Source organism: Heteronotia binoei, chromosome 13, assembly GCF_032191835.1.
Source record: "Heteronotia binoei isolate CCM8104 ecotype False Entrance Well chromosome 13, APGP_CSIRO_Hbin_v1, whole genome shotgun sequence".
NCBI lineage: Eukaryota > Metazoa > Chordata > Lepidosauria > Squamata > Gekkonidae > Heteronotia > Heteronotia binoei.
This window is the reverse complement of record NC_083235.1, coordinates 57161340-57233428: the sequence shown is the minus strand read 5'-3', so window position 1 is coordinate 57233428 and position 72089 is coordinate 57161340. Positions and strand designations below refer to the sequence as shown.

Here is a 72089-nt window from a genome sequence, read left to right as displayed (position 1 = left end):
CCACCAAGAATTACCACACTTAAACTGCTTTTATCTGTGCTGTAGGGGGAGGCGGAAAGGTATTCATACAGGGCTTTTCTATTCCCAGTGGGAGTCAAATCAGTTTGATGTGATAATATTTGCAGGAAAAGGATGCAAGGGAAAGTCATTCAATAGTTTCTCCCTCTTAAATCAAAACTTCAGTGAATGCATTCTGTTAAATAAAATTGTGCATAAAAATATTCACAGAACACTATATAGTTCCTACATAGGATGTCTACGGCAAGTTACTGCTTCAGTCCATTTGTGAAAAAATTAATGAGGTAAGAATTGTTATACAACATTACAACTGAATACTGCTACAGAAATTCAAAATAATTAGATCATGTCTGCTGTTTAGATTGGAGTCTCTTTCATCTGATCTATGCCTTGCAGTCAACTAAAGTACAAGCCATCCTATTATATATATATATATAAGCTGTTCCATCTTGACAAAGTGAGCTTCCTCATTGATTGGTGTTGCACTGCATCAGCCTTTGGCCCATCAAACCATCAACCAAGAGTACTTGCATGCCATTGGTTAAGTTTGTTCCTCTCTCCTGCCTGAGTGGCTGTTGCTAGCCAGCCAGGCTGATTTTGTCAGTAAAAGGCAACCAGCCTTGGTTCTGGCAGTTGCTGGTTCTCCCTACTCTCCCATTGGCTGAGCTGCCTGTCACCCTGCTTCACAGAGAAGAGAAAGAAACCCTTCCCTCAATTGGCTGAGGAAGGGAGGAGGGAAAGAGCCAGAGAAAGCCTCCCTTGATTGGCTGAGAACTCCTCCCTCTCTTTTCTGGAATGAAAACAGTCAAAGATGGGGGGGGGGAATGGTGTACCCTGGTGTCCCCCAAGTAATACAGAGAAGGAGGGAGGGAGAGAAAGCAAGACAGAGAGAGAGAGAGAGAGAGAGACTGAAGTCCTGTGCTTAAGACCAACAACATTATTAGAGAGAGAGATTGTTGGTCTGAAAGGTATCACTAATGGCCTCTGAGGAGGAACTTATTGGGGCCAGTCCTGACTAGGCTGCCAGTTCTAGCTGGTGGGAAATTCCTGGAGATTCTGTGGAAGAGTTTGAGGACGGCATAGGAGTTAGGGCTTCAGAGTGGGGTCTGCCAGACCCACTTCTTGCTGTGGAAGCTGACTGGGTGATTTTGGACGAGTCACAGACTTTCAGCCTAACCTACCTCACACGATTGTTGTGCAGATCACAGGGGGGAAAGGTGAGTGATGTAAGCTGCTTTGGTCCTCCCCACTGTGGAGAAACACTGTCCTTTTCTTATGTAGAGGCTGCAGGGAGGGGGGAGGCAATGGAAATCTGAAGTCAGAAGGGCAGATAAAAGAAAGAAGAAAGGGTTGCCAACTCCAGGTTAGGAAATTCCTGGAGATTTAAGGGGTGGAGCCTGGAGAGGGTGGTATTTGAAGAGAAGTGGGACCTCAGACGGTACAATGCCATACACACCACCATTTCCACCTGGGGAGCCACTGTTGCCAATCTCCAGGTGAAGGCTTGAGATCACTCAGAATTACAACTGCTTTCCGGGTGGCGGAGATCAGCTCCCCTTGAGATGGGGGGGGGGAGTGAATGCCTTCACTTGGGTGGGTGGGAAGACAGCAAGGGTAGAGGTGCATTTGCCCAGGGCCTCTTTCTAGAGTCCATTGTATTTTTCTTCACAAAGACCTTATTCCTAGTTTATAATATTTCTTCTGAGAACTCCTGGCAGCTTACAGAGAGACTCCCTTCCCAGCTTTGGTCAGACCCAGTCCTGATGCTTAGCTTCTGCATCAGGTGCCTTCAGACCACATCCTGGAGTCAGCTGCAACATGAGCAATGTACACCATATACATTATGGTGGCAACTTCATTTATTTGCTATTTCAAAGGTGTGGGGGATATCCCTACTTCAATTAATGCACAGAATGTGTTGATGGAATGTCTTCGTGTGGCTGTCCCCAGTGGGTGGCTCTGCCTGCATCCTTCCCTGATGAATTAGGGTTTGTATCTTCTTTTTCTTTCTGTGGTGTTGTGCTCTTCTGGGATTCCATCATACTGCCACAATACAACCATTGTCAAAGATTATCAGAAATAAAAGCTCTGAGGGTGACCGACATGGAAGCCTTTCCCGCTCCTCCCAATGGAGAGACAACCCAATCCAATACATGGTTTCCTCCTTTATATCCACACTGAAAGGTCAAAGTGACACACACAACATCACTTGTGTTTTTAATGACACATGAAGATTGAGACTGGAAGCAGAGAAACAGCACCTCCTCTGACGTGGCTGGTTTGAGTAACCAATTTCATGGTAAGGCCGGCTCTGTTAGTTTGATATAACTGCAACATGATTGGCAGCTTTGCCCTTGATCGCATATGACCTCCAGACAGTGGAGTCACATTCTGTTGCACACACAGAGTGAAGGGCTACAGTACTTATTAGCTACATGAATACAACAACCAAAGAGTACACATGTTATATTTATTTACTACATTTATATCCTACCTTTCTCTCCAGTGGGTTCTTAAAGTGGCTTACAGTAGCGCTAGATACAAACTAATAATACTGACGCCATCTTGGATTTCAGGATTATAACTGTAAATGTATTATATGTGTATGAAATGATTTTAATGATTTTATTGTACTCTGTTTTAACATGCATTTTAACTGTTGTTAGCCACCCTGAGCCCGATAGGGGAGGCGGGATATAAATATAGTAAATAAATAAACACATCATTCTCTCCTCCACTGCATCCTCACAACAGCCCTGAGAGGTGGGTTAGGCTGAGAGTGTATGACTGGCCCAAAGCTTCCATGACCTTCAGTTTGTCTGGTGCACCGACCATTATACCATTTGGGCTCCCACATCTCCTGTTAATTCCTGTTTTTTGTTTTAAAAATCTATGCTCAGTGTTTGTGATCACCAATAGCAACTTTATTACAGTGTATCAGGAAGAGTTATACAGTGGAATCCTAAGCAGAGTTATGATTTTCTAAATCCCTTGAAATCGAGGGTTAATGTGGTTTAGAATTGCACTGATAACTCCTCAGATCTAGTTCTCTGAATACATTTATACAATCTTTTTTTTTTAAATGATGCTCTGAACATTTATTTATGATCCGTGCCTTCATAGCCTGCATAGAGACTAAAATGAAAGTAGTTCAAAAAACTCTTAAGGTTATTGCCTATGTAGCAGTGCCTTTAACATCAGTTTGATCTGCAGTGATTTTTATCTCTTTCAAGAAAAACTTCACTCATTCATTTCTCTACTTCAAGCTGCTGGATTTTTTTTCTTTTTAAAAAAATTTAAGATGCACAGCACTGCCACAGACAGTTTATAGGACATAAAACCAATTTAGGACAAATCCAACAATCTTGGTATATTTCTTTGTCTAATGTGTAATAAACCAGTTTCAGTTATTTTTGTAATTTTAATTCTTTACTGGCCTTGTTTATACAGATATGAAGTTATTTTAATTATTATTGCCAGTTCTCATAATCTCATGTACCAGTACCATTTCCGGGATTTCAGTATTCTTCTAGTGTTTTGCATGTATAATTTTGCTGCTAAAGTAATGTGAAACTCCAAGACATCTTCTTATTTTTGTAAAGCACATTTTAAATAAGTCAGCAAAACATTTTAGGCTCTGAGGTCAAACTGCTATTCAATACTACCCTTGTCTGATAAATTAGCCCTTCAAACATTATATTTCTGGCTGTCTAATTTCACATACCAGTCAATTTGTGCAAAAGGGCATGCAGCCCTCTCTGGGGGCAGGGGAACAATGTACCTGGAGTCCAGGAGGTCTTGAAATCACCATCCCAGTCACTATTTCCTTTATGTAAGTTACTTTATTCATCAGTCCATCTACCTAAGGTATGGTTAACTTCACCCACCTGAATTACATGAGAGAAAAGCCAGGATGCTGCAACTTGCCTCCTTCCCCTTTCTTCTCCTCCTCCAGCCAGCCTCCTCCCATTTCCCCTTCCTCCCTTTTTATAGCCCCAAATTCGCACCTGGTCTTGGAGCTAAGCTCGGCCCCCTGCTCTCTACAGCCACACCCTTCCTTACTGGATGGGCCCAGAGATCCATTGTTCTCCCATCCAGGCTTCCTTGCTGCCACCATGCCTTTTGAATTTCCCTGGGACAGACTGCCAAGGCTGCCCTGTTGCTGAGGCTATCCTGACTACAACGTCTTGCCCCTTCCTTATCCTGCCCCACCCAGGGTAAGCCTTGCTGCTGAGTCATATGCTGCTGAATCATACATATCTATATATCTAGGGAGATTAACACTTTACAATCCCAATAATATAGGATGTATCTATGCCCATGTATACCTAGATCTTCTTCTTATCTTTCAAATGGTGTTATTATAGGTTAATCAAATTCTTCCAAGCATGTATTTATCAAATGTCATATTTGGTGAGGGGAGGAAAGTACATTGGAGAAGTTTGGCCCATTTAGCTGGTTCAGGCCAGGTGAACAACACAGAGAGGGAAAGTTGAAGCCATTTCTCCACATGCATCATACTCCCAATTAGAGGTCGTTTTGTAGAAAAATAGGTGGTGGATCATCCGGAAATACGATAGAGTTTTCCCAGAAACGCCTAGAGCGGCCACTGTGTGCCATCGCCGGCTTGATGACGTCACTTCCAGGTGATGTCATTGCGCTGGCAATGTAGAGGGAGGTTCCCCCCACCAGCCCAATGTCAGCCAGGGGGTTGGGAACCTCCCGGGCAGGGCAACCCTCACCCAGACCTGGGACTTGGCAGCCCTAGGTGCAGCCAAGGAGAGCCCCAGGTGAGTAAGGCCTGCTTGGGCTGGCTGGCTCTCTAGCCAGCCCAAGCAGGTCTCGCTTGTCCAGGGCTCTCCTTTCTTGCATCAGGTTGTTTTTGGCTGGTGTGGGGGCAGCATATGCTAATGAGCTCCACCACCTATTTTTCTACAAAACGACCCCTGGTTCTAGACTAAAGTAATTACCTTCAACAGTCTTTTTTTTCTTTGACCTAGTTAGCACTCTTGTTTTGTTCTTTTTCAACACCTTTTTCCAGAAAGCACTCAACTGCCTTGGACTATTATTCATAAATCTTGAATCCTCACAAGAGAAATTTTGAGTCAAACTCCTGGTTGCCAGCCTCCAGGTAGAGCCTGGAGATCTCCTGCTTTTACAACTGATCCTCAGCTGGCCAAGATCAGCTCCCCTGGAGAAAATGGTTGCTTTGAGGAGTGGACTCTATGGCATTGTACCATGCTGAGGCCCCTCCCCTCCCCAAACCCTGCACTATCCTGGATCCACCCCCAAAGTCTCCAGGTATTTTCCAACACAGAACTGGCAACCCTAATTCAGTAAGATATTTAAAAAAAACAAAAACCCAGCACCTTCTTATCCCAGATCCCAAGGTTATTTCACTACAGGCCCAAATCATAAAGATATTATAAAGACCACAAACACCGTATTTCATTATAGCCCCAAGAATGCTTTTTAAAATTTGCACTTTAGCTTTTGGGTATAAAATATTATAATTTGTCCTTTGGCAATAAGATTTGATGATATTAAGCAGAAGTTCATATTACATTTAATTATATCTTTGCCTTAGGGTACATTTCAGAGTCCATGAAGAGATATTTTTAAAAAGTCTATATCTTTCAGTGGGTTGAAGGAGAAAAATACCTTCCACATAGGGTTGCCAAGTCTGAGTTGGAAAATACCTGGTGACTTTGGGGGTGGATCCAAGAGAGGGTGGAGTTTGAGGAGGGGAGGGGCCTTAGTATAGTACAATGCCATGGTACCCACCCTTCAAAGCAGCCATTTTCTCCAGAGGAGCTGATCTCTACCAGCTGGAGATCAGTTGTAAAAGTAGATCTCCAGGCCCCACCTGGAGGCTGGCAACCCTACTTCCACACCAACTATATTCTCATCTTCAAGTGCAGATGGCCCATTTGCTCCTCCCAAAAAACTCCAAGTGCACTACAAAGCATGTACTTAGCACTGGCTGCACACAAAGATATTGCTTTGTTTCCTGAAGCTCTTCATAAGGGCAGGTCTACTATAAGCACCCTCCAAGTCCCAGATGCCTTTCATGATTGGCTCTCTCAGTCAGTGCCCAGCACTTCCAGTCTGACAGGCAGCAAACAAGCAGGCAGAGAGGAGACACTAAGAGCCCTGTGACGATTTCCAGATATCTTTGCTGCATTTGGAACTCCTATGTAAAGGAAGAACAGGCCAATTTTGGGTCTTTCTCCATCTGTAGGCAATTCTGCTTGTTGCATTCTAGAGCTGTTTTTAAAATTAAAGAAAGAAAAATTAATTTAGTTGTTTTTATTATAGATCTTCCAGGCTGTATGGCCATGGTCTTAGCATTGTGAGACCTGATGTTTTGCCAGTAAGTATGACTGGCATCATCAGAGGTATAACCCAAAAAACTGGAGTTCTCTCTGGGTCAAAATTAATTTGCTTTTGAATGTTTCATGCTAGATGAACAATAAAGATGCCCTTTCATACTCTAGAAATTCTAGAAAAGTAGCAATGTTAGGACTGTGTGTTAAGCACAAAGACTTGTGTAGTAGCACCTTGTGGCTTTTGCCTTTTTGTGGAACTGCAAGGGCCTCTTAACCCTTTCCCTATCAGCTGTTTCTCCACACAAAGTCACACACTCCCAACCTGCTCCTTTCCCTGTGGAGCTCCAACTGCCTGCCTATGAACCTCAAGAAGATTAAAAACTCTTGCAGAATCCTGAGTTTACCAGTTTATTCTGAGAACATCAATTTTGGATTACAGATTGCATATGTTTTCATATTCTCCCCAAATGCATACAGAACAGCTAAATGTAGAAATCGCTGGGTAGCGCAAACAGACACACATATTGATTTCATAGCCAGGTTGGCTGGATTCCTGCCCACCTTGCCAATCAGGTTCCTGCTTTCAGATGTCCTCTGTCCCTGTTCTTGGAAGATGTAGCCCATTTTAACAGTGTGCTCTCAGGCTCTCAGCCACACACACTGAGCTGTGCATCTACAGGTCATAGAGCTGAATCTACCCTTGAGAGCAAGGCTTCCAGGAACAGAGCAAACAGCATGTCTCCAGAGAACATAGATGCAGTTGTTCAAATGACAAAAGCCCTTTTTATTAGAACATTTCTGTTAACAATTTCATAGCTCTGGACAGCTTCCTAAAACAGATATGGCCTGTCATCCACAGAGGTCTGCCAATGCACTAGTTTAACTTTGTTCCCCAAGCCAGGCATGGCAGCACCTTCCTATACAAACTCATTTGTAACCATCTGCAAAACATTAAAATGACACCCTCCTGATCCCACATCCTCTTTCATGTGCACCTTTGAAGTGGGTGCTGGCAATTACTGTGGAATAATTCACCAATGACCTGATAGAAAATGCCTGAGCTGCTCACAAACCTCAGTTGTACGGCCTGGAAACAGATATGCCAATCCTGAACTTGTTTACACAGATCCCTGATTTCATTAGGCCTTACTGCCAGGTAAATATGTTTAGCATTTATACACTTTGCACACTGATACCCCTAAACATCTGTTTATCTTCGCCAATGTTACACCAGAGGTGGTTTCAGAAAACAGTTCTGGTAGTTTTTAGGAAGGAGCTATGAAATATTTCTACAGATGGCCCTGCTATATAAGCATTATATTTGATGAAGCAACTTTCTTCTGAAAGTTTGGGAGCATCTTTTTATCAGAATTTTTTTAAGGAAACCTACAGATCTAGTTCTGGGAAAAGGCTACCAAAGTAATCTTGCAAAGCCAAAATCTGAACTTAGAGCTGCCAATTCACTTCCAACTTTGCACCATCCAGTTGACTACACCAGCAGGGAAATCCTAAGATCCCTTCTAAGTTCAGTGGACTTTAAAAAGTATAAAAGTAAAAAAGTATAAAATTCAAGTCAGTGGCATCTTTAAGACCAGCAAAGTTTTATTCAAAGTATACGCTTTCATGTACTTGCACACTTATTCAGATACATTGAAATTGAAGTTAACAGTCCATACATATAGGAAGAGGGTGAGCAACAAATTAGCCTACAACATAATGAAGAAGTTTAACAAATGCAAGGACCAAGTAGGAATGACAAGCTTAGTTTATATGGTCAGCATTTGTTTGGATTTAATTACTGCCGGGGGGGGGGGACCACAGTGAAGCAAATAAATATTGGAGGTCAAAATTGGAGGTTGATGTGTAAATGTGCCCTTCTCAATTGTGGAATGCTGAGAGTAATTAACTGAGATCCTGTTGTTACTCTCCATCCATCTTCTCTCAAGCGTGGAAGTAACTAACAGTATCCTTTTCTTTAAGGTGGGGTGACTGATTGTGTATTGTTATGCCTCCTTTGTGACCATCCAGAGAAATACATTCCAATCTACCATTCCAAATTACATTACAGTCTACTATTCATTACATTATAATCACGATCCCAATCTACTATTCCAAATAAGAAATACAATGGGCGTTTTCGCACTCACCTTCAGCCGGCGCGACCCCCCTCTTCACCGCGCAGGATCTGCGCGGATTTCGCACTAAACGCCGCGGAGCAGCCGGAAGAGCCGGAAACTCCCGGCGCAAAAGCCGCTCAAACGGCTTTTGCGCCGGGAGTTTCCGGCTCTTCCGGCTGCTCCGCGGCGTTTAGTGCGAAATCCGCGCAGATCCTGCGCGGTGAAGAGGGGGGTCGCGCCGGCTGAAGGTGAGTGCGAAAACGCCCAATAAAATAAAAAGGATGTATAGCCCTTCTTGGTGAGGACACAGCTGTAAGAACTGAATGAGATTAGCATATTAAGTGAGATAAGAAACCAATATCCTTGTTAAGTCCTAGGAAGTTTATTGTTCAGAGCATTGTAATAACTTGTAATTCAACAATTTCCCTTTCTAGTCTGTTCCTGAAGTTCCTTTTCAATAAAACAGCTACTTTGAGGTCACTCACTGAGTGTCCTGGAAGGCTGAAGTGTTCTCCTACAGGTTTTTCTGTCTTGTGATTCTTGGTGTCAGATTTGTGTCCTTTTATCCTTTGGCATAGTTTGACCTGTTTGCCCTATGTAGGGAATGGAAGGGCATTGTTGGCATTTAATGGCATATACAATGTTAGAAGATGAGCAAGTGAATGAGGGTGGGATGGCATAGTTCAGGGGTGGCCAAACTCGCTTAATGTAAGAGCCACATAGAATAAATGTCAGATGTTTGAGAGCCACAAGACTTGAACATCAGATGTTTGAGAGCCATGAGGAAGGAAGGAAGGAAAATAGATGGGAAGGAGGGAGGAAGAGGTGGAAAGAAAGCAACTTTAACTTTAAATACATTCTCCAAGTCACTGGCTGGCTTGGAGAAGTGATTTAAAGAAAGAAATGCTATCTCCAAGCCAGCTAACATGGCAGTGGGAGCTTCAAGAACCACACAATGTGTGTGAAAGAGCCACATGTGATTCCCAAGTCACAGTTTGGCCACCCCTGGCATAGCTGATGTTGTTAGCTCCAGTGATCACTTTGTCGAAGTGTGTGTGGCAGCAAAGTTGACATCTGGGTTTATTGCAAGCTCTGATATCAGTGTTCATGTTAAAGTTAGATGTATTATTGTGGATAAGGAGTGGTTTAACATTAGGGGGATGTCTGCATGCAAGACAAGTTTCGCCCCCCCCCAATGCTTGTGGAAAAGAACTATCATTATTCCGTAAAGGCTGTAAGTCATTGATGATGACCCTTAGAGACAGTTCTTCAGAAAGCACACTTGAATTGCATTACTCACTGGAACATAATTGCTGCTACAGGCCCAAGCTCATGATTTCTTTAGCCCACTGCATTTTATTTGAAGCTTCATGTGGAGGGGTACCTGTCAAAAGAGCATACCATACTTTGGAATCTTTGGAAAGGATCCATACTAGAGTTTCTGCAGGTGCAAGAATTTCTGCTTGCAAACTTCCTGCAACTGCCTCACCTCCTCCTTTTCATAGCAGCCACAAATGCTCCTCAAAATCCTGTCCTTGGCATCTTCCAGGAACAAAACATGAGGGTCCCATTTCAGCCTGCCACAGAGGGAGTGAGAAAATCATATTCTTTGTGAGTAGAAATCCTTGAGCCTGCAGAAATGCTAGCCTGGGTCCAACCCTGATATTATTAACAGCCTTGCACCAGGTTTCATCCTCAGCAATGGATTTCTCCCTATACGTTCATAGAAAACTGCTAATGGGCAGGATAAGAAAATACATAGTCAAAGGCACACACACCAGTAGTTAGGCCATGGACTTCACATATAAAAGACATGGGTCATATTTCTGCTCAGTCAGAGATGACTACCTACATTAATGTTCTTTTGCCTCAGGACCTGGCTGTCACCAGATGCATTTCTTTAGGACAGGGGTGGCCAAACTGTGGCTCGGGAGCCACATGTGGCTCTTTCACATATATTGTGTGGCTCATGACGTCCCCACCACCCTGTTGGCCAGCTTGGAGAAGGTATATCTCTCTTTAAATCACTTCTCCAAGCCAAGCCAGCTAGCAGCTTGGAGAATGCATTTAAAGTTGCTTTCTTTCCACCTCTCTCCCTCCTCCTCCTCCCACTCCCATCTATTTGGCTTCTTCTTTCCTGTCTTGCGGCTCTCAAACATCTGATGTTTATTCTATTATTATTTTATCACCGAAATCACAGTGGAAATTGGTACATGTGACTTATTCTATGCAGCTCTTACATTAAACCAGTTCAGCCACCCCTGCTTTAGGCCAAGGCCATTCCATCAGCAAACCCACAACAGCATGAGGAGAATAATAATTACCGACCTCTCAATATTGTCATGAAGAGAAATTAGATAATTATTTTCACATGTAATGTGCTGTATGAGTTATTAGTTACATCATTATTGCCTCCTGTTGCCTGAGAATTCATTCTCTCTGCAGCCATTGGTGAGTGTCTGAGGTGCTTTGGCAGCAATTTTCTCCTGGACTGGAGGTGCTGCAGTTTCTATCCAATCCACCAGGTGGGTCCATGGACTGACAGGGCTCAGTCCAGTCTGTGATGGAATCCATGCCTGCTGAGGTGCCTTTCACAGCCTGATGTGACCTCGCCACAAGCTGAAGAGAGGAGGGAGAGGTAGGTGCTCATTCTATCTCAGCCTCTAGACTAGCTCTGCGAGGGTAGAATCAAACAGAAGAGGGCCAAAAGGCAGAGCAGCGTGTAAAGGGAATAACCAAATGCCAATCCATTCATTATCTTGCAGAAATCATGAGTTTATTGTAAATGAGAGAGAAATAATGAAAATAAGGGATGAAATATACAGAGATGCTGTTAAACATATAGGGCTCTCTCTTAAGAACATAAGAGAAGCCATGTTGGATCAGGCCAACGGCCCATCCAGTCCAACACTCTGTGTCACACAGTGGCAAAATTTTTTATATATAAACACACACTGTGGCTAATAGCCACTGATGGACCTGTGCTCCATATTTTTATCTAACCCCCTCTTGAAGGTGGCTATGCTTGTGGCCACCACCACCTCCTGTGGCAGTGAATTCCACATGTTAATCACCCTTTGGGTAAAGAAGTACTTCCCTTTATCCATTTTAACCTGTCTGCTCAGCAATTTCATCGAATGCCCACGAGTTCTTGTATTGTGAGAAAGGGAGAAAAGTACTTCTTTCTCTACTTTCTCCATACCATGCATTATCTTGTAAACCTCTATCATGTCACCCCGCAGTCGACATTTCTCCAAGCTAAAGAGTCCCAAGCGTTTCAACCTTTCTTCATAGGGAAAGTGCTCCAGCCCTTTAATCATTCTAGTTGCCCTTTTCTGGACTTTCTCCAATGCTATGGCTTAAGAATGGCTTTATGTACAGCAAAAATGTGGCCACATCTGGCCCAAAATAACAACACAAAATGGCTTAAGTTACAAACTGGTAGCAATACAGAGATTCAGCTCTCTTTGCTATAGGTAATGAAAAGGCACTATTCTCTCAGCCTCAGCCCTCCTCTCAGTCTGTAATATGAGGATAATTGCACTGGTCTACCTTACAAGGCTACAGTAAAGGTTACTGCCATAAAGTATGTGGTATGCTTTAAAATCTTATTATTTTAAGAATAGCCCAATTTCATTAATGGATTTGGACTCAGAACTGTATCATCTGTCTTATTTTCTTTAAATGAGATCAGTCATCCTGTGATCCTTGTAAATAAATGTGAAAAAATTGAACTTAATTTGCTTGCAGAGTTTGTTTTCTTTCATCAAGCACCCACTGTGCTTGCAGTGATAACTTCTACACAATTTAAAATAAGCAAGATTTCAAGTGTATTAATTCTATGCCACTGGTGGTATTCATTATCACACAAACGACTGGCGGGGCGAGCCTGCTCAAAATTGACGGGATTGCTGAACGTGATGGAAACTGCACTTTTCATCACCTTCCGATTCAATTGGGAGGCCATGAAAATAATAATTTTCATTAACCTTGGCAGGAAGTCATGCTGAAGAAAATTGGGAAGGGTAATTTGCTGGACAGGACAGGGCAGATCCTAGTAGAAGCGTGTCCTCTTAAAAAATCATTCACTCCTCTCTGGTTACTTCTAAAACATAAGGTTTGGCATTGGGGGAGGAGATAAGTCTGCTTTGAAGTACCTATGCAAAGGTGAGCAGGTGCACATTTTGCAAGCATTCCACGAAGTGCTTGCAAATTATTATTATTATTATTATTTGTTTATTTATATTCTGCCCATTCCCCCATTTGGGGGCTCAGAATGGAGTACATCTCTCTCTCGGCTTGGCTTCGCGAACGAAGATTTAAGAAGGGTGCAATAGTCCACGTTTGCTGCAGGCTCGCTGGTGGCTGACAAGACCAATGTGGGACAGGCAGGTCCGGCCACAGCAGCTGCAGGGAAAAGTCTGATTTAGCGTTGGTCCTGTAGCAGTGCGATTCTTCCTCAATCTCCTTTTGTCCTCAAGACCAGCTATGCGTGTGTTCTCAAAGGAAGAGACAGCCTGGTGGATGGTGTGCCTCCATGCTTTGCGATCTGAGGCTAGGTCAGACCACTGGTGATGGTTGATGTGACAGGTGCTAAGGGATTTCTTCAAGGAGTCCTTGTACCTCTTCTTTGGTGCCCCTCTATTTCGATGGCCGGTGGAGAGTTCGCCATACAGGGCAATCTTGGGAAGGCGGTGGTTTTCCATCCTAGAAATATGCCCTGCCCAGCGCAGCTGCGTCTTCAACAGCAGTGCCTCGATGCTGGTAACCTCTGCCCGCTTGAGGACTTCAGTGTTGGTCACAAAGTCACTCCAGTGGATGTTGAGGATGGTGCGAAGGCAGCGCTGATGAAAGCGCTCAAGGAGTCGCAGGTGATGACGGTATAAAACCCACGATTCGGAGCCATAGATGAGGGTTGTCATCACAACCGCTTTGTAAACATTGATCTTTGTGCCTTTTTTCAGATGCTTGTTGCTCCACACTCTTTTGTGCAGTCGGCCAAATGCACGGTTTGCCTTTGCCAGCCTGTTGTCAATCTCCTTGTCGATCTTGGCATCTGAGGAGATGATGCACCCCAGGTAGCTGAACTGCTGGACTGTCTTCAGAACTGATTCACCCACAGTGATGCAGGGAGGGTGATAATCTTCCTGGGGTGCAGGCTGGTGGAGAACTTCTGTCTTCTTCAGACTAACTTCTAGGCCGAATAGCTTGGCAGCCTCTGCAAAGCAGGACGTCATATGCTGCAGAGCTGATACCGAGTGGGAGACGAGTGCAGCATCATCAGCAAACAGTAGCTCTCGGATGAGTTTTTCCATTGTCTTGGAGTGTGCCTTTAGTCGCCTCAGGTTGAACAGGCTGCCATCGGTGCGATAGCGGATGTAGACACCATCGTCCTCATCTAGATCTACTGCGGCTCTTTGAAGCATCATGCTAAAGAAGATCGTAAAGAGAGTTGGCGCGAGAACGCAGCCTTGCTTTACACCTGTGCCTATTGGGAAGGGCTCCGAGAGGTCGTTGCAGTGTCTGACTTGGCCTCGCTGGTCTTCGTGTAGCTGGATGATCATGCTGAGGAACCTTGGGGGACATCCTAAACGTTCCAAGATTTGCCACAGGCCTTTCCTGCTAACGGTATCGAAAGCTTTGGTAAGGTCGACAAAAGTCACATACAGACCCTTGTTCTGTTCCCTGCATTTCTCTTGGAGCTGCCTGAGAACAAATACCATGTCGGTGGTGCTCCTGTTAGCTCTGAAGCCGCACTGGCTCTCTGGGAGGAGTTCTTCTGCAATGGTGGGCACCAGTCTGTTCAGGAGTATTCTGGCAAGGATTTTGCCTGCGATGGAGAGCAGGGTTATCCCCCGGTAGTTGGAGCAGTCTGACTTTTCCCCTTTGTTCTTGTATAGGGTGATGATGATTGCATCGCGAAAGTCCTGTGGTAATTTGCCTTGTTCCCAGCAGGTGACAAGTACTTTGTGAAGTGAGCTATGTAGTACTGTGCCCCCATGCTTCCAGATCTCTGGTGGAATTCCATCAACTCCTGCTGCCTTGCCACTTTTCAGTTGCTTGATGGCTTTAACAGTCTCTTCTAGGGTGGGGATCTCATCCAACTCTGTTTTCACCGGTTGAAGTGGGGTGAGGTGGATTGCTGAATCTTGAACTACGCGGTTGGCACTGAAGAGAACCTGAAAATACTCCGACCACCGGTTCAGTATGGATGCCTTGTCTGTGAGGAGCACTTGGCCGTCTGCACTATGCAAGGGACTCTGAGCCTGATATGATGGACCATATACTGCCTTCAGGGCTTCGTAGAACCCTCTTAAATCACCAGTGTCTGCACACAGCTGGGTTCTCTCTGCAAGCTTGGTCCACCACTCATTCTGAATGTCTCGAAGCTTGCGCTGGAGGTTGCTACATGCAGCGCGAAAGGTTGCTTTTTTCCCAGGACAGGAGGGCTGAGCAAGATGTGCTTGGTAGGCAGATCTCTTTTTTGCCAGTAATTCTTGGATCTCTTGATTGTTCTCATCAAACCAGTCCTTGTTCTTCCTTGTGGAGAACCCGAGGACTTCTTCAGAGATCTGCAGGACGGTAGTTTTTAGGTGTTCCCAGAGTGCTTCTGGAGAAGGGTCTGTGGGGCAACTGAGGTCCTCAATTCTTGACTGGAGTTTTGCCTGGAAGGCAGCTTTAACTTCGGCTGACTGGAGGCTGCCAACCTGAAACTTCCTCCGAGGGATACCTCCTCTCCTGGGTGTGGGTTTAAAGTGAAGACGGAGATTGCAGCGTACAAGATGATGATCCGTATGACATTCTGCGCTGGGCATTACTCGGGTGTGTAAGACATCTCGAAGGTCTCTCTGGCGCACCAGAATGTAGTCGATAAGGTGCCAATGCTTGGACCGTGGGTGCATCCAGGTTGTCTTCAGACTGTTCTTCTGCTGGAAGATAGTGTTGGTGATGGTGAGCTGGTGCTCCATGCAGAATTCTAGCAGGAGGCGCCCGTTGTCATTGCAGTTGCCAATGCCGTGTTTGCCAAGTACTCCTTTCCAGGCTTCCGAGTCTTTACCTACTCTGGCATTGAAGTCGCCAAGGATGATCACCTTGTCCTCTGTAGGGGTCTTCCGTACGAGGTTGCGTAGATCAGCATAGAACTTGTTCTTTTCTGCAGGATCTGCTTGAAGGGTTGGGGCATACACACTGAAGAGTGTTGCATGCTGCTTGTTTTGAAGTGGGAGGCGCATGGACATGATGCGATCTGAGTGACCTGTTGGAAGGTTTTCGAGTTTGGAGGCAATGGAGTTCCTGACCATGAAGCCAACGCCAGAAAGGCGGCTCTCAGCCTTTGACTTACCCGACCAGTAGAGGGTATAGCCAGCACCGTGTTCTTGAAGACTACCTTCCTCAGGGAAACGGACCTCACTGAGAGCTGCTATGTCGATATTCAACCTGAGAAGTTCGTGGGCAACTAGAGCAAAGCGTCGTTCAGGGCGACCACTGCCTACTGTGTCAAGCATGGTTCTGATGTTCCAACACGCTAGCTTTAGTCTTTGCACACTTTGTGAGGCAGGTGCATGCCTTTTCTTTGTTGTTATTTTTCGACCGCAAGTAAGGATGCCCGTTGACCGCGGCTAGCCAACTGGGGTGGGGGAGACGAGCTTTGTTTAGGCCACCTTTTCTAGGCCCCTCTCCGTGTGGAGCAAGCAGTGCTGTCCCTAGATAAGGCTGCTTGGTCGTTCAGGGTGCTGCCGAAAGATGCTTTCGTCTCCGGGTTAGCATCAGGCGACCAATATCCTGAACCGCCTACATGCAGGATCGGGACTGCGGCTTCCAGTGGCACCTTCCACCTGCCGTTTCGCCCCTTGCCTATCGCTGCAGGACTTGATGCGTTGTGGGTTGTGTGTGTGGATATGCCCTTCAGGCCTGCGCAGAGGAATTTTTTAGGTGAAGCGCAGTGTGCGCGGTACTGGCTCCACCCTTTCACCTGGGTGGGGGGTGGGCTCCCTCTGGGAATCCTACCCCCCCAGGGAAAGTGCATGCGCAATACATAGCCTCTCCTCTCCCGGTGTAGTGAACGCCGCGTGGTCACTGTCTGGCTATGCCTGGCAGATGGTCACTGCAATGGCCTCTCCTGCATTACTGCATCCGTAGCAACACCTTCTCGCTGGTCCCCCCCATTTTCACAGAGTTTGCTACGTCATGGTGCGACCGAATTGTCCGGCGGTATAACCGGATGGGCAGGCTGGGCCCACCAACTTCGTCAGCCTAAGAGAAGGAAAACTCTAACATCAAACCCGGGCAGATAGAGCTCGTTAATGTAACACCTACCACCTGGAGGACTCACTGCCGGCGTCCCGGCTTACTGGGCCATGGAGTACATCAAATAGAGATAAAATCACAATAAAATCATAATAAAACCAATTTCAACATTCAGTAAAGTGCAACAAAATGATTCAGTAAGATGATGTGACAGTAAGGTGGTATAGCACAGAATGGTACCACTATACAGCACCACATCCAGAAGGGCAGTAGGGGGGAGGCCAACCTCATCAAATCCTCGTCAAATGTTTTTTCCCATGTTTGAGAGGGATGCTCATGAAAATACATAGCTTCAAGTAAAGCATGAGGTTACTGACTCGTCAGTAAGTTATATGGGGAAGCTTGTAGAGGCATCTTAGTTCAGCTATAACCTAGAGAAGAGCCCAGTGGGTGGAAGAGAATTTTACCAAGCATAATACCGATAGCAGTATGCACGGCTGACTGTATGGGAACTGAAAACAAATCAGCCAGTATCATAATGCACCTGTATAAATCAATGGTGCTGCCTCATTTGGAATACTGTGTACAATTCTGGTCACCTCAAAAAAGATATTATAGCATTGGAAAAAGTGCAGAAATGGGCAACTAGAATAGTTAAATAGTTGGAATGCTTTCCCTGTGGTTAAAGAGCTTGGGGCTCTTTAGCTTGCAGAAATGTCAACTGAGGGGTGTGATAGAGGTTTAAGATTATGCATGGGATAGAGAAGGCAGAGAAAGAAGTATTTTTCCACCTTTCTCACAATATGAGAACTCGTGGGTACTCAATGAAATTGCTGAGCAGTCAGGTTAGAACAGATAAAAGGAATTACTTCTTCACCCAAAGAGTAATTAATACATGGAATTCACTGCCACAGGAAGTGGTGGCAGCTACAAGCATAGATGGTTTCAAGGAGGGTCTGGACAAACATATGTAGCAGAGGTCTATCAGTGGCTATTAGCCACAAGGTATAGATGGAACTCTCTGTCTGGGGCAAGTGATGCTCTGTATTCTTGGTGCTTGGGGGGAGCAACAGTGGAAGGACTTCTAGTGTCCTGGCCCCACTGGTGGATCTCCTGATGGTGCCTGTTTGTTTGTTTTTTTGCAACTATGTGACAGAGTGTTGGACTGGATGGGTCATTGGTCTGATACAACATGGCTTCTCATGTTCTTATGAGAATTACATTACTCATGACATTTGGGAATCTTGACAATTGCACTGGCTTTGTGAATAAACACCTCTTTTGTATCAGTAAAACTTTTGCAGTAGATCAGAAAACAAAGCTATGGTTCCTTGCTTTTTAAAAGCATAATGGAGGTTTCAAAGTACAAAGAAAGCAAAAACAACTACAGCGTGCTCTTCTGCTTCCTACCACAATTTTTAATTCCTTTCTGTGACTCATAAAGAATTTAATGCACAAGTGTTCAGAGAGAAAGAGACATGCCCAAGACAACATAACAGCCCATTGGCAGAGAACTGTTCCAATATTCCAGTTCCTTTAGTTCCCTAGGACCATTAACCTCTTGATCACACTGCCACTGTAAAATATAGACCCAAATGTTACAGCTAGCGAAGCCTCTCCTTGCTCCATCCCTGGAAAAATAATCCATGTGTCCTGTATCTATTACAGTGCTCACTTAGCTGCATTAAGTGTTACAGGAGGCTGTTACACTAAACCATTGCTGTGCTGTCCAGGTAACCTACACCTGCCTTCAGGGAGGAGATCAGCCAGTCTCAGGCGACTGTAAGTGGAGCTTGTGGAGAAAGAGAATGCTCTCAAGCATGAAAAAATTATTAGGCAACCAATCCTCTGGACCTATTTTCAGCAACAATGCCTGCCTCTTAGTACCAATGAAACCTGAACTGCCTCTTCTGGGAGAAATCAGAGCCTAGGCCTTCCTGTGTGCCCACCTTGGGAGATGGGCCTACACAGGAAGCATCAGATCACAAACCCCACCTTGTAATTATTTACTGGCCTCTGGGGAGCAAAATAGCAGTGGAAGCTTTCAATTCAGGGACTGCTTGAGTGCTTTTTTATACCAGTAAACTGGCCCCTCAAGTTAGTACAAAACCAGAGGTATGCACAAGCTTTTGCACCTGCACCAGCCTCAGTGTCTTGGTGTTTGACAAGTTTTGCATGATTCACAAGCTAACAGCTGGAATACATTTTGCTGGCTTAATACATTTCAGGGTACACCACATGCTCTTCATTAAGAGGCATCTATTTCAGAACTTCCCAGCTGACTAAAACAGCAAAGAATACATGCATGCATCACTGTTTCTCTCAGTATATATACCAGCTTTCCAAATATGTCCACCAATGGCACTGGACCATAAAAAGGGTCTGCCAAGCAACACACACAGAAGAACATAAAGGGAGCCCTGCTGAATCCGACCAATGGTCCATCTAATCCAGCATACTGTTTCACACAGTGGCCAAATCAGTTGCTGTAGAGGGCCAACAAACAAGGCATAGAAGCCAAAGCCTTCCCGTGAGGTTGCCTCCAACGACTGTATTCAGAGGTTTGCTTTACTCACCATGTTTAGGGTTGCCAAGTCCAATTCAAGAAATATCTGGGGACTTTGGGGGTGAAGCCAGGAGACATTGGGGGCGGAGCCAGAAGCAAGGGTGTGACAAGCATAATTGAATTCCAAGGGAGTTCTGGCCATCACATTTAAAAGGACAGTGCACCTTTTTAAATGCCTTCCTTCCATAGGAAATAATGAAGGATAGGGGCACCTTCTTTGGGGGCTCATAGAATTGGACCCCCTGGTCCAATTGTTTTGAAACTTGGGGGGTATTTTGGGGAGAGGCACTAGATACTATACGGAACATTTGGTGCCTCTACCTCAAAAAACAGCCCCCCCCAGAGCCCCCGATACCTCCAGATCAATTCCTCATTATACCCTATGGGAATCGATCTCCACATAGGGAATAATGAAGTGCCCAGCAGACATTCCTGGGGCCTGGGGATTGGCAAGCCTACCATGGTTAGTAGCTGATGATGATCATTCCTCCATTAATCTCTCTCAGCCATCAGTGCTCATGGTCATCACTAGCTCCACTGGCAGTGAATTCCACAATTTAAGTATTATCTTTTGACTGTCCTGAACCTATTGCCTATCATCTTCATTTGATGACCCTGAGTTCTAATATTAAGGCAGAGAAAGAACAAGCTCTCTCTCCAGGTTCTCCACTTGTGCATAATGTTATAAATGCCCCCCAAAAATCTTTTTTTTAAATTAACTTGAGAACCCCCAGACGGTTTAGCCTTTCCTCATAGGAAAGGGACTCTAACCACTTATTCATTTGGTTGCTCTCTTCCAGCTCAGCAATATCCTTTCTGAGATGTGTTGACCAAATCTGTACACAATATCCCAATATAGATCTATACAAGGGCAGTATAATATTGGCTGTTTGATTTTAAGTTCCTTTCGTCATAATCCCCAGCATGGTATTTGACTTTTTCACTGATGCTACACACTGAATTGCCATTTTCATCAAGTTGTCTACAGACTACTAAAACCCCCAAGATACCTTTCAAATTCAATATCAGCCAGCTCAGACCCCTTCTGCGTATTTTTAAAGCTGGGATTTCTTGTTCCAATCTGCATCACCTTAATTTATCTACTCTAAATTTCATCTGCCACATTGTATTTATTTATTTACTTCATGTACATGGCACCTTTCCTTCCAATGGGGATCCAAAGCAATTCACATTATTCTCCTTTCTTCCACTTCCACTCACCCAATTCACTTTTTGTCCATCTTATTGTCAACTTATGTTTGCTTTGTGAGAACCTGTGCTCCTTTCTGTTTGCCTCACTTGGAAAAACCTTATACTTTTTAAAGGGAGAATTTTTATCCTTTTATGACTTCCTTTGACTTGAATTTTTAATAATGTAGGCAGGCATCCTTTTAGGTTTGGTAGTACCTTTCCTAACCTGAGGGTATGTATTCTAGCTGGATCTCAATTAGCATTGTTTTACATTGCTTCCAGGTATCTTGACCAGTTCTTCCTTTACCTTCTTTCTGCACAGTTTCCTCATATTTGTAAATTCTCTCATTTGAAATAAAACGTGATTGTTTTAGACTTTGGGGCCAACTTTCCATTGACAGAGATGTTGAACATAACGGAGCTGGGGTCATTACTCAATTGCTGCAACAACCTTTTCATTTTGCTGGTCCTGAGCCCTGCTCAGAACCAAGTGCAGATTCATTATGTGAAGTTGGCTCTATGACCAACTGCTCAAATGCACAGTCATTTATGAGGTCTAGAAACCTAATTTCTACACAGGTAATGTGTAGCTGAAGTCATCCAATATTACAACCTTTTCCACGTCAGTCACCTCCCTTATTTCCTTCTCCATCCTGAGATCTGCCTCGTGGTTTTGATCAAGGGGATGCTAGTACATGTCCGCATTTAGGTAATCCATAGGACCCACTCCACCCATAGCAATTATGTGGGGAAGTTTATTCCCATGAAATTTTCCAACCTATTTGACCTTATGTTCTCTTAGACAGACAGATCAACACTGCCCCAAAACATTCCACTTTGTCCTGTCTACAGAGTTTATATCCAGGAATAACTGTGTCCCATGGATTTTCCCCATTCCTTCAGCTTCTGAAATGTCCACTGTATCGAAACTCATTGAGAACCAAGCACTCAATTATTAAAAAGGTAAAGGTAGTCCCCTGTGCAAGCACCAGGAACCAGTCAAAATGTTACAAAATAGTGAGTGCAAGGCTTTAAGTTCCCCAGAAATCTCCATCAGGTTGGATGCTAGTCACACATACAGAAAAAGGTGGGGGGGGGGAATGTTGGTTAGTTCATGACAGAAAAGCCCAAAGCCTATGTCAGTTTGTAACTTCTAGAAGATAAAAACCAGGAGGTGCTGCACACTTAACTGGATTACATGGTGATAGGTGCAAATCAGATTTCAAATTGTTTCTAGGGTTGCCAGGTCCCCCTGGACATTGGCAGGGATGAGGGGGTAGGGTTGCCGGATCCAGGTTGGAAAACTCCTTGAGATTTGGGGATGGAGCCTGGAGAGGACAGGGACCTCAGCGGGGTGCAATGCCAGAGAGTCCACCCTCTAAAGCATCCATTTTCTCCACAGAAACTGATCTCTGTAGTCTGGAGATGAGCTCTAATTCTGGGAGATTCCCAGGCCCCACCTGGAGGCTGGCATGCCTAACTGTTTATCAGTTTGGAAACAGGCAGAGAGGGAAGCAGATGGAGAATGCTGTGAGTTGGCAGAAGTGTGAAGTTGTAGGATCTCTTTCTCCCCCCCCCCTCCCCCACCAAGATCTGCTGTTGGGTAGCAGATCTGCTTCCCTGTAGAAGTGCTCTTCTGCCTCCATTTGTATACTGGTAAATAAGAGACTGCTACAAAGAGGGTTGCCAGGTCTGCGTTGGAAAACACCTGGAGGCTTTGGGGGTGGATCCAGGAGAGGGCAGGGTTTGGGGAGGGGAGGGGCCTCAGCATGGTACAATGCCCTAGAGTCCACCCTTCAAAGCAGCCATTTTCTGCAGGGGAGCTGATTTCTGCCAGCTGGAGATCACTTGTAAAAGTGGGAAATCTCCAGGCCCCACCTGAAGGCTGGCAACCCAAACACCAAAAGTCCCCAACACTTCTTCCTCCAAGCCAAGTAGAAACTTCTCACAACTTGGAGAAGTGGTCAACATTTGAAACACTTTCTTCCCTCTTCCCTACCAAAAAGAAGAATGCTCTCACTGCCATCTGCTTTGCTGAAGCAAAAGAGTCACCGTAGAGTAGTGACTAAAGCAGTGGACTGAGACAGAGAAGAGCTGAGGCTGAATCTCCACTCGCCATGAAACTTACTGGGAGACATTCTCTCTCTTCCTAGCTTGCCTCACAGGGTTGTTTTGAGCAGGGCTTTTTTAAATAGGAAAAAACCCAGCAGAAACTCTTTTGCATAATAGGCCACACCCCCTGATGCCACCATTGTTTTGCACAGGGCTTTTTGTGTAGAAAAAGCCCGGCAGAAATTCATTTGCCTATTAGGTCACACCCCCTGACACCAAGCCAACCAGAACTGTGTTCCTGTTCAAAAAAAGCCCTGGTTGTGAGGATAAGTGGAGGAGGGAGTTCCGTATATGCTGCCCTGAGTTCCTTGGAGGAATGGTAGGATAAAAACGCACTGAGTAAACAAGCCCTCAGAACAAAGGACTAGAGGCTAATTGCATCACCTCCATTTAACCAAGAAATTCACCACAGAAAATTCAGCCCAGCCCCCAACTGGATCCTCTGACACTGTCAAACTCATCTCCCTCTTCTTCTTTGCTTCCAATCTTTGGTATGTCTTGTTGCTTGCAGGGGTGTAGACTTTTCAGTTTCCCGGAGGAGGGGTGGGCTGGGGCCCAGTCAGAGCCATTTGATCCAGTGACATCATAGGGAGGAGCCAGTGACATCACAGGAAGGGGCCTCCATTATCACTACCTATGAATTTATAAAGAAGCTCCCTCCCCATAAATTTAGGGAGCACCCCCCCAACAATGCCCATGGACTGGGCCAATACAGGAAAAGGTGCGAGTTTGCCAGTGGTTATAGTGGTATCTCAGAGGTCTCTTGCTGTGTCCTGTTTTTGAAATTCACTTTTAGAATAGTCACTTTAAGATCTGCAAATATACATATCATGTGCATAGGACAAACCAGTGGTCACAGATTTGATAGTAAAAGGCAATGCAGAAAAGCTTTAAGGGAACATTTTATAGGTTTCCCTGTGGACGTTCACTTGCAGGTGTATTGTTTCTGCCTCATTAATAAAGTACGATTGTACTGAAATTGACAAAACTATGGCATCACAGATACCTTTGTTTGATAAATTCAAGGGTCTCTGACCAAGGGCAGAATACAAAACAGTTTCTGGGTGCTCAATTTCTGAGCAATGTACAAAGTTCAGAGTTAGTGGCAATGTTCTTCTCACTTCAAACTCATATCCTACAAAGTGAGTACAAGTACATTTTGAGGTAATTCAGAACAGTGCCCATGGCCCATGGCCCCATACCACCTAGGATTTTATATACCTTGGCCTCTTAGAAAAGTGCTTAGAAATTCCACCTTAAAAACACAGATATTCAGAACAAATCATTAATGAAAATCACATGATTCAATTTATGGGAAATGACCGCATTCCTTTTTTTTATTCAAAACAATTTTATTGGTAACATATGGTAATAAATCTATTTCTTACATCTTTAATAACTTCTTTTATCTATCCCATATATTACTTTCTACCCACCCCTCCCCCCGTTACTTGACCCCCGCCGGTGCTATTTACTTAAAATACTAATATTTAAAGGTACCCTTAACTATTAAAACAAAAATTTATATTCTTCTTCTAAAACTTAATCATTATCAAAAATTGTCCAATGTCCTTTTATTTTCCACTCTTTTTCTACATGTCTTCTAAACTTTTTCCACTCTGTTTTAAAAACTTCTAAATCATAGTCTCTTAATATTCTTGTTAATTTGTCCATTTCACTCCATGTCATAACTTTTATAATCCAATCCCATTTCTCTGGTATTTTTTCTCGCTTCCACAACTGCGCATATAATGTCCTAGCAGCTGAAAGCAAGTACCAAATTACAGTTCTATCTTCTTTTGGAAATTTTTCCATTTGTAATCCCAACAGAAAAGTCTCTGCAACTTTCTTAAATTCATATCCCAAGATCTTAGAAATTTCTTGCTGAATCATCTGCCAATACTTTTTTGCTCTTTCACAAGTCCACCACATATGGTAGAAAGAACCTTCACGTTTTTTACATTTCCAACATCTTTCTGGCATCTTATTGTTCATATTTGCCAATTTTTTAGGAGTCATATACCATCTATACATCATTTTAAAACAGTTCTCTTTAATACTATGACACGTCGAAAGCTTCATAGAAGTCTTCCACAAGATTCCCAAGTTTCCATCTGTATTTCTTTATTTACATTAATTGCCCATTTAATCATTTGAGATTTCACTACTTCATCCTCTGTAGATCATTTTAAAAGTAATTTATATATTTTTGAAATTAATTTTTCATTGTCTCCAAGCAGAACTCTTTCCATTTTTGTTTGCTCTTTTCTTATTCCTTCAGTTTTAATATCATTTTCCACCAAGCTCTTTATTTGTTGCATTTGGAACCAATCATATTTAATATTCAGCTCTTCAGCAGTTTTCAGTCCTGTTTTGCCACTTTGTATTTTTAATAATTTAATAATTGACTATATGACAACCACTTTTCTTCACCTATCTCAGCCGTTATTTTTATTACTTCAGCTGGCACTATCCATAACAGTCTTCTCTCATCTCCATATTTCTTATATTTCATCCATGTATTTAGCATTCCTGTGCATGGTATTTTTCCACTCTTCAGGTTCAACTTGCAAAACACATTGGGCTTCAGCAAATGATCTTCAGACAGCTGAATTTTACCACTTTAACTTTTAATTAACAACACAAACTGTTTCTTTAGAAATTACTTTTAGAAATTACACTACAATCAAATATTCTCCCAATCCCGTTACCCCTTTTGCTCCCACAAGCATCCTCTCCTGCCATATCCTATCTCCCCACCCCAGCAGTTACCATGTGCTGCATGATTTGTGGCAAACCTTAAAGATTGCTTCATCTACGTACAACATAGCTGTTATGGTGCAGCTATTCAGAAACCCCTGTACTTAACTGACACTGAATGTGTTTCTTCTAATAGATGCTCTTTGAATGAACTCATTAGCTATAACATTAAGATCAATTTCCTGAGAAATATGTTTATGTCCATGAAGAAGAGCCAAGTGATTGAGCTTATCCTGTCTCATGCTTGACCGTAGCTACCTAGGTAGGGTTGCCAAGTCCAGTTCAGGAAATATATGGAAACTTTGGGGGTGGAGCCAGGAGACTTTGGAGTGGAGCCAGAAGACATTGTGATGGAGCCAGAAGCAAAGTTGTGACAAGCACAATTGAGCTCCAAAGAGAGTTCTGGCCATCACATTTAAAGGGACCGCACACCTTTTCAGTGCCTTCCCTCCATTGGAAATGATGAAGGATAGGGGCACCTTCTTTTTGGGCTCATAGAACTGGATTCAACACTCCAAACTTTTTGAAACCTTGGGGGTTGTTTTGAGGCGAGGCACTGGATGCTATCCTGAAAATTTGGTTCCTCTACCTCAAAAAACAGTCCCTCCAGACACCCACAGATCAATTCACCATTATACCCTATGGGAATCGATCTCCATAGGGAATAATGCAGTGTCCAGCAGACATTTCCCTCCCCCCACTGTTTTCTGATGACCCTGAAGCACGGGGAGGGCCTGCTTCATTGGGCAAACTGGAAACTGGGGATTGGGCAAACTGGAAACTGCAGTGTACTGATTAGCAAACACTAGAAATAAACCACTGCATTTTTATATTGCAAATAAATGCTTAAGCAATTTCTTTAATAATGATGGAATTATATTATTATCACAAACCAAAATTTCTTAAATGTCCATAAAAAAATCAAAAAGTTATTTCACACCACTCTTGTAAGGTAGTACTTTACAGTCCAGTGTCTCAGTTCTCCTTTGCTTGAAAGACATAGACAGTACCATGCTTGTATGTGATTCCTCCTATGGGTAGCAGATCAAAGTTTGACAGGTGTGGCGGCTACACAGGTCCTAGGTTCAGTTCTGTGTTTCGTTCACCTTCCACTGGCTGATTTCTTTTACCTTTGGAACCCCTGCTAAAGGCAATTGCTCACACATTACAATACAATGTTACTTTGCAGCTTGCACAAATGCGGGGGGGGGGGGCAAAGCAGTTTGCATCATTCTTCTCTCCCCCTATGTGATCTGAACAACCACCCTTAGAGGCAGGTTAGGCTGGAAGTCTATGCCTGGTCCAAAATCACCCAGTCAGCTTCCTTTCCCTTGCTGTCTTCGCACCCACCCAAGTGAAAGCATTCCATCCCCCCACCTCAAGGGGAGCTGATCTCTGCCATCTATTTGGATAGCAGTTGTAATTTTGAGTGATCTCCAGCCCTCACCTTGAGATTGGCAGCACTGTTTCCCCAGGAGGAAAGGCCTTTCCATCAGAGGCCTATGGTGATCCCTTGGGAGTTTCCCAGCAACCTGGAAAGGTACTACTAAAGGCCACTAGCCAAGTGCCCCCTGCCTGTTGCCAATCTCCAGGCCTCACCTCTTAGAATTACAACTCTCTTAGAATTACAACTGCTATCCAAAGAGATGGCACAGATCAGCTCCCCTTGAGGTTGGGTGGGAGACATACAAGTTAGGGCTTCAGAGTGGAATCTGCCAGACCCAGGTTCTTACTCCTAGTACAGATAATAAAGCAGACAGTCAACAAATGTGAGAACTGAGTTGGAGTCCAGTAGCACCTTTAACACCAACAAAGTGGTGTATATAGCCCCTTCAGGGGTGGAGGTGTTTGTGAGTTTCCGGCATTGTGCAGGGGGGTAGACTAGATGGCCCTAGAGATCCCTTCCAACTCTATGATTCACAGTGCCTTCTTACCTTTTGATATTGTTTCAGACACTAGAGTTTCTACAGACACAAATATTTCTCTGACATGAGGCATGGATTTTTTTTTACTAGAGGGTTGGATAAGGTATAAATTCATACTTTCATACCTCCATACTTTCTTTGCCAACAGACTCCAAACATATTTAAGTATTGATGTGTTCTGCATATCAAAACTTTAGCAATTAATCTAGAAGGTCCAAAGATACAGCAAAATTTTTTGCAGAAAACTTACCTTTGCAATGTTAATTGTCCTCCTTCAGCCCTCTAAACAAGTCAGATGAAAGGATTAAAAAGCACCTTTTCTTCGTAGATCTGTCCATACTGATAAGTGGACTCCACCCTTGTTGCCTTATCAAAGTTCTCTTTCCCCACCCACTTGACAGCTCAGGTCAAAACAGCTTTTCCCAGAGACAAAGATTCACACATACATATGTGTGTGGGAAGGAGATGTCTACTGTAGCTCAATTAGCATTTGTGAGGAAGGTAAGAGTCTCTGACAACTGACTTCCTTCTTGGTAGCCAGAGGAAAAAAACACACAGAGGGAATAGCTGCTTTACCGCTTCATATGCCTTTGAAGGAGATAATTTCAAAGGAGTATTCCCAGCGGGGGCTTAGCCCCCAGGGAAAAAATTGAGGGGGGGGCGGAGCCCCCGTGTACTTTACGCCTATGGTTGCCTGTATCTCTTAAGCCACTTTGGAAAAACTGTCTGAGAAACAAGAAAGAAATATAATAAGCAAACTAATCAACTCATGTTTGCATGCCATGGCAGAGGTTCCTAGTCTTGTTAATCCTACAGGCACTTTTGGAATTTTGAGAACAGGGTGTGGGCACCTTGATAACATGATTGACCACAGTCACAAAATGGCTGTCATGAGGTGCTAGGTCCAATCATAAAATGTTGGGCTGTCATATGTCAAGTGTCCTCCTAAGATGGAGGTAGCTTTTTTCTTAATGGCTGTTCCCTGCAGACACAAAGCTGATGTCCTGGGTTCTTCCAAAGCATATTCTGTTCCAGTAAGATTGGCTCTTTGTTTGGGGGAAGAGATACTTTGTTGAAGAAGCAAATCAGAAGCAGAAAACCCAGTGGAGGACACCATGTCGGGGACCAATACCTTATGGCAGGGGTGGCCAAAGTTGCTTAACGTAAGAGCCACATAGAATAAATGTCAGATGTTTGAGACAAAGTAGGGAGGGAGGGAGGAAGACAGATGGGGAGAGAAGGGTGGAAAGAACGCACCTGGATCGGGGCGGTGTGGTGGTGCTGATGTTGTTGGACCTGTCGGCTGCGTTCGACACGGTCGACCATCGGCTACTGACCCGCCGCCTCGCCGATGTAGGGGTGAGGGGGTCTGCCTTACAATGGCTTGCCTCCTTCCTCGAGGATCGGGGACAAAGGGTGGCAATTGGGGGCGAGCTGTCCCAGAGGCGCACACTGGATTGCGGAGTGCCTCAGGGGGCAGTTCTCTCACCAATGTTATTTAATATCTACATGCGCCCCCTTGCCCAGATTGCCAGGAGACATGGACTTGGGTGCCATCAATATGCAGATGACACCCAACTCTATCTGCTAATGGATGGCCGGCCTGACTGCGTCCCAGAGAATTTAGACCGGCCCCTGCAGGATTTGGCAACCTGGTTGAGGAAGAGCGGGCTGAAACTGAATCCAGCGAAGACAGAAGTCCTTTGTCTGGGTCGGGGCGCTCGGGGAGGGGAAATACTTCTCCCGGTCTTCGACGGGGCGCCGTTGAAAGCGGCGCACCGAGTTAAGAGCCTGGGAGTTTTACTGGAGCCTGCATTATCAATGGAGGCCCAGATTGCAGCCACTGCCAAGTCAGCCTTCTTCCATCTAAGGCGGGCAAAGCAGTTGGCTCCCTTCCTAGAGCGCCAAGATCTGGCAATGGTGCTTCATGCAACGGTCACCTCGAGACTGGATTAGTGTAATGCCCTCTACATGGGGCTGCCTCTGTGCCGAACCCGGAAGCTGCAACTGGTGCAGAACGCAGCGGCTAGACTGTTGTTGGGACTCCCTAAATAGGAGCACATACAGCCTGGGCTGCGCGAACTGCACTGGCTGCCAGTTACATACCGGGTTCGTTACAAAGTGCTGGTCATTACCTTTAAAGCCCTATATGGTCGAGGACCTGTCTACCTTAGGGACCGTCTCTCCTCATATGAACCCCAGAGAGCACTGAGGTCAGCCGGGAAAAACCTGCTGACTGTCCCCGGACCGAGAGAGGTGAAGCTGCAAAGCACCCGTAACCGGGCCTTCTCCTCTGTAGCCCCGAGCCTATGGAACCAACTTCCAGAGGAAATGCGGGCCCTGCGGGACCTAGAACAGTTCCGCAGGGCCTGCAAGACCTTCCTCTTCAGACTGGCTTTCCCTGATCGAAATGGAAATTGCGAAGGAAACCGCCATCAGAAAAAGTAAACATAGCACTAGCACTTTTAAAAATTAACTTAATTTTAAAGCTTAATCAGATTTTAAGTAAATGCTGATAATGTTTAATGTAGTTTTATTCACTTGTATAATTTAACTCTGAACCATGTTGTTAGCCGCCCTGAGCCTGCTCCGGCGGGGAGGGCGGGATACAAATAAAATTTGTTGTTGTTGTTGTTGTTGTTGTTGTTGTTGTAAATGCATTCTCCAAGCTGTCGACTGGCTTGGCTTGGAGAAGTGATTTAAAGAGACAAATGCCTTCTCCAAGCCAGTAGACAGGGTGGTGGGGGCTTCAAGAGCCACACAATGTGTGTGGAAACTTCCAAGCCATAGTTTGGCCACCCCTGTCTTATGGTATGCACAATGAGAAGATCACAACCTTATAGTATATGCAAAAGGGGCTGTGACATTACTGTCACAACAAGCACAATTGTATACAACCTCTGTTTATTGCCTATAGCCAGGGCTTTTTTTTTTTTTTTTTTGGAGCAGGAACGCACAGGAACGCAGTTCTGACTGGCTTGGCATCAGGGGGTGTGGCCTAATATGCAAATGAGTTCCTGCTGGTTTTTTTTCCCCTTCCAAAAAAGCCCTGTCTATAGCTATTCTAGAGGCAAGATCTGGTCTGAATTCCAGGAACAGAAGTGTTGTGTGGTTTGAGATGACTGGGAGTTTATAGCTGAAATGTCCATTCCTGAGGCAAGAGGTACAAAAGAAGAAGTCAAGGATGGGGCAAGGTCAGCAGCTGTGGAATATGTTCAGAATACAGAGTCAAGATTGAAGTTAGTGGTCAAGCAAAATCTGTAGCTGAATAGGTAATCCAGATGTACAGGATACAGGTGCAGATGAAGGACCGGCTGGCATGTGTCCAGGAAAAAAATACAGTGACTGGAACACAGGTAGAAGGGCAGGGGTAAAGGAAAGCAAGGTTCAAGAACCAGGCAAGGTTACCTGTTGCTGATGCAGGAGTGTGAACTTAAACAACAAGACTCACAGAATCAAGTGTCAAGCTGATTTGCAATAGGGTGAACTTTAGAGCAGGCGGGGAGCCTACGATGGATCTACCAAACAGAGCAAAGGAGATTCACACATCCTTAAATCGATTCTGAAGAGTATTGCAGTCCTATCGATTTTCCACTTTCGCCAAAGTGAGAAATAAGGTGTATTGTATTTGCAGGGGAATAAAATTCCTTCCTATTTTCTATTTACCATTTGCAAAGTCAGACTAGGGATGTGTGGCATCCTTTATGTATTGTTGGATGGGAAGGAGATATCCTTTTAAAGGGACGGAAACAAACTGTGCTGGAGGAAATATCTGTGGTTTCCTTTAAGTAGCAAGAAGGAAGCCAGGGGGGTTGAAACAAAAGGTTTCCACAAGCTACAGCTGGGAGATATCTTCTGTTAACATTAGGTCCACATATGCTTTGGAAGCTTCCTGTTTGTTAACACAGGCAAAGGGTAATGCCATCAGTTGCTCTCCTCTCACAAGATTGAGGGGTCCTGTGGTGAAGGCTGGGCAATGTGGAGTCAGCCCTGGACTGGGAGATACTTAAGCACGGGGTGGCAGGAGAAATGTAAACCAAAACTAGGGCTGGACTTTAGCAAACTGGCTAGAATGATGGTTGTGTATTTCCAGGCAGGGCCTGAAGATCTCCTGGAATTTCAACTGATTTTTAGACTTCAGAAAGAATGGTTGCTTTGGAAGGTGGACTCTACAGCATTATACCCGGTTGAGGTCCCTCCCCAAACCCGGTCTCCCCAGATGTCACCCCCAAATCTCCAGGAATTTCCCAACCCTGAGTTGGCCACTCTAGGTTAGTTGCTGGCTGTTCTGGAATTAATATTTCTATCTCTAGATGTAGTCATTGACGCATCTACTGATAGTTTCCCAAAAGGAAGAAGATCCTAAATGTAAGTCAACCCCTAAAAAGGTTATACAATAGGTTTTTTATTATTATTACTGTACATAACTGAAACCTAAATGCAAATTTAAGATGCCCCCTTCTTTTTATTGATGGCATGTGGAACAATATCTACCTTTCAGATAAACAGGATTAGTACATTTTTATTCTGTCCCTCCTCTAAGAAGTTATATACACAGTTCTCTTTTTTCTGTATCATCCTCACATCAAGCCTGTTATATTAGTTAGGCAGAGGACGTGTGGCTGGCCCAAGGTCACCCAGTTAACGTCATGGCAGGATGGGCACTTGAACTTGGGCTCCTGAATTCCACTCACAACATCACACTGGCTCTTAATGCAGAACTTCAAATCCTCAGTAATGGGAAGGGGGTTATTGATTATATTAAGAACAGCAGGGCTTCTTTTGACCAGGAACGCACAGGAACACAGTTCCAGCTGGCTTGGTGTCAGGAGTGCATGGCCTAATATGTAAATGAATTCCTGCTGGGCTTTTTCTACCCCAAAAAAACTCTTGTGTGAAACAATGGTGGCATCAGGAGCTGTGGCCTAATATGCAAGTAAATTACTGCTGGGCTTTTTCTACAAAAAAAGTCCTGAAGAACAGTGATGATACAGTTTTGTAGGGTGACCAGAGGAAATGAAGGGCTTTTATGAAAGGTATCTCCAGCTGAAAAGGCAGTAGTTACAAAGAAGCTAAGAGGAAGTGGAGACTGGTTTTCTCAGGGGCTGCTTTTAAATGTAGAACAAAGTTCAAATCCAGTGGCATCTTTAAGATTAACAAAGTTTTATTTGAGGCACATGAAAGCAGCTTATACCTTAAGTAAAACTTTGTTGGTCTTAAGGGTGCCACTGGATTCAAACTTTATCCCGCTGCTTCAGACCAACAAGACTACCCACCTGAATCTGCTTTTAAATGTGTGCACATTATGTGCCATTAAGTTGCTTCTGGGTTCTGATGACCCAATGAATTAATGACCTCCCAAATGTCCCATTGTTAACAGCCTCAGGTCTTGCAAACTGAAGACCATGGCTTTTTCAATACAAGCTTTGAATCCTACCTCTCTGTTTCTTCCAAACCTATGTTCATAACAGCAGCCAGCTCTGGAAGCTCTAGGCAGCCAGCCACAGCTCCAGCTGCTCAGGTGATTCAATAATCCATCGGGCCGCCCACCTAGACTGCCTGTGCTAGTAAGCAGGTCTTTAGTTCCAGTCAACAGCAGTACAAATGGGCTATTTTAGCTGTGGGGCAGGATGTGCTGCTGCAGATGCATCTCATGAGGGCCTAGCCATGTCCCCCTTTCCTCATAACACACATTCCAATTGTGCATATAAGGTATGTGTATTTTCAATCACATTAGTGATTCTGTCTCCAGTCACACTTCTGCTTTGGGTGTCTGTTGAGGCGATTCATTGTCATGGTGCTATCCTGTGTTTCTTTTCAGTCTGGGGCATGCTCCTTAGCTCTTCCTCCTTCAGGAGCCTGAGAAGAATTCACCTTGAAACGTTAATCAAAATACATCTGTAGAACAGACTGGAAATGGTTGAATGGTCATTTCCTCTCCCCAAGGCCCAAACAATATTGGAGCTATGATTGTGTGGCACAGACATAAGGATCCCTAACAAAGCACCCACAGGAGAATACAGTTTCAGGAATTCTTTGACAAAAGTCACAGCCATGAAACTGGTATAACCCCCACCCCCTCCCCAAAACAGGGTTGAGTTTGTTTACCTGAAGTCTCTGTGTTAGGAGAAAGGGCTGATATTTGTTAACCCATTATTCTCTACTTGGATATAGATTTGTAATGTACATATGCTGTGTGGATCTAGCAACTGTATCTGGTATTCCTGTCTTGAGGGCCAAACTTCACATTATGATTTCTAACATGTAGTTTCTAGGTTCCCCTGACTTGATAGTGACTCTGGCAGGGTCAGGTGCGAGGGGACTCATTTCACACGCATGCAAGGGCCTGATTTGGATCAGGGTTGCAGTGCAAGGAGAGAAGGGATTTCAGCTTTTTCTGCGGCACCTTTTCCACGATCCAGATTTGACCAATTTATATGCTGCAAATATGTGCAGTTCCCAAATGGAGCAACAAGCACCCCCTCCCCCCCCCCAAAAAAAGGATCAGGTTGGGGATGCAGCACAGGGGAAGGCTGAAGCCCTTCACACCCTGCACTGATTCTGAATCAGAGCCCCTGCATTTATTAAATTGCGATTGTTGTGGGGATAAAATGGGGGAGAGGAGAATGATTTAAGCTACTTGGAGTTCCCATTTTGGGGAACAGCTGGGTATAAATGAAGTAAATAAATAAACCCATGGAATGCACTGCTGAAACTAGGGTTGCCAAGTCCAAGACTTTGGGGATGGAGTCAGGAGACTTTTGGGGGTGGAGCCAGGAGACACTGAGGTGGAGCTAGGGGGGAGGGGCGGAAACGGCGCCAGGGAGCGTGGCGAGCCGCCCCGCAGCTGCCGCCTCTTCTCCGCTTGCCGTGGCTGCTCCTCCGAGATGGGCTCAGGCTGAGCCCATCTTGGAGGAGCAGCCACAGCGAGCAGAGAAGAGGCGGCAGCGGCATGGCGGTCTCGCCCGTTCCGCCTCTGGGGTGGAAGCGGGGGGGGGGTGGAGGCAGGCCGGGGGCGTGGCGAGCCGCGAGTCCGGGTCCTAGAAGGGCCTGGATTCGCAGCTCGCCATGCTCCTGGCCTGCCTCGCCCTCCCCTTCTCTGGTTTTGCCTGCGCTGCTCTTGGCTGCTCCTCTGAGATGGGCTCAGCCTGGGCCCATCTCGGAGGAGCAGCTGAGGTGGGCGGGGAGGGGGCGGCAGCGGTGCGGCGGCCTCGCTGGCTCCAGGATCAGGCAGCTCGCCATGGTCCCCGGCGCCGTTTCCCCCTCCCCCCGCTTCCGTTTTTTTGGGGAGCGGGGGAAGAGGGTGGAAATCCTGGGGTCCCCCGCCAGGGCGGGAGGGTTGGGAAGCCTAGCTGAAACTGAGTTTAAAAGAGGAGGAGATGGTCTAAAAGATGAAGGCAAAGGAAGGTGCTTCCCATCCCCTAAATCCTGCTCTTTCAATCCTCCACCCTCAAATCTCCGGGTAATTCCAAACCCAGAGTTGGCATGGCAACCTTAGGAGGGGATAAAGGGCTCCTGAACTCAGCAGGCTTCAGGGCACCTTGGGATACCGACACAGCTGAGGAGTTTACTGACAGACATACCTGGAGGCACATCCTGTAGCAGCAAGACTTCTCTGAGATGGCTGTGTACATCTTTCCTCTAAGAACCTCCTTTTGCATTTGTTTATCCTCTTGACTGGAAATAATAGGCCAGGATATCCTTGCACAAAATGTGCTGTGCAGTCTCGTACAACTAGTGAAAAGCCTCTTGAGCTAATATAATTCTTTTTTATGTAGGCCAGTCTGGACATTCAGTCTCATCCAAGGCCTGAACAAGGACTCCCCTTGGGGAACCTCACCCACCTGTGGCTTCTTCTTGCTCTTGACATTACATACACTAGCACATTTTGCTATGTCCCCAACCCAAAGTGGCCAGGAGTGAGGACAAGGACAAGGCCAGGAGTGAGGACAAGGAACATGGCCTGTGAGCAGGGCCAGCCCTTCCACTAGACAAACTAGGCAAATGCCTAGAGTGCCAGCCTTATGGGTGCGCCAAACTGAGTGCCCCCCCCATGTGACTTGATGACGTTACCAGTTCGGGGGGGGGGGTGCCAGAAGTTAGCCTTGCCTAGGGTACCAGTCAGTCTAGGGCCGGCCCTGCCTGTGAGCAGAGAGTGAAGGCTCTGGACTCACCTCCTCCCAGCCAATGTGTGTTTCGGGGGGGGGGATGAGAGAGGAGTGGCTAAGTGTCCTCCTACTCCTCTTCTTTGCCTTTCACCTCCCATTCCATTCTCTCAGGGAGAGAAGGGTTCAGCCTGCTAAGGCTGAGTGCAAGGTGAACCTTCCACTTGCTGGCTCTCTGATCAGGGTGAAACCTGGCAACATAGAAGAAGATGGGCCCTGTAGCCCTTGCCCTTTGCCTCCCAGACCCTTGCTGCTGGTGAGGTCTGAACAAGACCCCTTCCAAATCCCTACCATGATTGGATCTGAACAGAGTCCTGATGGTGGAGCTAGTCATTCTCCCTAACTAGGGTTGGCAACTTCTAAGTGGGACCTGGAGTTCGAGAATTACAGCTGGTTTCCAGATGATACCGATCGGTTCTCCTGGAGAAAATGGCTGCTTTGGAGGATGGGCTTTTTGGCATTATGCCCTGCTAAGCCCCTCCCTCCCTTTCCATCTCTAAATCTCCAGGAATTTCCTAACCTGGAGATGGCAACCGTACTGGCCTCAGCCCAAAGGACTTCATGCACTGGCACTGGGATAAAGAAGAAGAATTGCAGATTTATACCCCACCCTTCTCTCTGAATCAGAGAGGCTTACAATCTCCTATATCTTCTCCCCCCACAACAGATACCCTGTGAGGTGGATGGGGCTGAAAGGGCTCTCACAGCAGCTGCCCTTTCAAGGACAACCTCTGCCAGAGCTATGGCTAACCCAAGGCCATTCCAGCAGGTGCAAGTGGAGGAGTGGGGAATCAAACACGGTTCTCCCAGATAAGAGTCCACGCACTTAACCAGTATACTGGCTCTACACCAAAATGGAGAGGAAATAATCTTGTATGCTACCCTGAGTTTGTGTGTGTGTGTGTGGGTGGGTGGGGGGGTTAAATGTGATAAAACGCCCTGTTGTAGCTCAAGACAACTTATCCTTCATTGTGTGCTTAAAAGTATAAAATGCAGTTTGTATCCCCATTTTTATGAATACGATTTTTTGAGATCATGCTCATCAGGAAGATATGATTGTCTACAATTCCTCTTGACTGTATTCTGTACGATAGAGGTTGGATTTCCTTTGCGTAATGTGCAAAAAAAGCCTCAAGACCTATGTACACCTTGTTGCTCAATATTATATATATCTATCAATATTAAAATGGAAAACTATAGACTTTTTCAGTGTTAAACTGATGTGAGAATCTTGTGTTTAATGTTGGGGAGGGAGAAAGGAGTTACTTTGTAATTGGTTCTTAAAAAGTTCTGTAAGTTTAGGTGTGGGCCAGACATATCAGGAAGTCTGGCCTATGCTGTACTTTGCTTCCATACACTCTATGACTAATCAGTTACAGAGGAAAAAAACTGATGATGCTTATAGCAAGTTTGATAGACTTTGAATCTTGTTCCTGCTTGTTAGATAACAATTTAGTCTTCATTACCTACTACCATATTTTCCCCAGCCCAGTTTTTGTTGACTGTCAGCTATGGCTTCCTCCACAGAGCCCTTCTGTATGTCAGCCTTTTTTTTTAAAAAAAATTGAGATGGTCCTCAAAGGCAGCTCTTGCACATCAATTGCAAAGTCTTGGAAGGGGGGGGGGGGGGAGACCTTGCTTCTACCAATGAAGAGATAAAAGAGCTAAATTGTTTAGTATGGCCTCCACATTGTTGTTCAACAATTTTTGTTTGGCAGATTCTATGTTACAATGTTTAAATGAATCTCCATTTCCTCAATATTCCTTCAGCAGAGCAGACCTGGCTCCATTTTCCTGGCTGCCTGCCTTCTCTGGTTCAACTCTTGGCAGTGCTGTTCATTGGCTGCAAGGGTCCATGCAATTATCCTATAATAGAACTGTGGATTTGGGGCTACAGGACAGATGGAGGCAAAGGGGCCAAAGAAGGATCAAAGGTTTACACTAATAGAAATGCCTGGCTAATTGTTAAGGAGATTAGAGGCTGGACTGGGAAAGCATGTGGCGTGGAGGTGACCTACCGCACGGAATGGAGAGCCCTGTAAATTTACCCAAGTGCAAAAAGGGGACTAGCTCCACCACTAAGGGAATCAGCAGTGGGAGGTGCCAGACTGGGTTGCCAGGCAAATTTTCCACCTTGGCCGTGGGGACATGAAGGAGGTGGGGATCTATAAAGCATGAGAGGAAGGAGCTATTGAGACTGTAAAAGCACGAGAGATATAGATACAGTATAGAGTACTGCAACTATAGAGAAGCAGGCTAACTATGAAGAATAGACCTCTTCAAAAGACCATTGTGTTGCCTGTCAACCCCCTTCTCTTTATGGCTTATGCAGAAGCCCCACTATTGGTTACAGGAGGCTGGCAGCTCATTGAGAGCTTTGTAATCCTAGCCGTACTAATTAAGCAAGGCTGCGGCGCCTAAGCATGTGGATTTTCTGAGCTCCCTCCTACCCCCCATGTCAGAGAAGAGGAGGAGGAGAAGGAGGAAGAGATCACTGTGAGCTGTGGAGCAGGCAACAGTGCTGCCAGCAGGGGGGAAGAGACAGCCAAACGAGATTGGCTTTATGGGCTGCAGATTAAATGAAGGAAGAGCTGGCACTGAGGGACTGGGAACTGGGGCAGCAGCACGTCACGGTGGCTTTGATTGAGGTGTAAGGTTCATTTTGTATTAATCCAGTTCTCTCTGTTGTGAGGGGTACATATGTACGCACGCATTTTTGTACCTTAGGAAGGACTGGGAAAACTAGACTTTCACCCTGGTCCTTAGGGATATTTCCTCTCCCAATAGAAGATGCCAACAAATGGGATCCACCAGGTCTTGAAGATCCAGTTTGGCTTAATCAACTGTGAGAATCGATACCTAACGGCAGAGAGCTTTGGCTACAAGGTCAATGCCTCTGCATCCAGCCTGAAAAGGAAGCAAATATGGACCTTGGAGCAGGATGGAGAGAGCTCTGTGGTCTTCTTGAAGAGCCACCTAGGGAGGTACTTATCTGCTGACAAAGATGGTAAGGTCTCATGTGAAGCTGAGAAGCCGGGAACTGATGAGCGTTTCATTAGTATCACTCAGTCGGACGGGCGCTGGGCACTTCAGTCAGAACCACACAAGCGTTTCTTCGGTGGCTCTGAAGATAATTTGTCTTGCTTTGCACAAACCATCACTGAAACAGAGCTCTGGACGGTCCACTTGGCCATCCACCCTCAAGCTAATCTCTTGAGTGTTAGCAGGAGAAGATATGCCCATCTCAGTGCCCAAGATGATGAAATCTCCACCGACAGTAACATTCCCTGGGGTGTGGACTCCCTCATCACACTCACCTTCCAGAACAAGAAGTATTGTCTGCGAACCTGCGATAATCGTTACTTGCGCAACGATGGTACTCTGGTCAAGGAGCCTGACATTCGTGCTGGCTATACACTGGAGTTCAAGGCAGGCAAGCTGGCTTTCAAGGATTGTGATGGGAAATACCTTGCACCCATGGGTCCTACTGGCACTCTTAAATCTGGCAGGAGCTCCAAGCCTGGTAAAGATGAACTATTTGATCTGGAAGAGAGTCACCCACAAGTAGTTTTCATGGCCTCCAATGGCAGATACGTCTCCATCCGGCAAGGTAAATCCATTACTTTTTTGCTCTGTGGGACTGTGCATAGCTAGGGAATACACTCCTCTTCTCTCCTATCTCAGTGATCTAAAAGTTGATGTATTGTTGTTTGCCTGTGGGACTATGTTCAGCTTTGTGGTACTTTCTTCCATCAGATTTGTCTGCCTTTTGACTTTGAAAATCTCAGCTGTTGTCATTCTGATATTAATGTGTGTTTATTGAGGGGGATAGAGAGAAGGCAGATAGCATGTAGTTTGTAGGGTATATAGTGTAGCCTATTTAGTTCCCATCAACTCAGTGTATGAGCATCTCAGTCCTTCAAGGACAGGACAGGACTCTTGCCTCCTTTACACAGACGGTGATCTGCCTGGGTGATAATCTTACAAGGAGACTGTGGCAGATGCTCATTCTCCTGATTCCAAGAGCTGGACACTAATCTTCCAGCCAGTACATCCCTCATCTTTGCACTTCTGTAGCCTTTCAGTTTCCAGTTTTCCACATTCTGGAAACCCCTGTAGTGTTTGCCTTCACCCAGCGTTCTTTACCTATCTGGAGGAAGGATGGAGAAGAGAGGAGCCTGTTGTCTCTGTGTGTGCACCCCAGACCACCACAGTAGCAGCAGGCAGATTCATGAGAAAGAAACAAAGACAGCTGCAGATTCTCTCACACTTAGAAGGCTGTGAAACCCATGAGCCTGGTTTTTACTAAAGCTTGTTATGGCGGTTCTCATGGACATGCCATGGATCAGGTGATTTTTTTTTTTACAAGAAAGACCTCTCACATTTTAATTAATGAAGTGCTGTTTCTTTATACATGCCACAGCACACTAGAAAGCACCCACCCCAAAGCAAGAATGAGAGGCAATCTACCATGACGTGCACAGGCCCTACTGAAAAGGAATGGGATTTTTATGAGTGCTCTCAAGCAGCCCATTATTTTCAATGGCATCTGTCCAGAGGATGTGCTCATCATGTTTAAACATTCTTCTGTGTCATTAGGCAATGGCGCTTGGATCATATCATCCAAAAAATTCCTTCCTTCAGTATATTAAAAATGGCTTGTTCCGGTGCAGCATCTCTTCCTTATTTTCCCTCCCTGACTATCTCCTGTGCCCTCCAAAGGTGGCCATTGGTATTACTCTTATCACTCTTGGATAAAGGGAACATTTATTTCTTCTCCCTTTTACCTTCCTGCGAAGCAATGATGTGTGCCACCTTTATTCACTGCTACAAAGCTTGACTGGTTCCTTTCCTGCACCCAACAATTTTGGCATTCTTGGTTGCTCTGGTTTTCCACCCCCTGCAGATTCTTTAGGTAGAAGCAGCTCCATCAGGAATACTGGGTTTGACCTGTAGGCTACAGTGTCAGTCATTTTTCCTGATCGGAGAATCTGCTTTGATTCTACCAGCAGGAGACATGAAGATGAAGAAGATATTGGATTTATATCCCGCCCTCCACTCTGAAGAGTCTCAGAGCGGCTCACAATCTCCTTGATCTTCCTCCCCCACAACAGACACCCTGTGAGGTGGGTGGGGCTGGAGAGGGCTCTCCCAGCAGCTGCCCTTTCAAGGACAACCTCTGCCAGAGCTATGGCTGACCCAAGGCCATTCCAGCAGGTGCAAGTGGAGGAGTGGGGAATCAAACCCGGTTCTCCCAGATAAGAGTCCACACACTTAACCACTACACCAAACTGGCTCTCCGTTTCAGTATAATCTGCCCAACGTTATTGTCAGTGCGGTGCACATTCCTTGCAAAGGCTGTCTGGCTGCCCATTCCTGTTACCATCTGTAGTCACTTCTGGGTCAGACCTTAGTTAAATAGCACGAGAGACTTTCCTCCTGAGCCTAACAGAATGGCTTTATGGGTGAGAGAAAAGTGGCTCTTCACTTTCTGGCTTCCTCTGTGTTTCCAAGGATCATCCCTTATGCAGCACATTTCAATCAGCCCTGTCCAAAAACAGCAGAGGAGGGCAACAAGGAAAAGAGAATCTGTTCAAAACTGCTGTTAGATGTCTGCTTTTGTTTTTTTTATATATTTTGAGCTATGCAGCTCTTTTTTCAAGGAGTCGGATGTTTCTTTTTTTTTCAACTCTTTTCACAGGGAGCAAGTTCTTCTATAAATGATCTCATTTTCTGGTCCTTTGAAAGCAAAAGAGGCCCTTTTGGGTGATCGTAGAATTCAGAGAGTTTGGCCCTTAAGAAAACAAGGCTCCTTGACAGCAAACTATTGCTAATAAAAAAATCATGCTCATAGCAACCCTTTAGGGTAAGAGGAGCATAGGCTGCCATTTAAAGTTTCATACACAAGAATGTGCCTTATTATTCCTGGGAGGGTACCCCCATTTTTTAAAATAGACCCTTCTCTAACACCTTTAACTATACTCTGATACAGAAATTTAGCATATGAAACTTTCATCATCATTTTTGCATGTCAAGGAAAGCTTTAACTGTTCCACAAGCCAAGCTGCTGTTATTAGGACCATAGGATCAGGGGAGTAAAAAAAAAAAAAAGGAAAATTAATCCAGAGTAATTACTGTCCTCTGCTTCTGCCCTAAGGTTGCAATTTGGGTTTACTGGCCATGATCCAGTACTTTCAGTTACCCAACAAATAAATTGTTTCCTGGCATTGAGGTAGAGGAAAATGCATCTGATGGCAAATTGTTGGTAAAGGCTCAGGATTAAGAGGGGCAGCCTGGCTCAAACTATTCATATAGTTCAGAATACCCCATAAAAAGAGTTTTTTAAAAAGTCAGCCATTATTTAATTTAACTCTTTGACTGGGGTGTTCAAAAGGGTGGCTGAAATGTCTTAGTGGACAGCTTTAGATGATCTTGAATTCCTGCCCTGAGCTGGTTATCTGGTCTTCATGACTGTAATATAGTCATACACTATAGTCACAATAATTAGTGTAATTATTTTCTTAGCCTGTCCATAGAGTTGCCAGTTCTTAGGAGAAAACAGTCAATTTCTATTCATTTAAATGTATGTAAATATAAATTGCCCATTGCCTGGAACTGAGAATGAATCTAAAACAGCCAATTTAGCAAAAATTGAAAAAATTAAAAGACTTACAGTGCAATCCTAAACAGAGTTATATCATATCCTTCTACACTAATGGATTTAGATCTATGTAACGCTTTTTAGGATTGAACTATAAAAGGGCCTGATTAGACAGTACAGAATACCTGTGTTATCTCAAACCCGTATAATAAGACTGATTTAAACCTGCTTAGTCCCTGACCAGCATCAAAATCCAGCTCCTCCTGCCTCCCCCTGGGAAAAGGGGATCTTTTTAATAATGCTGTTTACAGAGTCTACACTCTATGAACTCAGGCTCTTGACCAGGCCTCATTTTGGGCAGGAGATCACAGGAGCAGAGTTCCAGAACCTCAAAATGTTATTGTTCCCTTTCTTTCTTACCCCCCCTCCCCATACTTGCTTCTGGGCTCTATTGTTCAAACACCCTGTGTAAATTCTGCTGAACTCTTAAGATTTGACAGACTTTCTAATATTTTTCCCCACAAAAAAAGGGGGAAATAACCAAAACATATAAAGCAGACAGATGGAAATCTTCATTGTGCCACTCTGGCCACATAGGAGAAAGTAATTTTAAAAGTATGATGGGCATTTTATGGTAGATGCTGAGCTGATATATAAATAAATAAATAAATATATAAGAACATAAGAGAAGCCATGTTAGATCAGGCCAATGGCCCATCCAGTCCAACATTCTGTGTCACGCAGCGGCCAAATATATATATATATATATATATATATATATATATATATATATATATATATATATATATATATATATATATATATACACACACACACACACACACACACACACACACACACACATACACACTGTGGCTAATAGCCACTGATGGACTTCTGCTCCATATTTTTATCTAACCCCCTCTTGAAGGTGGCCATGCTTGTGGCCGCCACCACCTCCTGTGGCAGTGAATTCCACATGTTAATCACCCTTTGGGTGAAGAAGTACTTCCTTTTATCCGTTTTAACCTGTCTGCTCAGCAATTTCATCGAATGCCCACGAGTTCTCGTATTGTGAATATAATTTACTATAACTTCCGGTGATGTCAGGGGTGTGTGGCATATGCAAATAAGTTGTGCTAACGAGCTCCAGCACCTCTTTTTCTATGAAAGTACCCCTACTCTTGACTAATCTTGCTAATGTAACAAAGACCCAGAATTCTGCACCAAAAGCAAAACCCCAGCTGTCAGAATATGGGCAGGTGGGACCTGGAGATCTCCCACTTTTACAACTGATCTCCAGCTGGCAGAAATCAGCTCCCCTGGAGAAAATAGTTGCTTTGAAGGGTTTATTATATTGCATTGTACCATGCTGAGGCCCTTCCCTTCCTCAAACCCCACCCTCTCCCTGATCCATCCATAAAGTCTCCAGGTATTTCCCAACATTGACCTTGCAGCCCTACTCCCCAAAGGAGTGTGCCAAAAGGTCTGTTTTTCCAATGTGAAGTGAACATCAATCCCACAGCTGGCTCATTGGGTTGGTGATGCTTTCTTTGTTTACTATTTTGTTCTCTCTGATGCTGCACCTATTGGTGTACAGAAAAACATGATGTTTGCTCAACTTGGCTTCCAGGTTAGACTGGGGCCTTGGAGGATGTGGAGAGATTATACTTGCCACCCGCACAGCAATAGATAGTTAAAAAGGTAGTCCCCAAGCACCAGCCATTTCCGACTCTGGGGGTGACGTCGCATCACGACATTTTTACAGCAGACTTTTTACGGGGTAGTTTGCCAATGCCTTCCCCAGTTATCTACACTTTCCCCCCAGCAAGCTGGGGACTCATTTTACCAACCTCAGAAGGATGGAAGGCTGAGCCAACCTTGAGCCAGCTACCTGATCTCAGCTTCCGTCAAGATCGAACTCAAGTCATGAGCAGAGAGCTCAAACTGCAGTACTGCAGCTTTACCACTGCCTGTATCAGAACAGGACTGGAAGTAGAGGCACAGGAGGGGGCAGGAGTTAGCTCCTCTTGCTCACATGCTTTTTTTTAAATTATAAATAACTGCACCTCACACATATATAGTGGTTGCTTCAATGTGTATTCCTCAAATAATAGCCCGTGTGCATTAATGGGTGTTTTTAAACTGGCAGTTTGCGACTCTCTATCTCCGCATTGTAAACTCACCTTTTACATTACACAACGTTCTCATAATTGTTTCGCATCGTTGCTCCCTGAGGCATTTACATTTGGAGAGCCAGTTTGGTGTAGTGGTTAAGTGTGCGGACTCTTATCTGGGAGAACCGGGTTTGATTCCCCACTCCTCCACTTGCACCTGCTGAGATGGCCTTGGGTCAGCCATAGCTCTGGCAGAGGTTGTCCTTGAAAGGGCAGCTGCTGTGAGAGCCCTCTCCAGCCCCACCCACCTCACAGGGTGTCTGTTGTGGGGGAGGAAGGTAAAGGAGATTGTGAGCCACTCTAAGACTCTTCGGAGTGGAGGGTGGGATAGAAATCCAATATCATCTTCTTCTTCTTGTTTCAGTGAGATGGGTTTCAAGGCCGCCACAAAAGCATTTTTCTCAAGACTAGTTTTGGTCTGGTCTTTTCTCTACGGGTGTTTCAAACTTGTAAAAGTTTTCCTGCATTTTAAAAGACTCCTCCAAAAGCCACCACAAGGTGCAGTAATTTGCATGAGAACTGACAGCAATTGAAATTTTTACATAACATTGCTTGCCTCATCTAGTGATTTAAATTTGTATTGTTTTTGCAGTGTTGACATGATTGCCAAGAAATTGCATACATATAACTAAGCACTGGTATTCCGGCTGCCCTCTTATCAGAGACACCCCACCTCCCCAAATTGAAACGCTTAAATGTAAAAGGAAAATAATTAAAGCGGAACAGTGGTAGGCAATTTGAAGACTCTAAAACTCTGGATCAAACTGAATGTAAAAACACTTTGTCTGTTAGTGTGTCTGTGGGCCTTCCCAGAAAACACAATTTAGCACAATAAGTGGTGCCTGATTTATTGTATGAGATACAGATGTCCCCCCCCAAGGTAGCCTGAACTCTTTCTAGATGCTAAAATGATCTGACAAGACCAATGCGGGACAGGCAGATCCGGCCACAGTGGCTGCAGGGAAAAGTCTGATTTGGGGTTGGTGCTGTAGCAGTGCGATTCTTCCTCAATCTCCTTTTGTCCTCAAGACCAGCTATGCGTGCGTTCTCAAAGGAAGAGACAGCCTGGTGGATGGTGTGCCTCCATGCTTTGCGATCTGAGGCTAGGTCAGACCACTGGTGATGGTTGATGCGACAGGTGCCAAGGGATTTCTTCAAGGAGTCCTTGTACCTCTTCTTTGGTGCCCCTCTATTTCGATGGCCGGTGGAGAGTTCGCCATACAGGGCAATCTTGGGAAGGCGGTGGTTTTCCATCCTAGAAATATGCCCTGCCCAGCGCAGCTGCGTCTTCAGCAGCAGTGCCTAGATACTGGTAACCTCCGCCCGCTTGAGGACTTCAGTGTTGGTCACAAAGTCACTCCAGTGGATGTTGAGGATGGTGCGAAGGCAGCGCTGATGAAAGCGCTCGAGGAGTCGCAGGTGATGACGGTATAAGACCCACGATTCGGAGCCGTAGATGAGGGTTGTCATCACAACCGCTTTCTAGATGCTAAAATGATCAAACTGAGGCTATTACATTACCCAAAAGACAATAATGGAGAAGTTGAAGGCGGCAGGAAAAGAGGAAGGCCCAATGTGAGATGGATTGACTCAGTAAAAGAAACCATGGCCCTCAGTTTACAAGAGCTGAGCAAGGCTAATGATAGGACATTTTGGAGAGCATTCATTCATAGGGTCTCCGTAATTTGGAAGCAAATCGATGGCATTTAACATGTACACAGGGTAGCACTTGTGAAATTATTGCATTGTTCCAGCATCAAAATGCAGCCTCTGATCTCTGTGAAAAAGGCGATCCTTCCCTTAGCTGGCATGTGCATTGCTGATCCTGAAATGTGTGTAGGAAGTAGGGTTATTAATGCTGTGGTAGATAAGTAGAACCTTGATGTTTGGACAGTGGAGAACAATGGTTAGGGTGCTGGGCTAGGACTGGGGAGACCTGCCTTCAAAAACTCTCTCAGCTATGAAGCTCCCCAGGTGACCTTGGTCTGCCACACTCCCTCAGCCTAACCTACCTTCAGTGTTGTTATGAAAATAAATGGAAGTGGTGATTTTATACACTATTCTGAGCTCCTCAGAGGAGCTGTGGGATAAGGATGTAAATAATAATCAGAGTGGGATGGTGGGTCTGATTCAGTGAAGCCCTTCTAATAAGAACCTGTTGGATATAGTCAGATATCATGACTGGTGAGCAACGTAGCCCTTGCCATTTTATGAGCTTTTCGAATGTTGGTGGTTGTGCAGTCCCCATGCTATGCTAGCTGTGTTTGTAATCCTGCATTCATTACCACCAATGCCTGCCATGCCAAGTTTCTTCCCTTGAAAAGACTTTTTAAAAGGATCTTTCTGCAAAAACCAGCAATGTTGCTGCTGCTGTTGCCCTCATCCCCAAAGAGTAAATGGCAACAAAATAGCTATCCTCTCTCAGTCCTCACTGATTCCTTAATGATAGAGCAGGGTTTCCCGAACTCTCCCCCCCACACCCCGTGGTCTGTTTTTTTCCCTGTGGTCCGGGTGGAGGACATTCAGGAGCGATACAGAGACTTCACACCAGCCAGGAGCTTTCCTCATCCCTCTCTGATGTTTCCGAACATCAGAGAGGGGTGGAGGAGCATGCCTGTCTGGCACACAGTCTCAGTATCGCTCCCTGAGCGTCCTCCAGGCAGAGGACGCTCAGGGAGTGATACAGAGACTGTGTGCTGGCCAGGAGCTTTCCCCGCCCTCTCTGACGTTTCTGAACATCAGAGAGGGACGGGGGAGGACTTCTGGTCAGTGCACAGTCTCTGTAGAGCTCTCTGAGTGTCCTCTGCCTGGAGGACGCTCAGAGAGTGCTACAGTTGGCAGCGGCATGGGGGGCAATGGGCTGGAGCATGGCGCCACATGTGGTGCTGAAGATAAATAGAGAGAGGAGGGAGCAGCTGGGCTGCCCCTGGTGACCTGCCATTGAGGCTTGTGTGGCCTGGTACCGGGTTGCGACCTTGCTAGTGGGAAACACTGGGATAGAGTATTATGTTATTAATGATGGTGATTCTGATTATAATAATAGTTCCTAAAACTACTAGGTACTGTACAAAACAGAACAGATCCCACCTGCACATTCACAAAATTAAAGGTAAGCCATGTTACAGAGGAAGACAAAGGAAGGTAAATGCAAAGATGAGACCAGCCAAAGAGAAAAGCACAGCTTTGCATGCAGAAGGTCTCATGTTCAGTCCCTGGCAGCGCCAGCTAAAAGGATCAGATGATGTGAAAGACCTCCACCTGAGACCTTGGGGGGCTGCTGCCAGTCTTAGTAGATAATACTGACCTTGATGTACCAATAGTCTGAGGCAGCTTCATGTGTTCACGTGTGCGGTCATTAACTGTCTTATAGCCAAACCAAATCAGATGCTAGAAGATCAGTGATTAGATCTCCCAGGCACTTCAACTGCTAAACAGCAACCATGGAATTGTCCATTTGGATCAGCGCTGCAGGATGGGTAGGAAGCCAATACAATGAAGAAATTCCAGCTGTGTAGCACTATAATAAAATGTTTTTATCACCTTCAAGCGCAATATTTCCATGGCATTATTCACATCATAATCACTACAGGGAACAATAATATGGTAATCAACGCAGAGAGTAGCTGTTGAGCTAGCACATCCAAAGGGCTAAATTCCAATGTCTTACGTGTGGAAAAAGTTCCAGTCGTATCAAAAGCTGCAGCGAAGTCTCTCCCCAAATTTGGGAATGATGGGTGATGCTGCTCCCAGATTTGGCCAACACATTTCCAACCTTCTTCAGATCTGGATCATTACATTAACTGGAATTAGTATTACAAAGCACCAGTCAAAAATAAAGTTGACAATAGTTCAAACACTTGTTGACTTTATTTTATTATAGCACTATACAGCTGGGATTTCTTCAGTGTATTGGCTCTTTACAAGTGTGGATTCTTTGATTTGAATGGCTAGGAAGGACAGGAGGGGAGTTCAACTCTTTCTCCTCTATTCTTTTCTGAACCTGAAATGGCTCCTCAGTGCTGCTGTTTGCCCTGTTGGAGAAAACATGCACACAAAATAAAGACACCCTGTTTTCCGCAGAGGGGCAAATACAAATCAGAGGTCAGGAAATGACCTGAGATAAAGTGAAACTCCTCTCTGTGATGAAATCCCATGTTCAGAGCCCTGCCTCCAACTGGTATTGAACAATTTTAAAGTATGTTCACAGTTGTCCTGATCTGAATAGCTTAGGCAAGCCCAGTCTCATCAGATCTCAGAAGCTAAATAGGGTCAAGTCTGGTTAGTACTTGGATGGGAGACCTCCTTGGAATACTAGCAGTTGGGAGGACATGACAGGTATTATTCAGCTACCTCTCTGAATATCTTCCAGGCCCCCAGTAGGGGTCAGTCACCAGAAGTCACCAGGACTTCCAGCTGCGTGCACACACACACACAAATACAAAAAACACACACAAACAATGGGCTTATAACCTATTAATGGATCTTCCAGTGTCTCAGTAGGTTTGATTCTTAAGAAAAGGCGTAAATGTAAAACAAAAGGAAGACAGAGGGATGGTGCCAGGTGGGTGGGCATTCCAGTGGTAGGGAGCTGCTAGGGAACAGACATAGGCAGAGAATAGTTCCTAGGTCTGGAATAGGGGTAGTTTTGAAGAACTATAGGTAAAAATCCTATGAACTTCAAAGGCTCTGTAAGTGCTTTGTAGGTCTGTCTCCCATGTATGGATATGTATCCTATATTATTTATAATAAATATCTGCTCAACTATATGGGAGAGCAACATATTTGTGCATTTACACCCAGATCCAAATCTCATATAAATCAGTGGGGTGGGACTTGATTTTAAAAGCAAAATGCAAAAAGGGCATGTGAGGGAGAAGTACTGAACTCTCCCCCCACCCACCAGGTATGAGAGCCTGTCTGACAGGAAAAAAGATGGGATATCAGAGAGCAGACAAACTGTGAACAATTAAACTTTGGGCAGTGGGAGGGTTCCATGCTGTTCCCTTGCGCACCCTTTACAATCAGACAGTCTCATCCACTGGCTTCAAAGTGATTGGGGTTGACCGAGTCAGGTGATTGGGGTTGACTGAGTCACCACCAATTACTATTCCGATCTTATATTTTGAAAAGTCTATGGTTTGTTTTTCTGTCTATACATTAGCATCTGAAGTAGGGCACAGCTGCTTCAATGACTAGGAGAAATTCCAGTGTTTCTGGTCCAAGAAGTACCCTCTGAGCCCCCCCTCTGCAGACAAGCCATTGCTCATGCAAGCAAGCAGACCACTTAAAGTTAACTGGCTCCAGTTATGTCTATACCAGCTCTTAAACCTGGGACAACATGAAGCTATCCAAAAGAACACTGGATTGGCTTGACAGTAATCCTCTCTGTAGCCCTGTAATCCCAGCCTGCAGCTCCTTTCTCTCTAATCTTTTTCTGCCTAGCTTTGCTGATAGCATTCAGTCTCATCCAGCCATTGGGAAAGGCTGGCTGTGCCTCAGTTAAGAGTGCCAGTTTTTTTGTCCAATATGTCCCAGATTCAAGCACCAGCATTTCCAGTTGAATGATCTCTTTTAGTAGGTATGGGCAAAAGATCTTTTTCCTACCTGAGACCCTGGAGAGCTGAGCTGCTTGCAGTCAGATTTTCAGCTGGATGCATTAGTGGTCTAACTCTGTATAAGGCAGCTTCATCTGTTTAAATCCCAGCATTAACTGATGTATGGTAATGACAGCACAAACAAGGAGCAAAATGATACTCAGATACAGCCTTCAGGAGGAAAAGAGCTCTCTGAACGCTATCTGCACGCTAAGATGCCATTGTCTGTCACTAGGGTTATCATATAGCCGCACTGGTACCATCTCTGCCCACCTGACCCAAGCATATTAGTACTAGTCATTACCTTCACCCCAAATTCATGCCCAGTCTGGGTTGTACCCATGGGGAGGACAGGATGCCAGTGACATCAATGTGTCTGGCAAGAGGGTTGCTTTATTGGCAATGAGCAGTAGCTGGAATAGAGGCTCAAAGTATTCCTTTGCCTGCTCCAAGCCACTTAGGAGCTGTTGACGTTGGCTGGCAAGTTATTAATAGGGGGCTTGTGTGTCAGCCAGATGGAAACAACGGCAATCAGATTAATGAGGCCAATTAAAGCAATTGTTTGAGGGATTTGCTGTTAATTCAGCACTAGGGGGAAGGGGATGCCTATGGATCAAGTCCTACAAGAGTGGGCCCTGGGTGTTGGGGGGATTGAAGTGGGTATAATTTTAGGTCAATAGTAGGGAAGGTGACATTTCCTTCAGTTTGGAGGCTTAACCAATTCTCTTTTAGGATGTAACCTGTTCAAAGACTGCTGCGTGGATTCAGATGTATTCTCCCCCCTTCCCCCACCCCACAACTCATGCAGTCTTTCAAGTAGCATATTTGTTTGTTTACAGACAAGTCACACAGATTACTTATGGCAACCCCTCAGGGTTTTCAAGGCAAGAGACATTTAGAGGTGGTTTGCTATTGCGGGCATTAGCCTTTATCCGGATGTCTGAAGGCTATCCCAGAGCAAAAGGAGTCTCAGACATCCGGTTTACAGTCGCCATTTTTTTTACTACTTAGCTATATGCGCATAACCACATAATCACATAATATTTTAACCTATGTGCTTGCGCGTATGTGTTGCATATGCGCATAGTGTGCATAATAATGGAGAAAAAAAGAACTGCATGGTGCTGTCGTGTGGATGGCAGAAGACGGTTTCACTGCAAAGTGATTTGAATTGCAGTATGGAAGTCTGATCAATAATATCCAGAACAAAGATATTCGAAATAGAACCGGGTCAGTTTAACATGGACTCAACACGCTGTGTGAACAGGGCCACTGAAAAAAATCTAGCTTGCCCACTGAAGCAAATCCCTTCAGTGGAAAAGGGCCAGCCAGACTGGGAAGCCATTTCAGGCAACAGATTCCAAAGATGTGCCACTTCTCTCTCCAGTGACCTATACAGCATTGGGGGGGGGGGGGGGGCGACAAAGTCACTCCATTACAGGGTATTTATTTATTATTTTCATTTATAGTCTGCCTTTCTCACTGGGACTCCAGGAAGATTACAAGCACTTTAGTACTATAGGGGTGCGGTCACACGTACCATTAAAAGCGTGTGTGTAGCGCTCAAATCTGAACTGCTGAATATTGATTTGATGCAGGGCAGTTCAGACGAGCATCCAAGAATGCGATTCATTCTGTTGTGCGCGATCAGACATCCAATACTATCACGCTCATTTCTTGGAGCATGCGTAATCAGATGGTGATTTCTGGGAGGGGAGGGGGTCCATTGAACTTGCACCCAACTGTTTGGAGCTGGGAAATCAAAACTTTCTTCAGAGGCAGGGGGGAAAGGCGAAAGTTTCCAGAATTAACGTTGCCGATCCAAACCACGGAACTGCCAGGAATTATTTTCCTAGAAATTGGCAGTGACAAGGATATCTTAAAATCCTCCACATTGAAAAAAAAGAATTTTTTCCTGTTCTGAATAGTGGGATAACGTTTCCCCCCCCTCCGATCCTGTGTTGATTGGAGAAGCAGAAGCGTCACCTCAGATTCCCGGATGATCTGGCAATGCGCATGTCTGCTGGGTTTTTTTTTTTTTTTTAAAAGGTGAGGCAGTATCGCGCGTGAGCTGTCCAAACAAAAAGCTGATCTTGTGCCGCTGTTTTGAAAAAGGGCCAGACTTTATGTGCTGTCAAATTAACGCGGCACTGATCCGCAGCAAGTCGGAATGACCCCGGGTGACGCTCGATTGCCAGATGTGCATGTCTGAACGAACACATTTAATCCGTCAGCCAGACGGAGCTGTGTCGTCACTAATGGTACGTGTGACCGCGCCTTAGTTTTATCAGTTAAGCTGATTACATAATATGGTAACATTTGAATGATAACATTTGAATCTAACTGCCAAGGTTCCTCGTAAAATAAAGCTATCCTAGCTAGTTCCACTTGATTCGTAATGTTTGGCTTGATGATTAAAGCTGAAGGATGCTTTGGAAAGATGTGGCTTGTAACAGGAGAGGAGAGTAGCGTGAAGATATACAAGAGGACTTATGAAGTCAGAGATCACATGTGAGTCCTGGCAAGGCCTCTTTTTGTACAAAAAGCCCAGCAGGAACTCATTTGCATATTAGGCCACACCTAGGATAAATATAAGTATGATTTAGATAAGTAAGTATACTTTTTGTTATGTTTTATTTGTTTTGAAATTTTATATATGGTATGTAGTAAATGCTTTTTAATGTTTTTAAATGTTTTAGTGTTTTGGAATTGGGTGGAAAAGCAACACAAAAAAATTTAAATAAATAAGTGATTCCTGCCTGGGTTTGAATTCCTGCTCTGCTGTGGAAGCTTGCCAAGTGATCTTGGGCCAGTCACTCTGCCAGCATAATCCACCTCATGGGGTTGCTGTTGTGAAGGTAAAATAGAGGAGATTAAAAAGACAAAGCTGCTTTGAGTCCTAAATGAAGAGAAAAGCAGGGTATAAATATCTTTAAAAATTCATAGTTTGAGAGAGGCCAAGCTACACATTACATGGAGTTCTTTTTTAAAAAATGAAAATCAGTCACTGGAGGTACTAGTCAGGAGCAAAGGGTGAGTAGAAAAGTGGTGTTTAGGGTTTTTTGTCAACTGTTTCTCCTCTCAAAATCACTTTCCAAGTTGCTCACCTCTGCTCTCTGTAATCCCCTTTATACTCCCAAGCAGAGCACCTAGGATAGGGAGAAGGAGTCAGGAAGAGATCAAAAGGGATGAGTAGAGAAACCCAAGTGATTAGTCGAGAAACTCAAAATCATTTATCAATATAAAATCACCAGGAATAAGAAAAGGAGCCATTAAAAATAGGAGCAATCCAATATAATATTGGTCTTTAGCAGACAATATGTGGTTCAATAAGAACAATGACAGATTATTATAGACCAATTGTGACTCAATAATAGCTAAAATAAAAACTGTTTCAGCTTTGGGAAACCTTAAATTTATCTTTCCTTAAACATGTAAACACAATAAAAATTATGATTCTTCACCAAATTTTTTTTTCAATTTGGTAATTATCCAGCTGAAATTCAAATAAAGATATTAAAAGACTAGCAGCTATTATCCAACATTCATTTGGGATATAAAGAAACCTAGGATATGATGCAGCAACATATCTGACAAATAATATTAAATAGTGGCTTGGAGATACCCTATCTTACAAAGCTGCCAGAGTAAAATGGCTGAAAGATTGGCTATCAGATACTGCTGAAAATTCACCAACCTTTACAGAACAATTCTTTGTAAAGGTACCTCTGAAAATCTGGCCTTGGGTAAGGAAATAGGAAGAGCCACTATGTAGGTCTTCATTTTATAATTTTTTTTGGTTTAAACTACAAAAGAAAAAAGCAATGCAGAGAATACATAAAAAGGGGGAAGGGGCACTGACAGAATGGGGAAAACAGAAACAGAAAGCAGTACAAATATATCAGTTATAATTCTACCTCTCAATAAAATGTTCAAGTCATTCTACCTGCAATTATAAAAATCTTCCTATATTTTACCTTCCTTTCTCTCATTACCAAAATTTTTTTTTTAATAAACTAGTAGTAGGAATATGAATCTAAACAATTCTTCTTAAACACAAATAAGTATAGCAAGTTAAAAAAATTTTTTTTCAAAACTATCTCAACACCAATTTTGTCTAATCTAATTTAACCCTATTATAAGCACAAATTAAATTGTTGGTTTAACAAAATCCTTATTAAACCAAGCACATAAAAATCATATCTTTATCCTTAACAAATTACATCAGATACAACTTAATAGTTTGTCTATATCAGTCTAAACAGTTTCTCCAAAAGAGCATGTTAGAAACAAATCTACCAAGTTACCAAATCTAGAAAGTTACAGAACAGTTATGCTATCTGCCTTTTCAGCCGTTAATCCAGCTCTTACATCAGTGTGAACAATTTCACTAAATAAGCATACTGTAGATACATCTACTATATATAAAAAATATATGTTATCTGCACTCTTTAGCATAAATCCAAACTGACTATATATTTAATTACAATTTTACCACCTCTCTTATTTATTCAAAAACTCCCTTATTCTTTTAAAATCGGATATCTGTTCATTATTAATAGTTATATGTTTGTTTACCCACAAAACGCACCCCCCCCCCAAATTCAGGAGTCCTTCTTCCAAAGATTAAAAGCTTTTACGTTCCTCAAATTTCTGCATCCATATTACATCAGAGACAGCCCATTTAATCACAGTTTGCGTTTTAAAATTGTATACCACTTCTTAATCAGGGTTCCATATCCAACCATTCACAAAAATGAAAAAAAAATTCAAAATCCTTCTTCCGGAAAGCTTTCCACATCTTAATTTGTTGATCGGAGTGTACCTTTTCTCTTCTCAATGTGGCCTGCCCCTTCAACAGTGGGAGGAAGAATTCAACACCATTCTTCCTTCTCAGCATGACTTCACTAAATCTTAATTTCCGGTCTTGTTTTAATACTGCGACATAAGAGACCATTTTGATTTTCCTTTGTTTGTTTTGGAGCATATCACTTTTCCATTGCAATTCCACAGACATCAGCAGGCTCTCTTTAGCACTCAACTCCTGTAGATTTGCAATTTCGTTAGCTTTCAGCATAAAACAACTCATTTGGTCTTCAATAAGTTGCATAAATGAGGCAAGATCCTGTTTCAGAGAAATGATATTTAAAAAGATATCTTTTTTATAAGACATTTTGCAAGGCAGTGCCATTTTTCTTTGACAGCAAACTCAGTCTCAGTTCAAATTGTAAAATACGGTAGCTTTGAGCTCCTGCTAATCCACATTCCACGACAGCTTCAGCTGAGATTTCAAATGCCATTCTTTCAAATACAGTCAGGCAATAGAGACAGATCTCTCTAGAATATATCTCCTTTATGTTCAGATCATATTGCAACCTAATAATAATCGCTTTAGTATATGTCCAATTATAATCCGGGTCGATTTTAGTAGTTGTATTCAATCCGATTTAAATAGTTAAAGCTGCTCGTAACTATTCAAGGCCTCATTTCTCTTCTTTTGAGCTAGTCTCTCATTGTTACGTAAAGTGACCCATCAGGCATCGGAATTAGGAAAACACTTACTTGTCAAGTAGAATCATCACATTAGGAGCAGAAAGACGCTACATCAAAGGCTTACTGGAGAAAACGAAAGCAAGAAAGCAGTTGGGCATTCTTTTTCTGCTGGTGCGCCAGCTTTTCATGGCTGCGGAGCCTCAGGACATACAGTGAGCACAGGGGAAGCCGCCGCTGAACCCCTCTCTCCCTGTAAAAGTCCCATGCTGAAGAAAAAGCCTCTTCCGGGCTTTTCTATGAAGGCATCACTTCTGTGACATCCCTCCAACAGCCAGACTCAGAGGTGCCACAGGAGGATGATCTGCGGACCCCTCTGAAGCCAAGATGACGGAGCCCAGAAGTCAGGAAGAGCCACTATGTAATACTTAATGTATGGGATCAAGTAAAAAATAAATTGTCACCAAGATTCTCTCCCTTAGCAATGTTACTAGTGACATGATTGATGAAACGAGCCTGGAAATTCTCCCCTTGAGAAAGTGGGAGTTCTCAGGATTTAGTGATAATTGACAACTTGATAACTGACAACCAAGTAATCTAGCGATATTAAGGATTGTCTAGTTTTTCAATATTTGAGTATCTCCAAGTCAGAGGCTACCTATGTGAACTGATATAAAAACTGCTATTTTAAGACATATAAGTTTGAGGAACTCCTACTAGCAGTTGGTAAAAGTTTTATTTCTAGTACATATTCTAGTTTATTGAAAACTACCCTCAAATCTGACCAAGACTTCTGCATTAAGTGACCAAGCAAACAAACAAACAACCCTTAGGCAAAAACTTCAGTGTCTCAAAATGGAAATTTATCTTCACTCATGGTACTACCTTTACAGTTTTCCTTTACTTTAGAGAAAACCTGTTGAAAATTATATACAGGCGGCATTTAACTCCTTTATGGTTGGCAAAGATCTATAAGACTGGTTACCAGCATATATGTTAGTTCTGTAAAGAAGATAAGTCAGACCTCTTCCACATGTGATGGAGAACATGCATCTGTGCCTCCAGCTACTGGAAACAAGTGGCAAAAATTATATTAATCAGGTTGGAAAAACAAATCCTCTATAAACCAGAGGCACTGGTGCTGACTTACCTACCTGATATCCCTGGAGTTTAGCAAATGGTTGCCCTACGTATGATTAGTGCTTCCAGGCTGGTTTATGCCAGGCAATGGAAAAAAGAAAAAATCCCTAAGCTACAAGACTGCTTGTTGAAAATAAAGGAGATCTACACTTTAGTGAAATTAACTGCTTATCAGAAAAACAGAGACACACTCAAAGTAGACCTTCTATGGTCATGAGCAATAGAAAGAATGGAACTAGCAATTGTATAATTGGAAATAATATTAAAATTGTCAGTTGCTGGTGAAGAGTTTTTTATGTCCATGGAGGCAGGATGTAAGAGGGTACAGAGTGGCAATGTATCTTATGTAATTTCATACTTATGTATATATCTGTTTGGTTTTTTTAAAAAATAAAATTAATTCTTTTAAAAAAAAGAGAAGGAATCATTGGGAAAAAAGAAAGGGGTGAGCCAAGATCCAGCATCTGAGGCAAAATGTGAATAGGAACCAGGGGAAGAGATGTAATAGCAGCATGTAAGTTAAACAGACAATAAAGGCAGATCACAGGAACTTAAGAAGTAGAATATATATGAGAAAGTGGAAACTAGCCCAGGGCTGCAGACCCTCCAAAGCAGCAAAGGCTCTATTGGGGGTGGAATTTCATTTCCTGAGAATCATCACAATTTTCACTTAATTCCCTTTTCTGTGCTTTCAGCCCATGGGGTTGTGATGTGTCTACAAATGTGTGGCTGATGAAATGTCAGAAGCCAGAGGTGGGGGGTTTCAGTGCCTGCAGACCTCCTTGCCTCCACCCCAGGCACAGGAGAAACAGAATAGAGTGCAAAATAGTACAGCTTGCAGAACCAGTTATGCAGACTAAGAGGCGATATGCAAATTTGCTAAATGTCCATGATTCATACAAGCCATATAATTAATATAGTTCTTGGCATGATGGGCTGTATCCAGCAATCCATCCATAGAAGGCACTGACAGGTGCCAGTCTTCCCTGCTTCCTGCAGTTCCAGAAGTTGATTATAGGTATTGGGGACCTATGAAGAGTTATGGCCACACAGGCCAGTGGGTTATTCTACGCGGGTCCTGCAACTCCAGTAATTCACTTTCCCAGGGTAAGACAGTACTGCTAATGAGGAGGAGGGAGCAGATGCACAAGTGGATTGCTTGGCCCAACTCAGCCCCGTAGCCAGGATTTGGAAGGTCAGGAGGCCTTTGATTTTTTTTGGGGGGGGGGCACTCAAGGGCCCCAACCCATAGCCCCTCTCATGGCCACCCTGACCTACCATCACACTGGCTGGTGCCCCACACAGCCAGGATGAAACTTTGTTGGCCTTAAAGGAGCCACCGGACTCAAATTTTGTTCTCTTACTTCAGACCAACGCTGCTACCCACCCAAATCTGTTTCTGTTCCCAGAACACTCAAACTCCCTACTGCCCCCCACCCCCAATAACCAATTTTCAAAAACTTGAAATTGCTCTGGCAAGTATTTGGATGGGAGACTTCCTTGGAATAACAAAGTGGGGAGGGCGGTGTGTGTGTGTGTGTGTGAAAATTAAAGCAAACTCCAGGAAGGTCACCTGAAGCAATGGGAAGCAGAACTACTTTTAGTCCTCTTATTCAGTGGGTTTACTCCAAAGATATTGGGCTACCAACCTCCTGGTGGGGCCTGGAGATCACCCACAATTACAACTGTTCTCTGGACTACAGAGATAATTTCCCGTGTACAGAATGGCTTTTTGGGGGGGGGGGGGATGTGGACTTTACATGCCACTGAGCTCCCTGCCCTCCTCCAAAAATATCCAGGAATTTACCAGCCAGAGTTGTTAACTCTGTGACAGGGGTGGCCAACGGTAGCTCTCCAGATGTTTTTTTGCCTACAACTCCCATCAGCCCCAGCCATCAGCCATGCTGGCTGGGACTGATGGGAGTTGTAGGCAAAAAAATCTGGAGAGCTACTGCTGACTGGGGGTGATGGGAGTTGTAGGCAAAAAAACATCTGGAGAGCTACCGCTGGCCACCCCTGCTCTATGAATTAAAGCCCATATATCGCCGTTCTGCTACCTAAATCCAAGATAACTGTATTGAAACCATACTGCCAGCCTTCCCGCTTCCCCCCCCCCCCCCCACAAACACACATGCACACACACAAGTCCTGTTCACAAGTTACAGTGAACACACATACAGGGTGTCTTGTTATTTAAAAATACATTGAGTCATTCTCTTGGTAAGAACCAGTCTTGTGGAGCTGGAGCTAAATAAATGGCTTGCTAGAGAGACCGAGGAAGGAAGGGGTAGGGCTTAAAAGAGGAAATGCTCTTTCCCTGTGGGGGGGGGGGCGAGTTTTACCTTGTGAATTACAAAGAACATGAAGAGCTTCAGATATGCAGCAGAAGCGGAAAGTTTTGCAGTCAGATGGAACATTAATTTACCAGGATGCGTGTGCGCATGTGGCAGGAAAGCTTTTAGATGTCGAAATGCTGCTAAAATGCTCCCTGCCTCCTCGAGAGAGTTGCAGCCCGCTGACAACAGGCAACTGGCAGGGTCTGCTCCACGGGGTCCTAGTGCACCCAGACTCCTCGTCACCAGCCAAGCCAGGAGCACCAATAGCTATAGAGCAGTTGAATCCTGTGCTGGGTTAAAGGGCCCGCTGATCAGCCCGCAGCTCTTTTAACTGGAGGGGGAGGCTGGGGACTGCTTCTGCCTCCTGCCCTACGCTCCAGGATGCAGCAGAGCCCTGGGCGGGGGTGGGGGGTGGGGTGTGCTGTTTGGGGGGGCCCAAGTCCACAGGCCCCCTTGTAGCTACGGGCCTGGCCCAACTCAACATTTTAGTTTCTCCTATGGCTAGCTAGTCTAGGAACTCTACTGGAAGAACCTTTGTGCACACTAGAACTGTCAAATAGCATCCAACAAACACATTACAATTTAAATGTAGTGCTTCCTCCAAAAAAAATGAAGGTAGCATGTGTTACTCTCCTCCTCCGCTAAGGAAGTTTGACTGGACCAGAGTCAGATCTGAGTGCAGATCTGAACTCCCAGTCTCAAATGTACTTATTTACATCATTTATAGCTTGCCCTTCTCCCCAAAGGAATTCTCTCCTGCATTTTATCTTCACCTATAAGGTAGATTAGGCTGAACGTGTGGGACTGGCCCAAGGTCACCTAGAAAGTTTCCATGACAGAGCAGAGACTACAGTGTGGGTCCCCCAGATGGTTGTAGGGTCGCCAGTTTCCAGTTGGGGTAGAGGATCCCCTGGTTTGGAGGCCCTCCCCTACTTCAGGGTTATCAGAAAGTGGGGGAGGAAATGTTCACAGAGCACTCGATTATACCCTATGGAGACTAGTTCCCATAGAGTATAATGGATAATTGATCCATGGATATCTGTGGCTCAGGGAGAGGGGTGTTGTTTTTTGAGGTAGATGCACCAAATTTTCAGCATAGCATCTGGTGCCTCTCTTCAAACACTTCCGCAATTCAGCAGTTTCTCTCTCCATTCTGTCCTTGAAATTGCTGAATTACAAATTATTATGAAACTTAGAACAAATACCTCCCCAGGACTGAACAGGGATATTGGTGTTTTATCTCATTACATATGTTAAATGCACTCCCACTGTATAGCTATATAGCCACAGTATTCCAATGTATTTCTCTTCTAGAATAGTGTATCAGAATAATGTTTTTTTGTATTGACATACTCAAATAAGGGATATTGGCTGTTTATCTCATTACATATACTAACCCATCTTCCACTATATTTTAATGTATTTTTTTCTAATGGCAAACTAGAATTATGTTTATATGTGTTATGTGTTTAAATTAAACCTCTGAGAAACTAATGCCCTCATTTTAAACCCAAAGCTAACATTACAACAGATTCTTATTTATGGCCCTTCACACCTAATGACATAGGCATCAATCTGCTATTCTGACATATTGCCCCAAGTTGAAGCAGCCCAGTTAACATAAACTAACAATCACCAGACCTCAAATCGTGATTTGTTTAATCTGCTAATAAATATCTCCACGATTTTGCATACTAATTCACTGCCCATTTTCTCTATACTTAGGACTGTTTGCCATTCCATCCTATTGTCTGATGAAGTGTGCTTCTAGCATACGAAAGCTGAATAAAACTTTGTTGGTCTTAAAGCTGCAATTTGACTCCTACTTTGTTCTGGCGGTTGATTGACACCAACCAATATCCCACCCCAGCTCTTTCTCCATACTGCATTGATTTCCCCTTTCTGTTTTGCCCAGCAAGCCATAAGTCTTGTTACCCAAGCTTTGGGCATGTTGTCTCAAAAGACTGGTTTCTTCCTAAAATAGCCGCTGCCTTCTGTTTGCTATCTTATGTACTAGATCAGTTTCCATCTCCTATGCGGTTCTATTATAAGGATTACAATTTACAGGAAAGGGATGAGAGAGATTTAAAATGCATATGAGTATGCCAACGCAGAAGAAACAGGTTTGGAATTATGAAGTGACATGTTCAGTATGTTGTGTCTTCAGTTGTTTGTGTGCTCCATTAGAAACAGAGAAACTGTTCAGTTGTTTGTGTGCTCCATTAGAACCAGAGAAACTGTTCAGGCAGGTCTGAACCACAGGACCTGACCCACTTGAGAGTTCTGTGCTTGGGAGCTGAGGACTGATTTAATACCAAGCAAGCAAGTAGATTTGACACACATATCACTGTACATGACCAGCATTTTTGTCCAAAAAGGTTGTCTCATCGTACTAATTCCACACCAGGAATTTCTAACTCAGGTGGGAGTTGGGCTGGTTGCTAAAATGACACAGGTAGAGGCAGTGAGCTTGATTGAAATGAGATGCCAGGTTTATGCGACGCTGCACAGGTGTGTTCCTTTTATCTGCCTGGATTCATGTTTCAATTGTGCTTCAAACTTCATAGAAGGAGATGGGCACCCCTGGTAGTCTGGCAGCAATTTCAGATGGGTCACCATATTTTGGCAAAATTAAGCAGGGAGTCCAGTAGCACGTTAAAGACTAACTACATGCATTCAAACAGGTCAGAACAGGATTCACCAGGTGGCAGAATAATCAACGTGTGTGCACGCTTGAGAGAGAGAGAGAAATCAACCATAATTCATGCTCACCAACCTACTTTTTGGGAGCCCAGCTGCCCAGCAGCAGGATCCATCATCAGGTCCAAGAAGGGAACTAGGCATATCCTGCATGTCACACACCTGGAACTGAGATCAAAGTCCAAAGAAACAGGGCATGAATGAAGTAAGGAAGAGCTGAGGAAGGCAAGGTCAAGCAAAGAAGAGAAGAGCAGCATATACTTCGCTCTTGGCTTTGGATGGCTGGGCTGCCAATAGGGCTGGGGAAACCGACCTGACCTAGAAGCAAGTAGAGTCTAAACCAAGAGGTAATCCTGCAACACAGCAGAGGATGGAGCAGTGGGTTCACGTCTTTCTAAATCTTTTAGGATGACCAGTGATTTTGATCATAGCCAGTTTTATTTTATTTGATTGATTCATACGTGACCTCACAAGTGTGGAGCTGCATTCTTGCGGCTTCCTGCCAGTTCTCACACAATTCTGGTAACATTTGATACAGGAACCATATGTCAGTACCAATTCTGAGGTTCCTTCTCAACTGAATATTGCCTGATTGATGAGTGCAACATATGTGAGAGACAAAACCACACTGATGAGTGACAAGGCAGTTGTTTGTATGTTTGGACTAGGCAGCTAAGACCAGTATTCTTCCTTTTACAGCTGGATTAATTTAACCATGTTTGGGCAGCCATGGAAGACCACTTTCCCACAGAGGTTTCGCTACTATGTGCTAGGCTTTTAAGCAGCTATCATATGGCTCCTGGTCATCTAAACACAACATTTACAAGGGAGCTTCCCATGATACATTTTGCATTCAAGAACAGATCATGCCCTAATACAAAAGCCAAGCATGTCCTATATAATAGCTCTTTAAAGACTTAAAATGCATGCAAGCAGTAACCCAGGAAATGATCAAGGTTCATATTGTAGAAGGGGAAGTGACACATTATGGACATAAATATGTTACAAGGGAGAAATGGCAAATGGTGTGGCCTTGGCAACATATAATGAGTTATCCGATTCCTAATAAAAAATATAGTGAGGGAAGTATTTCTCCACACAGGACATTATGGAGCCAGAGATTCTAATCTATAGAACAGGTATGTGCTTGTGAAATAAGATGCATTTCCTCCTAATCATGTCTTCTTCCCTGGAAAGATCAGGACAGCTTGAGGTATCTGGAAGGAGTTTCAGTGTTCATCTGAGAGGCACAGCAAGAATCTTTAGCAGCTATTAGAATCAGTTGCAAGCAAATACAACAGATCAGCAGCACTACAGGATGTAGGAAGAGGAATGAACAGGCCATGCGTGCATCAGAGATTGGCATTGTCAGTCATTTGCTGAGGCACATGCTCCAATAAGGGCCCATTGCTAAGTGCCAGCCATGGCTCTCCTCCTGTTCCTTCTCCTTGCGGTTGATGCCACCTCCATCAGAGCAGTGGTGGTAACAGGGCCCACATGGAGAAGGAGTGAGCAATGGCAGCAATGGAAGGGGTCCTTTGAGGGTATTTTGCTTGAGGGACTTTGAAACCTGGACTCAGCACAGTTACTATGGGAGATCTTCTTAAATGAGGATTAAATCAAGGAGTGGTACTTGAAAAGGATGTTTCCATTGCCCATTTTATAGTCTTTCATGAAACAATCACTTGAATCCATGGGTAATTTATACAGCTGGAAGAGGTTTCCATCCTTGGAGTACAATTTCCTTGCCTTTCCTCTCCTGCTCTCCTGCTCCTCCTCCCATTCCCAGAGCCCAGTTAGGATGGAGGGAATGCATTTCAAGGTGGCTGGGGCTGAAGCCAGTATCCTGCTACAGTCCCAGATGTCCCTCAAACAGCTGCTTTTGGAAGGCAGGGACAGCTTGAGGTGAAAGTCAGAGATCCTAGGTGTGTGTGTTTGAGGGGGGAGAGTGCAAAAATCATGCACATGCCCTCCATCCATGGAAATCCTCCAGTGGATCCAAGCCAATTGCTTCTGACATGAGGTTTTGTGACAATGAATGTGTTGTAAAGATGTACCTGTTGTCAGCCTAGTGCAGTGAAGTCCAGATATAGTACGTCTCAGGTGAGATTGTCCTCTCTTCTAGGTGTCAATGTCTCAGCCAATCAGGATGAAGAAACACACCACGAGACCTTCCAGATGCAGATTGACAAAGAAACCAAGAAGTGCATCTTCCATTCCCACACAGGCAACTATTGGACCCTGGTGTCACATGGTGGGATTCAAGCCATGGCCACGGAAGTGTGAGTTGGTCTCCATGCTAGTTTCCCTTACAGGGCCTTAGACTACATTCAGGTTCTTAACTACAGTTTTCACTAAAAATTATGGTGGAAGGTGAGCCTGAGAATAGAGAAAATAGCCACAAGCACAGGGCATCATGACAGGTTGCGTTCAAGGGGCGGGAGGGTACATGGGAATTTTCAGATCAATATCAATACAAGAATCAACAATCTCACTATAAACACTCTCTGAACACGATAACCAGAACAGAGGCATGCTTGGCGCAATAACTACTTCTGGTATTGATTGTTTTTGGAAGGGCAGCACAGTTGCGTTTCTACCATGTCCCTACTGTGACTTGTGAATTTCAGTTGAAAGTGTGCTGGATACAAGGGAGGGATTTCTTCCCCATCTCTACTGCAGCTGTTGTCCCAGTTAGGGGTTGTCTGCTGTGCTGTAGCAACCACTATATGACTACAGTGATTTTGCCTAGGTTCTTTCCCTATGGTTCACCCCCATATAAGAGTTTTGAGCAAAATCCACAAATTCTGAGACTCTGCTCAGTGGATAATCGGGCAAAAGTCTTTGAACACATTTAAACTTGGTGAAGTCATAGGGTGTCTGCATAAATGGGGACGGTTGAGGGATGGTCGGCATGAACCATTGAAGCTGCACGTGTATAAGGCAAAGTCTGTCTAACTTCCCATTCCCAGAGCACAGTTAGGATGGAGGGAATGCATTTCAAGGTGGCTGGGGCTGAAGCCAGTATCCTGTGCCAAGAAACCCAATTCTGTGTTCCCAGTAAATGGTACAAATATGCACAGCTTGTTCTCATTGCAGTATCTGTCAGGATACAACATTTACAATAATGGCTGTAAATGCTAAGTGCAGAATAATGACATGGCTGTAAGGGGTAGGTGAAGAGGAGAGATATAGGATAACAAAACAGAAGGAGAGGAGTTGGTTCAGCTTCATTAAAGAAGGCTGCCAAACAAACCTGTGGTGGCTCAATCTGTTCAGCTTTGGTTTCATCCAGCAAAGTAGACAGTTTATATCTTCTGCTTTAGGTTAGCTAGCATACCTGGAAGTTTGGTGGCTGCTTCTGCAATACAGTTAAGCAAGATCTTGCTCCTAGTGACAGTACCCTCACGGCAAACAGCAGTGAGCCAGCATAGTGCAGTGGTTAAAAGTGTCCAAGCAGGAGCTGGGAAGCCCAGGTTCAACCCCCCACTCTGCCATGGAAGCTTGCTGGGTGACACAGGGCCAGTCACACAGGCTCAGCCTAGCCTACCTCACAGGGTTGTTGGGAAGATAAAATGGAGGAGAGGAGAACGATGTAAACTGCTTTGGGTCCACACTGGAGAGAAAGGCGGGATAGAAATAAAGCAGAAAAATAAACTATTTGCACAACAAAAGCCCTAGCAGGCAGTTCAAGGAGCAATCCAAAAATGGTCTACTCAGAGGAAAGTCCCATTTTATTCTATGGGGTTTTTTTCAGAGAAATTGCTTTTAGGAGGGCAACCTCCCTCGACAATGCTGTTAAGCTTGGATGGCTTTGCAATTCTCATCTGGTCACTAGTCCTGGCTTTCAGCCCTCTGACTGCCTGTTTTGAAAGACACAATCCCAGCATCACTTCTCCTCATTTCCGGTCCATAGAGATGCATGCATCCCAGCATGGCCACAGAAGCCAGTTCATGCGCTGTCTAAATAACTGGGATGCTAAGTTTTAAATTGGTCCCTCTCTAGTTGTCCCTTTAATATTAGTTTGATCTGCAGCAAACACTATAGAGGATGTTATTTATCTCCATGCCATGAAAAGCTTCAGCACATTAAGCCACCATTAAAGGGACAGGCCTTTCTCCCCCCCCCAGACAGTTGGCAACCATACTGAGTGAGTAGCACCCTCAAAAACATCCCCACCATAATCAGAATGGAGACAAACAACCTTTTAGTCACTTACCTGCAAGAGATGTTCCATAAGATGTTCTTTAGTAGCAGGAAGGTTCATAGAAGTGCCTTCTGGGGCACTGAATTGGATGTCCCCCATGTGACTCAATGACATTATCAGTATTTGGGGGGGGGGGCAGAAGTTAGCCTTGCCTAGGGTGCCAGACAGTCTAGGGCTGCCCCTGTTTCCAGTTTCATGCCCTGCCCACCCCCCCAGCCACCAGCAGAGATGGGGGATAAGTTTCCAGCTCCAGGTTGGGAAACTCCTGGAGATTTGAGGGTGGAGCCTGAGGAGAACAGGGAGCTCAGTGGGGTACAATGCATTAGGGTCCACCCTCCAAAGTATCCATTTTCTCTGTAATCTCTGCTATCTGAGCTGTACTTCTGGGGGATTCTCAGCTCCCACCTGGAGGCTGGCAACCTTACCACAAAGCTGGAGCCACAGTGGAAAAAGCCCAGGCTCTGGACAATGCCAGACAGGCCACCTTAAGTGGTGGGATAGCCAACAGATGACTTCCTGATTACCATAGCTGGTGCACAGGGCCATATGGAAGGAGATGGTCTTTCACATCCTGTGATGTTACCACTTGGTAATGAGTTATCTGCAAAGCCCCAGGCACAGTTGCCTTCCTTAGACCAGCGCTTTCAAGGTTTCTTCTGTCAATAGCATTCTTTCCATTCTGACATTGGCTGAAGAATTGTGTGTTGCAGATGATTCTGGGATGCAGTCTATGGTGCACTCTTGGTCATGCAGAGGGGCAACCCAGCCTGTTGGATCTAGCTGATACCCTACACATGCAACAGGGGAAAATAGGGCCCTGTTTTGGGCAGGGCCAATTAGGTGGTTGCAGGGGACAGAGGTACAACATTCTAGGGTTCCAGGTCATACTGGTGCACCAGGCAGGCCACCACTAAGGGATAGTGACAAGCATATTGTGGGCATTCTAATCAAACCCTTTGTACCCCAGGATTCTCTGGTGTACAGCTTGGAAGCTGTATTGGATTTAGAGCATGTCACCATACCACTCTACTGAGCATTCAGCAGCTAGGATTTCTAACAAAGGTTGGATTTTTCTCACGCAGAAGGCCCTCTTGTGTGAAATGTCTGTGATGAGCTCTGGACCCAGAGAAATGCTGGCACAAAGAACTCCTTGTACATGTGTCATTTTACCAGATACTGTGGGGTTTGCTCCAAATCATATTGTAATCAAAAGTCCAAGATGTGCAAATGTACAGATGTACAAATGCAGATCATTAATGATCTGGAGTTGGGAGTAAGCAGTGAAATGGCCAAGTTTGCAGATGACACTAAATTGTTCAGGGTGGTGAGAACCAGAGAGGATTGTGAGGCACTCCAAAGGGGTCTGTTGAGGCTGGGTGAGTGGGCGTCAACGTGGCAGATGAGGTTCAATGTGGCCAAGTGCAAAGTAATGCACATTGGGGCCAAGAATCCCAGCTACAAATACAAGTTGATGGAGTGTGAACTGGCAGAGACTAACCAAGAGAGAGATCTTGGGATCGTGGTAAATAACTCACTGAAAATGTCAAGACAGTGTGCAATTGCAATAAAAAAGGCCAATGCCATGCTGGGAATTATTCGGAAGGGAATTGAAAACAAATCAGCCAGTATCATAATGCCCCTGTATAAATCGATGGTGCGGTCTCATTTGGAATACTGTGTACAATTCTGGTCACCGCACCTCAAAAAGGATTTTATAGCATTGGAAAAAGTGCAGAAAAGGGCAACTAGAATGATTAAAGGTTTGGAACACTTTCCCTATGAAGAAAGGTTAAAATGCTTGGGGCTCTTTAGCTTGGAGAAATGTCGACTGCGGGGTGGCATGATAGCAGTTTACAAGATTATGCATGGGATGGAGAAAGTAGAGAAAGAAGTCCTTTTCTCCCTTTCTCACAATACAAGAACTCGTGGGCATTCAATGAAATTGCTGAGCAGTCAGGTTAAAACGGATAAAAGGAAGTACTTCTTCACCCAAAGGGTGATTAACATGTGGAATTCACTGCCACAGGAGGTGGTGGCAGCTACAAGCATAGCCAGCTTTAAGAGGGGATTGGATAAAAATATGGAGCAGAGGTCCATCAGTGGCTATTAGCCACAGTGTGTGTGTGTGTGTATGTATATGTGTGAGTGTATATATTTATGTATGCATATATATACACACACACATATATTGGCCACTGTGATACAGACTGTTGGACTGGATGGGCCATTGGCCTGATCCAACATGGCTTCTCTTTTGTTAAATGTGAAAGAAATCAGTGCCCTAGCAATATATTTTTGTGAATAAGAAGCGATTGCAGTTTCTCAAGCATCCAGACTCCCTTTATACACTCTTCCAACCACATGGCACTTAGCATTCTCACTGCAGATTCCATGAGAAAGACATATCCCCACTGCCTAACATTAACTAGGCCATTTAGATATTCTCTCATGGGAATGCAGTTGTGGGGGGAAGGAAGGGGCACTTCAGTTTAATTCAGATAAGTTTTTAAAATTGATTTTGTTATGAGAAGGAAGTTTCAAAGCACTTAAGGACACCCTAATCCAGAAAAATGTGAACAAAAAGCTGGCAGTTAAAGCTGGACAAATACAGATTAGTACAGAGGAACATGGATTTATTTCAGAGGGAGCAATTAGTACATTAAGCCTTGGGAGGAGTGGGGGTGGAGAAAAAAAAATAGCGCCCAGTTTTTCCTCATTTGTTGCAAGACACCTTGCTACGATATGCCTCTATGAATGAGCATGTGCCCCTGAGCATACAGAGCTTGCCTTTGACTTTCCAACACACAACATTATTAAGCACGCTGCCCATGGCAGGGACTATGCCAAGCTCCTGTAGTGCATCAGCACCCTCCTTGTCATGCCACCCCAAGCAGTTGCTTGCTCAGCTCGTCTGGAGAAGCTGCATTCTCTTTTCTTCCTCATCATTAACTAAAAAAAATAAACTCTTCTGAGATTCACCATTTGTTAAGACATTCAGGATTTCACATTTCCCCTTCTCTATTTATGGACCTCACAATTACCTTATCTCACTGGATGGAACGTTATTATGACCACTAATGAGATTGTGGGTTTGATATTTGTGAAATGAAAAATGATTCTGTCATATAATGCTCCACTGGACAGATATAACCCCTCTTGTGTGGAATGGAACATCAGTCTATTGCCACTGTAGAATCTAGAGCCTGAGTACCCGGTACTTAAAACCCAACAGATTATGCTACAATTGAGTCGTTAAGCATCTATAGATCTAATAATGACATATACCTCCCCGCCCCAATTTGCGGATACCTAAATTTGCAGATCAGGGCCACACCAACACTAAACAGATTTTCATGCAAACTTGGGGGACTCCCTAGGGTTGCAAATAAATCTGAAATCAAAAGTAAAATATATAGGGGGTGGGTTTAAATCCTTCCCCCTGTACAATTTCATTGTATCCACATTGCTAGAGAAGGGAATAGGGGAGAAAGCGAGAGGGAGAGCTAACATAGAAGGGGTGAGGGGAGAAGGAGGGTGAGGGATGTAAAGACAGAAAGAGAGAGGGGCCGGAGAAGGAACGAAGCAAAGGTTGGGGAAGGCCCCCCCCCCATTTCTTGCAGCTCTCCACTTGGGTCTTTCTTAATAGGTAGCTTTTTGTGCTGTTTCAAGTCAATCTACAATGTAGCCTTAGACCCCACCAACACATTAGTAGCTGTGGGCCTGAGTGAACATCTCTTCTTTGCTGATATTTCTCTCTGATCAGTGCTGCCTTGGTCCCCCAGATCAGCAAACACCATGTTTGATATTGAGTGGCGTGGTCGGCGTGTAGCCCTCAAAGCTGGCAATGGAAAATATATCTGCACCAAGAGAAATGGACAACTAGCTGCTGTCACTGACACAGTAGGTGAGTTTTTCTACTGGATACTGGGATGAGCCTTTCTGCTGCTTTAATTCCAGAGCCTGGTAGACTGAAGAATGTGGCCTGCAGATCATGAAAATACATGGAACTGTAGCGGGATGCTAATCCTATTTTGTTACCATTGCTTTCTTATTCAAAATGGTGGCTGCAAAAATTAGAGAAGCTGCAGCTGTTTGCTGGACAATCAGGAGAAAAACCTAAACAGTTCTATGTTTTGTAACACTGGGGAAACTGTGGGGACATAACCTAGCAAATTAGTCCTAAAGGTTGGAGTATCAAAAGTAAGAAGCTAAGTGGAAGAAAGGCTGTGTGTGGCTGCGATAGAACAATCATGAGAGAGCATGTTAGGAAATAGGGGCAGACAACATGGAGAATGAGGAGGAAGTCACTGCTCTGCTATTTGTTATAGTGGGAGATGTCCAGGTCCCACCTGAGGGTTAGCAACCCTGGTACATGGACATGTACATTTTGGATTCCTGACTCCTCTACATAGTCCTAGCAGTTACATTAGCCTCAGCAGTTGTCTGACTCACAGTTGTCTGACCGCAGGGGAGGATGAGGAATTTGTTCTCAAGCTGATCAACCGTCCCATCCTGGTTCTTCATGGGGATCATGGCTTTGTGTGCTACCATCGCAATTCCAACATGCTGGATGCCAACCGCTCCACCTACGATGTCTTCCAGATCATCTTCAATGATGGTGCCTACCAGATCAAAGGTAATTAGCTGGCTGAGAACAGAGAAATTGGGGGAGGAGGAGGGTTTGCTCTAATGTTCTTAATTCAATGAAGTCAATTTGGACTACATGCTGGAAGGATGCTATACCTTTCACATTTCAGCCGTGAACACAGTTACATGGCCTTGCCAAACTCCCTTGAGCCCAGATGCACTAGAAGTCAACCTACCTGGCAGAAAATTAACTGGGATGACAGATGGTAAAGAGATAAGCCTGGGGGTTGGGTTTTCAGCTCCTGGTTGATCTTAAAGTCAGACCCCACTCACTACTTTATAGCCGACTGAGGCATGCTTAGATTGGAATAAGTAGATCCGCTGCCTCAGCATCTAGTTGAAATCTCAGCTTTGCTTGCTCTGAGACCTAATCACACATGCAAAGTGCCACATACCAGGTCCATATGGCAAGCGTTATTTGTGTGAAACCTCTCACCGTATCAACATTAATAGAATATTTCTCAAGTTTTTATCATGTGCTCTACAGCAACTGAAAGTCAGTTAAAAATGCTGCCTGTAGGATCAGCAAAACTACCAAAGGAAGGGGAGGCAGGAAAAGGGAAGTTGATGTTATTATAATTCCTGGGCAGCCTGGTGATGCTGGTCTCTTTGATGCTTCTAGGCTTAGGTGGCAAGTTTTGGTATGTGTCCAGCAATGGCACTGTGTGCAGCGATGGCGAAAGGTCTGAAGATTTCTTCTTTGAGTTCCGTGAGAGCAGCCGTGTGGCCATTAAAGGGAAGAACGGCAAATACCTTCGAGGTGACCAAGCCGGAACCCTGCGTGCTGATGCAGAGACCTTGCATCGCGCTACACTTTGGGAGTACTGAGCCCCCGTGTCACCTGCCATGTAGCACTTTAGATGCTCTAGGGCCCACCATGGCCAAGCCAGGTCAGCGTGGACACAGAGATGGAGGTATCAGAGGCAGCGTAGCGCTCCCACCTGGACTCCAGTGGCAATATAATACTCCATGGAAAAGGACTTTGCTGGGATGGGCACAGGGCAAACAACCTCTCGCCTATTTCCTATTGTCTTATCTGTCTAGCTTTAGAAGCAGCAACCTAGTCGGACTCCCAGGAGGAAACACTGCGGTGTATCAGTCAGGATGACAGTGAAAAAGGTCCCATTCGAAAGACAACACAGTAATCTCTATAACCTGGTTCTCTTTCCTTCTCCCTCATGAAATAGCGGGTGTTTCCAATCCTCTGGCTCCCCACTTCTCCCATGAGACCGCCAAAGCTCTAGATCATGTACTGTGATGCATGCATCATCTGTTTCACACCTCAGACAGAAAAGACTCAGAGCTCAGTGGAGACTGATTCAAGCATGGCAATGCAGCTTACCCATTGCAAGTGCTGTGGCTTGGCCTCTAGGACTCCCAGCTTGGCTAAAGGCTCAAAAAGACCAGAATTATGCAGCCCAGCTTCCACTGCAATCCAGTTGAAGAAATGAAAGTTGAATGTGCATGTGTGTCTGGTCCCTTATATCTACTCTGCCAGTATTGCACATCCTAGACGTATTTCCCATGTGTTCCCCAAAAGTTGTACTTTCAATGCTCCCCCCCGCCCCCCCCCCTAAAAAAAAATCTGTTGCAGAAATTCTGGCCTTTTTTTGTTTTGGTGCAGCTGTGCTGCTCCTTCTCCTACCCCTGGGTCTGCTGGAGAATGAAGGCCACATGTAGAGGCAGAAGCCAGATGTCATTTAGAAGCCATTGCAGACAGGAAAGACTTGGCAGGAAGAGAAATATCCTCCCCCAGGGTGGTCATT

At 44.5% G+C, this 72089-nt stretch overlaps 1 protein-coding gene across 1 annotated transcript; it reads left to right on the top strand.

Moving 5' to 3' along the window:
* The first annotated feature begins 37934 nt into the window (after positions 1–37934).
* On the top strand, positions 37935–71453 carry FSCN2 (fascin actin-bundling protein 2, retinal). Its single transcript, XM_060253156.1, has 5 exons — positions 37935–39040; positions 63594–63750; positions 69459–69580; positions 70145–70312; positions 70946–71453. Exons 1-5 carry the CDS (start codon positions 38221–38223, stop codon positions 71149–71151), a joined length of 1473 nt encoding a protein of 490 aa, XP_060109139.1. The 5' UTR covers positions 37935–38220; the 3' UTR covers positions 71152–71453.
* Positions 71454–72089: the final 636 nt, after the last annotated feature.

Coding starts and splice junctions, on each gene's coding strand:
- FSCN2 (XM_060253156.1), top strand. CDS start 38,221: ATGCCAACAAATGGGATCCACCAGGTCTTGAAGATCCAGTTTGGCTTA. Junction 69,581..70,144: donor TGCTGTCACTGACACAGTAG/GTGAGTTTTTCT, acceptor GTCTGACCGCAG/GGGAGGATGAGGAATTTGTT. Junction 70,313..70,945: donor TGGTGCCTACCAGATCAAAG/GTAATTAGCTGG, acceptor TGATGCTTCTAG/GCTTAGGTGGCAAGTTTTGG.